The following is a 72,089-nucleotide window of genomic DNA, read 5'->3' on the forward strand; positions in this document are numbered from 1 at the left end:
CCTAGCACTGCCCGCCAAGGCACAGAGGCACAAGTGACCTCACAATGCTGCCCCCAGCTCTGGCCTCTCACACCCTGGGACACAAGGCACCAGCCACAGCACAAATGGCCACACCAAAAGGCACGTCCCAAGGAAGAAAAGCAGGTTCCCACACTGACACATGCCTTCGATGGCCTCACGCAGCACTCACCTCACAGCTGCCAAGAGCAGCCAATCAACCAGCACTGGCCTAGCACGCACTGCCTCACAAGTGACCTCACAGCCACCACCACCAGCAGCCAACACCCTAGCACTGCCCGCCAAGGCACAGAGGCACAAGGGACCTCACAATGCTGCCCCCAGCTCTGCCCTCTCTTACCCTGGGACACAAGGCACCAGCCACAGCACCAATGGCCATACCAAAAGGCACCTCCCAAAGACAAACAGCACCTGACACCTGTCTGTGACGGCCTTACGCAGCATTCACCTCACAGCTGCCAAGAGCAGCCAGGCAACCAGCACTGGCCTAGCACGCACTGCTTCACAAGTGACCTCACAACCACCACCACCACCAGAAAACACCCGAGCACTGCCCACCAAGGCACAGAGGCACAGGTGACCTCACAATGCTGCCTCCAGCTCCGCCCTCGCACACCCTGGGACACAAGGCATCAGCCACAGCACCAATGGCCACACCAAAAGGCACCTCCCAAGGACAAACAGCACCTTCCCACACTGACACCTGTCTGTGACGTCCTTACGCAGCATTCACCTCACAGCTGCCAAGAGCAGCCAGGCAACCAGCACTGGCCTAGCACGCACTGCTTCACAAGTCACCTCACCAACAGCAGTCAACACCCTAGCACTGCCCGCCAAGGCACAGGGGCACAAGTGACCTCACAATGCTGCCCCCAGCTCCGCCCTCGCACACCCTGGGAACAAGGCACCAGCCACAGCACCAATGGCCACACCAAAAGGCACCTCCCAAGGACAAACAGCACCTTCCCACACTGACACCTGTCTGTGACGTCCTTACGCAGCATTCACCTCACAGCTGCCAAGAGCAGCCAGGCAACCAGCACTGGCCTAGCACGCACTGCTTCACAAGTCACCTCACAACCACCACCACCAGCAGCCAACACCCGAGCACTGCCCGCCAAGGCACAGAGGCACAAGTGACCTCACAATGCTGCCCCCAGCTCTGGCCTCTCACACCATGGGCCACAAGGCACCAGCCACAGCACCAATGGCCACACCAAAAGGCACCTCCCAAGGACAAAAAGCACCTTCCCACACTGACACATGCCTGTGACGGCCTCACGCAGCACTCACCTCACAGCTGCCAAGAGCAGCCAGGCAACCAGCACTGGCCTAGCACGCACTGCTTCACAAGTCACCTCACCACCACCACCACCAGCAGCCAACACCCTAGCACTGCCCGCCAAGGCACAGAGGCACAAGTGACCTCACAATGCTGCCCCCAGCTCTGGCCTCGCACACCCTGGGACACAAGGCACCAGCCACAGCACCAATGGCCACACCAAAAGGCACCTCCCAAGGACAAACAGCACCTTCCCACACTGACACCTGTCTGTGACGTCCTTAGGCAGCATTCACCTCACAGCTGCCAAGAGCAGCCAGGCAACCAGCACTGGCCTAGCACGCACTGCTTCACAAGTCACCTCACAACCACCACCACCAGCAGCCAACACCCGAGCACTGCCCGCCAAGGCACAGAGGCACAAGGGACCTCACAATGCTGCCCCGAGCTCTGCCCTCTCACTCCGTGGGCCACAAGGCACCAGCCACAGCACCAATGGCCACACCAAAAGGCACCTCCCAAGGACAAACAGCACCTTCCCACACTGACACCTGTCTGTGACGGCCTTACGCAGCATTCACCTCACAGCTGCCAAGAGCAGCCAGGCAACCAGCACTGGCCTAGCACGCACTGCTTCACAAGTCACCTCACCACCAGCAGTCAACACCCTAGCACTGCCCGCCAAGGCACAGGGGCACAAGTGACCTCACAATGCTGCCCCCAGCTCCGCCCTCGCACACCCTGGGCCACAAGGCACCAGCCACAGCACCAATGGCCACACCAAAAGGCACCTCCCAAGGACAAACAGCACCTTCCCACACTGACACCTGTCTGTGACGTCCTTACGCAGCATTCACCTCACAGCTGCAAAGAGCAGCCAGGCAACCAGCACTGGCCTAGCACGCACTGCTTCACAAGTCACCTCACAACCACCACCACCAGCAGCCAAACCCGAGCACTGCCCGCCAAGGCACAGAGGCACAAGTGACCTCACAATGCTGCCTCCAGCTCTGGCCTCGCACACCCTGGGACACAAGGCACCAGCCACAGCACCAATGGCCACACCAAAAGGCACCTCCCAAGGACAAACAGCACCTTCCCACACTCACACATGCCTGCGACGGCCTCACGCAGCACTCACCTCACAGCTGCCAAGAGCAGCCAGGCAACCAGCACTGGCCTAGCACGCACTGCTTCACAAGTCACCTCAAAACCACCACCACCAGCAGCCAACACCCTAGCACTGCCCGCCAAGGCACAGAGGCACAAGTGACCTCACAATGCTGCCCCCAGCTCTGGCCTCGCACACCCTGGGCCACAAGGCACCAGCCACAGCACCAATGGCCACACCAAAAGGCACCTCCCAAGGACAAACAGCACCTTCCCACACTCACACATGTCTGTGACGGCCTTACGCAGCATTCACCTCACAGCTGCCAAGAGCAGCCAGGCAACCAGCACTGGCCTAGCACGCACTGCTTCACAAGTGACCTCACAACCACCACCACCAGCAGCCAACACCCTAGCACTGCCCGCCAAGGCACAGAGGCACAAGTGACCTCACAATGCTGCCCCCAGCTCTGGCCTCGCACTCCCTGGGACACAAGGCACCAGCCACAGCACCAATGGCCACACCAAAAGGCACCTCCCAAGGACAAACAGCACCTTCCCACACTCACACATGCCTGCCAGGGCCTCACGCAGCACTCACCTCACAGCTGCCAAGATCAGCCAGGCAACCAGCACTGGCCTAGCACGCACTGCTTCACAAGTCACCTCACAACCACCACCACCAGCAGCCAACACCCTAGCACTGCCTGCCAAGGCATAGAGGCACAAGTGACCTCACAATGCTGCCTCCAGCTCTGGCCTCGCACACCCTGGGACACAAGGCACCAGCCACAGCACCAATGGCCACACCAAAAGGCACCTCCCAAGGACAAACAGCACCTTCCCACACTAACACATGCCTGCGAGGACATCACGCAGCACTCACCTCACAGCTGCCAAGAGCAGCCAGGCAACCAGCACTGTCCTAGCATGCACTGCCTCACAAGTGACCTCACAACCATCACCACCACCAGCAAACACCCTAGCACTGCCCGCCAAGGCACAGAGGCACAAGTGACCTCACAATGCTGCCTCCAGCTCTGCCCTCGCATACCCTGGGACACAAGGCACCAGCCACACCACCAATGGCCACACCAAAAGGCACCTCCCAAGGACAAACAGCACCTTCCCAGAATGACACCTGTCTGTGACGGCCTTACGCAGCATTCACCTCACAGCTGCCAAGAGCAGCCAGGCAACCAGCACTGGCCTAGCACGCACTGCTTCACAAGTCACCTCACAACCACCACCACCAGCAGCCAACACCCTAGCTCTGCCCGCCAAGGCACAGAGGCACAAGTGACCTCACAATGCTGCCCCCAGCTCTGGTCTCGCACTCCCTGGGCCACAAGGCACCAGCCACAGCACCAATGGCCACACCAAAAGGCACCTCCCAAGGACAAACAGCACCTTCCCACACTCACACATGCCTTCGACGGCCTCACGCAGCACTCACCTCACAGCTGCAAAGAGCAGCCAGGCAACCAGCACTGGCCTAGCACGCACTGCTTCACAAGTCACCTCACAACCACCACCACCAGCAGCCAACACCCTAGCACTGCCTGCCAAGGCACAGAGGCACAAGTGACCTCACAATGCTGCCTCCAGCTCTGGCCTCGCACACCCTGGGCCACAAGGCACCAGCCACAGCACCAATGGCCACACCAAAAGGCACCTCCCAAGGACAAACAGCACCTTCCCACACTAACACATGCCTGCGAGGACATCACGCAGCACTCACCTCACAGCTGCCAAGAGCAGCCAGGCAAAAAGCACTGGCCTAGCACGCACTGCTTCACAAGTCACCTCACAACCACCACCACCAGCAGCCACAACACTAGCACTGCCCGCCAAGGCACAGGGGCACAAGTGACCTCACAATGCTACCTCCAGCTCTGCCCTCGCACACCCTGGGCCACAAGGCACCAGCCACAGCACCAATGGCCACACCAAAAGGCACCTCCCAAGGACAAACAGCACCTTCCCACACTGACACATGCTGGCGAGGGCCTCACGCAGCACTCACCTCACAGCTGCCAAGAGCAGCCAGGCAACCAGCACTGGCCTAGCACGCACTGCTTCACAAGTGACCTCACAACCACCACCACCAGCAGCCAAAACCCTAGCACTGCCCGCCAAGGCACAGAGGCACAAGGGACCTCACAATGCTGCCCCCAGCTCTGCGCTCTCATACCCTGGGACACAAGGCACCAGCCACAGCACCAATGCCCACACCAAAAGGCACCTCCCAAGGACAAACAGCACCTTCCCACACTAACACCTGTCTGTGACGGCCTTACGTAGCATTCACCTCACAGGTGCCAAGAGCAGCCAGGCAACCAGCACTGGCCTAGCACGCACTGCTTCACAAGTCACCTCAAAACCACCACCACCAGCAGCCAACACCCTAGCACTGCCCGCCAAGGCACAGAGGCACAAGTGACCTCACAATGCTGCCACCAGCTCTGCCCTCGCATACCCTGGGACACAAGGCACTAGCCACACCACCAATGGCCACACCAAAAGGCACCTCCCAAGGACAAACAGCACCTTCCCACACTCACACATGTCTGTGACGGCCTTACGCAGCATTCACCTCACAGCTGCCAAGAGCAGCCAGGCAACCAGCACTGGCCTAGCACGCACTGCTTCACAAGTGACCTCACAACCACCACCACCAGCAGCCAACACCCTAGCACTGCCCGCCAAGGCACAGAGGCACAAGTGACCTCACAATGCTGCCCCCAGCTCTGGCCTCGCACTCCCTGGGACACAAGGCACCAGCCACAGCACCAATGGCCACACCAAAAGGCACGTCCCAAGGACAAACAGCACCTTCCCACACTCACACATGCCTTCGATGGCCTCACGCAGCACTCACCTCACAGCTGCCAAGAGCAGCCAGGCAACCAGCACTGGCCTAGCACGCACTGCTTCACAAGTCACCTCACAACCACCACCACCAGCAGCCAACACCCTAGCACTGCCTGACAAGGCATAGAGGCACAAGTGACCTCACAATTCTGCCTCCAGCTCTGGCCTCGCACACCCTGGGCCACAAGGCACCAGCCACAGCACCAATGGCCACACCAAAAGGCACCTCCCAAGGACAAACAGCACCTTCCCACACTCACACATGCCTGCGAGGACATCACGCAGCACTCACCTCACAGCTGCCAAGAGCAGCCAGGCAACCAGCACTGTCCTAGCATGCACTGCCTCACAAGTGACCTCACAACCATCACCACCACCAGCAAACACCCTAGCACTGCCCGCCAAGGCACAGAGGCACAAGTGACCTCACAATGCTGCCTCCAGCTCCGCCCTCGCACACCGTGGGCCACAAGGCACCAGCCACAGCACCAATGGCCACACCAAAAGGCACCTCCCAAGGACAAACAGCACCTTCCCAAAATTACACCTGTCTGTCACGGCCTCACGCAGCATTCACCTCACAGCTGCCAAGAGCAGCCAGGCAACCAGCACTGGCCTAGCACGCACTGCTTCACAAGTGACCTCACAACCACCACCACCAGCAGCCAACACCCTAGCACTGCCCGCCAAGGCACAGAGGCACAAGTGACCTCACAATGCTGCCTCCAGCTCTGGCCTCGCACACCCTGGGACACAAGGCACCAGCCACAGCACCAATGGCCACACCAAAAGGCACCTCCCAAGGACAAACAGCACCTTCCCACACTCACACATGCCTGCCAGGGCCTCACGCAGCACTCACCTCACAGCTGCCAAGAGCAGCCAGGCAACCAGCACTGTCCTAGCATGCACTGCCTCACAAGTGACCTCACAACCATCACCACCAGCAGCCAACACCCTAGCACTGCCCGCCAAGGCACAGAGGCACAAGTGACCTCACAATGCTGCCCCCAGCTCTGGCCTCGCACACCCTGGGACACAAGGCACCAGCCACAGCACCAATGGCCACACCAAAAGGCACGTCCCAAGGACAAACAGCACCTTCCCACACTCACACATGCCTGCCAGGGCCTCACGCAGCACTCACCTCACAGCTGCCAAGAGCAGCCAGGCAACCAGCACTGTCCTAGCATGCACTGCCCCACAAGTGACCTCACAACCATCACCACCACCATCAAACACCCTAGCACTGCCCGCCAAGGCACAGAGGCACAAGTGACCTCACAATGCTGCCTCCAGCTCCGCCCTCGCACACCGTGGGCCACAAGGCACCAGCCACAGCACCAATGGCCACACCAAAAGGCACCTCCCAAGGACAAACAGCACCTTCCCAGAATTACACCTGTCTGTCACGGCCTAACGCAGCATTCACCTCACAGCTGCCAAGAGCAGCCAGGCAGCCAGCACTGGCCTAGCATGCACTGCTTCACAAGTGACCTCACAACCACCACCACCACCAGCAAACACCCTAGCACTGCCCACCAAGGCACAGAGGCACAAGTGACATCACAATGCTGCCTCCAGCTCTGGCCTCGCACACCCTGGGACACAAGGCACCAGCCACAGCACCAATGGCCACACCAAAAGGCACCTCCCAAGAACAAAAAGCACCTTCCCACACTGACACATGCCTGCGACGGCCTCACGCAGCACTCACCTCACAGCTGCCAAGAGCAGCCAGGCAACCAGCACTGGCCTAGCACGCACTGCCTCACAAGTGACCTCACAACCACCACCACCAGCAGCCACCACACTAGCACTGCCCGCCAAGGCACAGGGGCACAAGTGACCTCATAATGCTGCCCTCAGCTCTGGCCTCGCACACCCTGGGCCACAAGGCACCAGCCACAACACCAATGGCCACACCAAAAGGCACCTCCCAAGGACAAACAGCACCATCCCACACTCACACATGCCTGCGAAGACCTCACGCAGCACTCACCTCACAGCTGCCAAGAGCAGCCAGGCAAACAGCACTGGCCTAGCACGCACTGCCTCACAAGTGACCTCACAACCACCACCACCAGCAGCCAACACCCTAGCACTGCCCGACAAGGCACAGAGGCACAAGTGACCTCACAATGCTGCCCACAGCTCTGCCCTCTCATACCCTGGGACACAAGGCACCAGCCACAGCACCAATGGCCACACCAAAAGGCACCTCCCAAGGACAAACAGCACCTTCCCACACTGACACATGCCTGCCAGGGCCTCACGCAGCACTCACCTCACAGCTGCCAAGAGCAGCCAGGCAACCAGCACTGGCCTAGTACGCACTGCCTCACAAGTCACCTCACAACCACCACCACCAGCAGCCAACACCCTAGCACTGCCCACCAAGGCAAAGAGGCACAAGTGACCATTACAATGCTGCCTCCAGCTCTGGCCTCGCACACCCTGGGACACAAGGCACCAGCCACAGCACCAATGGCCACACCAAAAGGCACCTCCCAAGGACAAACAGCACCTTACCACACTGACACCTGTTTGTGACGGCCTCACGCAGCATTCACCTCACAGCTGCCAAGAGCAGCCAGGCAACCAGCACTGGCCTAGCACGCACTGCTTCACAAGTGACCTCACAACCACCACCATAACCAGCAGCCAACACCCTAGCACTGCCCACCAAGGCACAGAGGCACAAGTGACCTCACAATGCTGCCCCCAACTCTGGCCTCTCACACCGTGGGACACAAGGCACCAGCCACAGCACCAATGCCCACACCAAAAGGCACCTCCCAAGGACAAACAGCACCTTCCCACACTCACAAATGCCTTCAACGGCCACACGCAGCACTCACCTCACAGCTGCCAAGAGCAGCCAGGCAACCAGGACATGTCCAGCACGCACTGCTTCACAAGTGACCTCACAACCACCACCACCACCAGCCAACACCCTAGCACTGCCCACCAAGGCACAGAGGCACAAGTGACCTCACAATGCTGCCTCCAGCTCCGCCCTTGAACACCCTGGGACACAAGGCACCAACCACAGCACCAATGCCCACACCAAAAGGCACCTCCCAAGGACAAACAGCACCTTCCCACACTCACACATGCCTGCGACCGCCTCACGCAGCACTCACCTCACAGCTGCCAAGAGCAGCCAGGCAACCAGCACTGGCCTAGCACGCACTGCTTCACATGTGACCTGACAACCACCACCACAAGCAGCCAACACCCTAGCACTACCTGCCAAGGCACAGAGGCACAAGTGACCTCACAATGCTGCCTCCAGCTCTGGCCTCGCACACCCTGGGCCACAAGGCACCAGCCACAGCACCAATGCCCACACCAAAAGGCACCTCCCAAGGACAAACAGCACCTTCCCACACTCACACATGCCTGCGACGGCCTCACGCAGCACTCACCTCACAGCTGCCAAGAGCAGCCAGGCAACCAGCACTGGCCTAGCACGCACTGCTTCACAAGTGACCTCACAACCACCACCACCAGCAGCCAACACCCTAGCACTGCCCGCCAAGGCACAGAGGCACAAGTGACCTCACAATGCTGCCTCCAGCTCCGTCCTCGCACACCCTGGGCCACAAGGCACCAGCCACAGCACCAATGCCCACACCAAAAGGCACCTCCCAAGGACAAACAGCACCTTCCCACACTCACACATGCCTGCGACGGCCTCACGCAGCACTCACCTCACAGCTGCCAAGAGCAGCCAGGCAACCAGCACTGGCCTAGCACGCACTGCTTCACAAGTGACCTCACAACCACCACCACCAGCAGCCAACACCCTAGCACTGCCCGACAAGGCACAGAGGCACAAGTGACCTCACAATGCTGCCTCCAGCTCTGGCCTTGCACACCCTGGGCCACAAGGCACCAGCCACAGCACCAATGCCCACACCAAAAGGCACCTCCCAAGGACAAACAGCACCTTCCCACACTCACACATGCCTGCGACGGCCTCACGCAGCACTCACCTCACAGCTGCCAAGAGCAGCCAGGCAACCACCACTGGTCCAGCACGCACTGCTTCACAAGTGACCTCACAACCACCACCATCACGAGCAGCCAACACCCTAGCACTGCCTGTCAAGGCACAGAGGCACAAGTGACCTCACAAAGCTGCCTCCAGCTCTGGCCTCGCACACCCTGGGCCACAAGGCACCAGCCACAGCACCAATGGCCACACCAAAAGGCACCTCCCAAGGACAAACAGCACCTTCCCACACTCACACATGCCTGCGACGGCCTCACGCAGCACTCACCTCACAGCTGCCAAGAGCAGTCAGGCAACCAGCACTGGTCCAGCACGCACTGCTTCACAAGTGACCTCACAACCACCACCACCAGCAGCCAACACCGTAGCACTGCCCGCCAAGGCACAGAGGCACAAGGGACCTCACAATGCTGCCTCCAGCTCCGCCCTCGCACACCCTGGGCCACAAGGTACCAGCCACAGCACCAATGCCCACACCAAAAGGCACCTCCCAAGGACAAACAGCACCTTCCCACACTCACACATGCCTGCGAGGTAATCACGCAGCACTCACCTCACACCTGTCAAGAGCAGCCAGGCAGCCAGCACTGGCTTAGCACGCAGTGCTTCACAAATAACCTCACAACCACCACCACCAGCACCCAACACCCAAGTACTGCCCGCCAAGGCACAGAGGCACAAGGGACCTCACAATTCTGCCTCCAGCTCTGGCCTCGCACACCCTGGGACACAAGGCACCAGCCACAGCACCAATGGCCACACCAAAAGGCACCTCCCAAGGACAAAAAGCAGCTTCCCACACTGACACATTCCTGCGATGGTCTCACGCAGCACTCACCTCACAGCTGCCAAGAGCAGCCAGGCAACCAGCACTGGTCCAGCACGCACTGCTTCACAAGTGACCTCACAACCACCACCACCAGCAGCCAACACCCTAGAACTGCCCACCAAGGCACAGAGGCACAAGTGACCTCACAATGCTGCCTCCAGCTCCGCCCTCGCACACCCTGGGCCACAAGGCACCAGCCACACCACCAATGCCCACACCAAAATGCACCTCCCAAGGACAAACAGCACCTTCCCACACTCACACATGCCTGCGACGGCCTCACGCAGCACTCACCTCACAGCCGCCAAGAGCAGACAGGCAACCAGCACTGGTCCAGCACGCACTGCTTCACAAGTCACCTCACAACCACCACCACCACCAGCAGCCAATACCCTAGAACTGCCTGCCAAGGCACAGAGGCACAAGTGACCTCACAATGCTGCCTCCAGCTCTGGCCTCGCACACCCTGGGACACAAGGCACCAGCCACACCACCAATGGCCACACCAAAAGGCACCTCCCAAGGACAAACAGCACCTTCCCACACTCACACATGCCTGCGAGGGAGTCACGCGGCACTCACGTCACAGCTGCCAAGAGCAGCCAGGCAGCCAGCACTGGCCTAGCACGCACTGCTTCACAAGTGACCTCACAACCACCACCACCAGAAGCCAACACCCAAGCACTGCCCGCCAAGGCACAGAGGCACAAGTGACCTCACAATGCTGCCACCAGCTCTGGCCTCGCACACCCTGGGACACAAGGCACCAGCCACAGCACCAATGGCCACACCAAAAGGCACCCCCCAAGAACAAAAAGCAGCTTCCCACACTCGCACATGCCTGCGACGGCCTCACGCAGCACTCACCTCACAGCTGCCAAGAGCAGCCAGGCAACCAGCACTGCCCTAGCACGCACTGCCTCACAAGTGACCTCACAACCACCACCACCAGCAGCCAACACCCTAGCACTGCCCACCAAGGCACAGAGGCACAAGTGACCTCACAATGCTGCCTCCAGCTCCGCCCTCGCACACCCTGGGCCACAAGGTACCAGCCACAGCACCAATGCCCACACCAAAAGGCACCTCCCAAGGACAAACAGCACCTTCCCACACTCACACATGCCTGCGACGGCCTCACGCAGCACTCACCTCACAGCTGCCAAGAGCAGCCAGGCAACCAGCACTGGCTTAGCACGCAGTGCTTCACAAATAACCTCACAACCACCACCACCAGCACCCAACACCCAAGTACTGCCCGCCAAGGCACAGAGGTACAAGGGACCTCACAATTCTGCCTCCAGCTCTGGCCTCGCACACCCTGGGACACAAGGCACCAGCCACAGCACCAATGGCCACACCAAAAGGCACCTCCCAAGGACAAAAAGCAGCTTCCCACACTGACACATTCCTGCGATGGTCTCACGCAGCACTCACCTCACAGCTGCCAAGAGCAGCCAGGCAACCAGCACTGGTCCAGCACGCACTGCTTCACAAGTGACCTCACAACCACCACCACCAGCAGCCAACACCCTAGAACTGCCCACCAAGGCACAGAGGCACAAGTGACCTCACAATGCTGCCTCCAGCTCCGCCCTCGCACACCCTGGGCCACAAGGCACCAGCCACACCACCAATGCCCACACCAAAAGGCACCTCCCAAGGACAAACAGCACCTTCCCACACTCACACATGCCTGCGACCGCCTCACGCAGCACTCACCTCACAGCTGCCAAGAGCAGCCAGGCAAACAGCACTGGCCTAGCACGCACTGCCTCACAAGTGACCTCACAACCACCACCACCAGCAGCCAACACCCTAGCACTGCCCGACAAGGCACAGAGGCACAAGTGACCTCACAATGCTGCCCACAGCTCTGCCCTCTCATACCCTGGGACACAAGGCACCAGCCACAGCACCAATGGCCACACCAAAAGGCACCTCCCAAGGACAAACAGCACCTTCCCACACTGACACATGCCTGCCAGGGCCTCACGCAGCACTCACCTCACAGCTGCCAAGAGCAGCCAGGCAACCAGCACTGGCCTAGTACGCACTGCCTCACAAGTCACCTCACAACCACCACCACCAGCAGCCAACACCCTAGCACTGCCCACCAAGGCAAAGAGGCACAAGTGACCATTACAATGCTGCCTCCAGCTCTGGCCTCGCACACCCTGGGCCACAAGGCACCAGCCACAGCACCAATGGCCACACCAAAAGGCACCTCCCAAGCACAAACAGCACCTTACCACACTGACACCTGTTTGTGACGGCCTCACGCAGCATTCACCTCACAGCTGCCAAGAGCAGCCAGGCAACCAGCACTGGCCTAGCACGCACTGCTTCACAAGTGACCTCACAACCACCACCATAACCAGCAGCAAACACCCTAGCACTGCCCACCAAGGCACAGAGGCACAAGTGACCTCACAATGCTGCCCCCAACTCTGGCCTCTCACACCGTGGGCCACAAGGCACCAGCCACAGCACCAATGCCCACACCAAAAGGCACCTCCCAAGGACAAACAGCACCTTCCCACACTCACAAATGCCTTCAACGGCCACACGCAGCACTCACCTCACAGCTGCCAAGAGCAGCCAGGCAACCAGGACATGTCCAGCACGCACTGCTTCACAAGTGACCTCACAACCACCACCACCACCAGCCAACACCCTAGCACTGCCCACCAAGGCACAGAGGCACAAGTGACCTCACAATGCTGCCTCCAGCTCCGCCCTTGAACACCCTGGGACACAAGGCACCAACCACAGCACCAATGCCCACACCAAAAGGCACCACCCAAGGACAAACAGCACCTTCCCACACTCACACATGCCTGCGACCGCCTCACGCAGCACTCACCTCACAGCTGCCAAGAGCAGCCAGGCAACCAGCACTGGCCTAGCACGCACTGCTTCACATGTGACCTGACAACCACCACCACAAGCAGCCAACACCCTAGCACTACCTGCCAAGGCACAGAGGCACAAGTGACCTCACAATGCTGCCTCCAGCTCTGGCCTCGCACACCCTGGGCCACAAGGCACCAGCCACAGCACCAATGGCCACACCAAAAGGCACCTCCCAAGGACAAACAGCACCTTCCCACACTCACACATGCCTGCGACGGCCTCACGCAGCACTCACCTCACAGCTGCCAAGAGCAGCCAGGCAACCAGCACTGGCCTAGCACGCACTGCTTCACAAGTGACCTCACAACCACCACCACCAGCAGCCAACACCCTAGCACTGCCCACCAAGGCACAGAGGCACAAGTGACCTCACAATGCTGCCTCCAGCTCCGTCCTCGCACACCCTGGGCCACAAGGCACCAGCCACAGCACCAATGCCCACACCAAAAGGCACCTCCCAAGGACAAACAGCACCTTCCCACACTCACACATGCCTGCGACGGCCTCACGCAGCACTCACCTCACAGCTGCCAAGAGCAGCCAGGCAACCAGCACTGGCCTAGCACGCACTGCTTCACAAGTGACCTCACAACCACCACCACCAGCAGCCAACACCCTAGCACTGCCCGACAAGGCACAGAGGCACAAGTGACCTCACAATGCTGCCTCCAGCTCTGGCCTCGCACACCCTGGGCCACAAGGCACCAGCCACAGCACCAATGCCCACACCAAAAGGCACCTCCCAAGGACAAACAGCACCTTCCCACACTCACACATGCCTGCGACGGCCTCACGCAGCACTCACCTCACAGCTGCCAAGAGCAGCCAGGCAACCACCACTGGTCCAGCACGCACTGCTTCACAAGTGACCTCACAACCACCACCATCACGAGCAGCCAACACCCTAGCACTGCCTGTCAAGGCACAGAGGCACAAGTGACCTCACAAAGCTGCCTCCAGCTCTGGCCTCGCACACCCTGGGCCACAAGGCACCAGCCACAGCACCAATGGCCACACCAAAAGGCACCTCCCAAGGACAAACAGCACCTTCCCACACTCACACATGCCTGCGACGGCCTCACGCAGCACTCACCTCACAGCTGCCAAGAGCAGTCAGGCAACCAGCACTGGTCCAGCACGCACTGCTTCACAAGTGACCTCACAACCACCACCACCAGCAGCCAACACCGTAGCACTGCCCGCCAAGGCACAGAGGCACAAGGGACCTCACAATGCTGCCTCCAGCTCCGCCCTCGCACACCCTGGGCCACAAGGTACCAGCCACAGCACCAATGCCCACACCAAAAGGCACCTCCCAAGGACAAACAGCACCTTCCCACACTCACACATGCCTGCGAGGTAATCACGCAGCACTCACCTCACACCTGTCAAGAGCAGCCAGGCAGCCAGCACTGGCTTAGCACGCAGTGCTTCACAAATAACCTCACAACCACCACCACCAGCACCCAACACCCAAGTACTGCCCGCCAAGGCACAGAGGCACAAGGGACCTCACAATTCTGCCTCCAGCTCTGGCCTCGCACACCCTGGGACACAAGGCACCAGCCACAGCACCAATGGCCACACCAAAAGGCACCTCCCAAGGACAAAAAGCAGCTTCCCACACTGACACATTCCTGCGATGGTCTCACGCAGCACTCACCTCACAGCTGCCAAGAGCAGCCAGGCAACCAGCACTGGTCCAGCACGCACTGCTTCACAAGTGACCTCACAACCACCACCACCAGCAGCCAACACCCTAGAACTGCCCACCAAGGCACAGAGGCACAAGTGACCTCACAATGCTGCCTCCAGCTCCGCCCTCGCACACCCTGGGCCACAAGGCACCAGCCACACCACCAATGCCCACACCAAAATGCACCTCCCAAGGACAAACAGCACCTTCCCACACTCACACATGCCTGCGACGGCCTCACGCAGCACTCACCTCACAGCCGCCAAGAGCAGACAGGCAACCAGCACTGGTCCAGCACGCACTGCTTCACAAGTCACCTCACAACCACCACCACCAGCAGCAGCCAATACCCTAGAACTGCCTGCCAAGGCACAGAGGCACAAGTGACCTCACAATGCTGCCTCCAGCTCTGGCCTCGCACACCCTGGGACACAAGGCACCAGCCACACCACCAATGGCCACACCAAAAGGCACCTCCCAAGGACAAACAGCACCTTCCCACACTCACACATGCCTGCGAGGGAGTCACGCGGCACTCACGTCACAGCTGCCAAGAGCAGCCAGGCAGCCAGCACTGGCCTAGCACGCACTGCTTCACAAGTGACCTCACAACCACCACCACCAGAAGCCAACACCCAAGCACTGCCCGCCAAGGCACAGAGGCACAAGTGACCTCACAATGCTGCCACCAGCTCTGGCCTCGCACACCCTGGGACACAAGGCACCAGCCACAGCACCAATGGCCACACCAAAAGGCACCCCCCAAGAACAAAAAGCAGCTTCCCACACTCGCACATGCCTGCGACGGCCTCACCCAGCACTCACCTCACAGCTGCCAAGAGCAGCCAGGCAACCAGCACTGCCCTAGCACGCACTGCCTCACAAGTGACCTCACAACCACCACCACCAGCAGCCAACACCCTAGCACTGCCCACCAAGGCACAGAGGCACAAGTGACCTCACAATGCTGCCTCCAGCTCCGCCCTCGCACACCCTGGGCCACAAGGTACCAGCCACAGCACCAATGCCCACACCAAAAGGCACCTCCCAAGGACAAACAGCACCTTCCCACACTCACACATGCCTGCGACGGCCTCACGCAGCACTCACCTCACAGCTGCCAAGAGCAGCCAGGCAACCAGCACTGGCTTAGCACGCAGTGCTTCACAAATAACCTCACAACCACCACCACCAGCACCCAACACCCAAGTACTGCCCGCCAAGGCACAGAGGTACAAGGGACCTCACAATTCTGCCTCCAGCTCTGGCCTCGCACACCCTGGGACACAAGGCACCAGCCACAGCACCAATGGCCACACCAAAAGGCACCTCCCAAGGACAAAAAGCAGCTTCCCACACTGACACATTCCTGCGATGGTCTCACGCAGCACTCACCTCACAGCTGCCAAGAGCAGCCAGGCAACCAGCACTGGTCCAGCACGCACTGCTTCACAAGTGACCTCACAACCACCACCACCAGCAGCCAACACCCTAGAACTGCCCACCAAGGCACAGAGGCACAAGTGACCTCACAATGCTGCCTCCAGCTCCGCCCTCGCACACCCTGGGCCACAAGGCACCAGCCACACCACCAATGCCCACACCAAAAGGCACCTCCCAAGGACAAACAGCACCTTCCCACACTCACACATGCCTGCGACCGCCTCACGCAGCACTCACCTCACAGCCGCCAAGAGCAGACAGGCAACCAGCACTGGTCCAGCACGCACTGCTTCACAAGTCACCTCACAACCACCACCATCACCAGCAGCCAATACCCTAGAACTGCCTGCCAAGGCACAGAGGCACAAGTGACCTCACAATGCTGCCTCCAGCTCTGGCCTCGCACACCCTGGGACACAAGGCACCAGCCACAGCACCAATGGCCACACCAAAAGGCACCTCCCAAGGACAAACAGCACCTTCCCACACTGACACATGCCTGCGACGGCCTCATGCAGCACTCACCTCACAGCTGCCAAGAGCAGCCAGGCAAACAGCACTGACCTAGCATGCACTGCCTCACAAGTGACCTCACAACCACCACCACCAGCAGCCAACACCCTAGCACTGCCCGCCAAGGCACAGAGGCACAAGTGACCTCACAATGCTGCCTCCAGCTCCGCCCTCGCACACCCTGGGCCACAAGGCACCAGCCACAGCACCAATGCCCACACCAAAAGGCACCTCCCAAGGACAAACAGCACCTTCTCACACTGACACATGTCTGTGACGGCTTCACGCAGCACTCACCTCACGCCTGCCAAGAGCAGACAGGCAACCAGCACTGGCCTAGCACGCACGGCCTCGCAAGTTACCTCACAACCACCACCACCAGCAGCAAACACCCTAGCACTGCCCACCAAGGCATAGAGGCACAAGTGACCTCACAATGCTGCCTCCAGCTCGGCCCTCGCACACCCTGGGCCACAAGGCACCAGCCACAGCACCAATGCCCACACCAAAAGGCACCTCCCAAGGACAAACAGCACCTTCCCACACTCACACATGCCTGCGACAGCCTCACGCAGCACTCACCTCACAGCTGCCAAGAGCAGCCAGGCAACCAGCACTGGCCTAGCACGCACTGCTTCACAAGTCACCTCACCACCACCACCACCAGCAGCCAACACCCTAGCACTGCCCGCCAAGGCACAGAGGCACAAGTGACCTCACAATGCTGCCTCCAGCTCTAGACTTGCACACCCTGGGCCACAAGGCACCAGCCACAGCACCAATGCCCACACCAAAAGGCACCTCCCAAGGACAAACAGCACCTTCTCACACTGACACATGTCTGTGACGGACTCACGCAGCACTCACCTCACACCTGCCAAGAGCAGACAGGCAACCAGCACTGGCCTAGCATGCACTGCCTCACAAGTGACCTCACAATGCTGCCTCCAGCTCTGGCCTCGCACACCCTGGGCCACAAGGCACCAGCCACAGCACCAATGGCCACACCAAAAGGCACCTCCCAAGGACAAACAGCACCTTCCCACACTCACACATGTCTGTGACGGCCTCACGCAGCACTCACCTCACACCTGCCAAGAGCAGCCAGGCAACCAGCACTGGTCCAGCACGCACTGCTTCACAAGTGACCTCACAACCACCACCACCAGCAGCCAACACCCTAGCACTGCCCCCCAAGGAACAGGGGCACAAGTGACCTCAAAATGCTGCCTCCAGCTCTGGCCTCTCACACCCTGGGACACAAGGCACCAGCCATAGCACCAATGGCCACACCAAAAGGCACCTCCCAAGGACAAACAGCACCTTCCCACAATGACACATGCATGCGACGGCCTCACGCACCACTCACCTCACAGCTGCCAAGAGCAGCCAGGCAAACAGCACTGACCTAGCATGCACTGCCTCAGAAGTGACCTCACCACCACCACCACCAGCAGCCAACACCCTAGCACTGCCTGCCAAGGCACAGAGGCACAAGTGACCTCACAATCCTGCCTCCAGCTCCGCCCTCGCACACCCTGGGCCACAAGGCACCAGCCACAGCACCAATGCCCACACCAAAAGGCACCTCCCAAGGACAAACAGCACCTTCCCACACTGACACATGCCTGCGACGGCCTCACGCAGCACTCAACTCACAGCTGCCAAGAGCAGCCAGGCAAACAGCACTGGCCTAGCACTCACTGCATCACAAGTGACCTCACCACCACCACCACCAGCAGCCAACACCCTAGCACTGCCCGCCAAGGCACAGAGGCACAAGTGACCTCACAAAGCTGCCTCCAGCTCATGCCTCGCACCCCCTGGGACACAAGGCACCAGCCACAGCATAAATGCCCACACCAAAAGGCACCTCCCAAGGACAAACAGCACCTTCTCACACTGACACATGTCTGTGACGGCTTCACGCAGCACTCACCTCACGCCTGCCAAGAGCAGACAGGCAACCAGCACTGGCCTAGCACGCACTGCCTCGCAAGTGACCTCACAACCACCACCACCAGCAGCAAACACCCTAGCACTGCCCACCAAGGCATAGAGGCACAAGTGACCTCACAATGCTGCCTCCAGCTCTGCCCTCGCACACCCTGGGCCACAAGGCACCAGCCACAGCACCAATGCCCACACCAAAAGGCACCTCCCAAGGACAAACAGCACCTTCCCACACTCACACATGCCTGCGACGGCCTCACGCAGTACTCACCTCACAGCTGCCAAGAGCAGCCAGGCAACGAGCACTGGCCTAGCACGCACTGCCTCACAAGTCACCTCACCACCACCACCACCAGCAGCCAACACCCTAGCACTGCCCGACAAGGCACAGGGGCACAATTGACCTCACAATGATGCCTCCAGCTCTGGCCTCGCACACCCTGGGCCACAAGGCACCAGCCACAACACCAATGGCCACACCAACAGGCACCTCCCAAGGACAAACAGCACCTTCCCACACTGACACATGCCTGCGAGAGCCTCACGCAGCACTCACCTCACAACTGCCAAGAGCAGCCAGGCAAACAGCACTGGCCTAGCACGCACTGCCTCACAAGTGACCTCACAACCACCACCACCAGCAGCCAACACTCTAGCACTGCCCGCCAAGGCACAGAGGCACAAGTGACCTCACAATGCTGCCTCCAGCTCTGGCCTCGCACACCCTGGGACACAAGGCACCAGCCACAGCACCAATGGCCACACCAAAAGGCACCTCCCAAGGACAAACAGCACCTTCCCACACTGACACATGCCTGCGACGGCCTCATGCAGCACTCACCTCACAGCTGCCAAGAGCAGCCAGGCAAACAGCACTGACCTAGCATGCACTGCCTCACAAGTGACCTCACAACCACCACCACCAGCAGCCAACACCCTAGCACTGCCCGCCAAGGCACAGAGGCACAAGTGACCTCACAATGCTGCCTCCAGCTCCGCCCTCGCACACCCTGGGCCACAAGGCACCAGCCACAGCACCAATGCCCACACCAAAAGGCACCTCCCAAGGACAAACAGCACCTTCTCACACTGACACATGTCTGTGACGGCTTCACGCAGCACTCACCTCACGCCTGCCAAGAGCAGACAGGCAACCAGCACTGGCCTAGCACGCACGGCCTCGCAAGTTACCTCACAACCACCACCACCAGCAGCAAACACCCTAGCACTGCCCACCAAGGCATAGAGGCACAAGTGACCTCACAATGCTGCCTCCAGCTCGGCCCTCGCACACCCTGGGCCACAAGGCACCAGCCACAGCACCAATGCCCACACCAAAAGGCACCTCCCAAGGACAAACAGCACCTTCCCACACTCACACATGCCTGCGACAGCCTCACGCAGCACTCACCTCACAGCTGCCAAGAGCAGCCAGGCAACCAGCACTGGCCTAGCACGCACTGCTTCACAAGTCACCTCACCACCACCACCACCAGCAGCCAACACCCTAGCACTGCCCGCCAAGGCACAGAGGCACAAGTGACCTCACAATGCTGCCTCCAGCTCTAGACTTGCACACCCTGGGCCACAAGGCACCAGCCACAGCACCAATGCCCACACCAAAAGGCACCTCCCAAGGACAAACAGCACCTTCTCACACTGACACATGTCTGTGACGGACTCACGCAGCACTCACCTCACACCTGCCAAGAGCAGACAGGCAACCAGCACTGGCCTAGCATGCACTGCCTCACAAGTGACCTCACAATGCTGCCTCCAGCTCTGGCCTCGCACACCCTGGGCCACAAGGCACCAGCCACAGCACCAATGGCCACACCAAAAGGCACCTCCCAAGGACAAACAGCACCTTCCCACACTCACACATGTCTGTGACGGCCTCACGCTGCACTCACCTCACACCTGCCAAGAGCAGCCAGGCAACCAGCACTGGTCCAGCACGCACTGCTTCACAAGTGACCTCACAACCACCACCACCAGCAGCCAACACCCTAGCACTGCCCCCCAAGGAACAGGGGCACAAGTGACCTCAAAATGCTGCCTCCAGCTCTGGCCTCTCACACCCTGGGACACAAGGCACCAGCCATAGCACCAATGGCCACACCAAAAGGCACCTCCCAAGGACAAACAGCACCTTCCCACAATGACACATGCATGCGACGGCCTCACGCACCACTCACCTCACAGCTGCCAAGAGCAGCCAGGCAAACAGCACTGACCTAGCATGCACTGCCTCAGAAGTGACCTCACCACCACCACCACCAGCAGCCAACACCCTAGCACTGCCTGCCAAGGCACAGAGGCACAAGTGACCTCACAATCCTGCCTCCAGCTCCGCCCTCGCACACCCTGGGCCACAAGGCACCAGCCACAGCACCAATGCCCACACCAAAAGGCACCTCCCAAGGACAAACAGCACCTTCCCACACTGACACATGCCTGCGACGGCCTCACGCAGCACTCAACTCACAGCTGCCAAGAGCAGCCAGGCAAACAGCACTGGCCTAGCACTCACTGCATCACAAGTGACCTCACCACCACCACCACCAGCAGCCAACACCCTAGCACTGCCCGCCAAGGCACAGAGGCACAAGTGACCTCACAAAGCTGCCTCCAGCTCATGCCTCGCACCCCCTGGGACACAAGGCACCAGCCACAGCATAAATGCCCACACCAAAAGGCACCTCCCAAGGACAAACAGCACCTTCTCACACTGACACATGTCTGTGACGGCTTCACGCAGCACTCACCTCACGCCTGCCAAGAGCAGACAGGCAACCAGCACTGGCCTAGCACGCACTGCCTCGCAAGTGACCTCACAACCACCACCACCAGCAGCAAACACCCTAGCACTGCCCACCAAGGCATAGAGGCACAAGTGACCTCACAATGCTGCCTCCAGCTCTGCCCTCGCACACCCTGGGCCACAAGGCACCAGCCACAGCACCAATGCCCACACCAAAAGGCACCTCCCAAGGACAAACAGCACCTTCCCACACTCACACATGCCTGCGACGGCCTCACGCAGTACTCACCTCACAGCTGCCAAGAGCAGCCAGGCAACGAGCACTGGCCTAGCACGCACTGCCTCACAAGTCACCTCACCACCACCACCACCAGCAGCCAACACCCTAGCACTGCCCGACAAGGCACAGGGGCACAATTGACCTCACAATGATGCCTCCAGCTCTGGCCTCGCACACCCTGGGCCACAAGGCACCAGCCACAACACCAATGGCCACACCAACAGGCACCTCCCAAGGACAAACAGCACCTTCCCACACTGACACATGCCTGCGAGAGCCTCACGCAGCACTCACCTCACAACTGCCAAGAGCAGCCAGGCAAACAGCACTGGCCTAGCACGCACTGCCTCACAAGTGACCTCACAACCACCACCACCAGCAGCCAACACTCTAGCACTGCCCGCCAAGGCACAGAGGCACAAGTGACCTCACAATGCTGCCTCCAGCTCTGGCCTCGCACACCCTGGGACACAAGGCACCAGCCACAGCACCAATGGCCACACCAAAAGGCACCTCCCAAGGACAAACAGCAGCTTCCCACACTCACACATGTCTGTGACGGCCTCACGCAGCACTCACCTCACACCTGCCAAGAGCAGCCAGGCAACCAGCACTGGTCCAGCACGCACTGCTTCACAAGTGACCCACAACCACCACCACCAGCAGCCAACACCCTAGCACTGCCCGCCAAGGAACAGGGGCACAAGTGACCTCACAATGCTGCCTCTAGCTCTGGCCTCACACACCCTGGGACACAAGGCACCAGCCACAGCACCAATGGCCACACCAAAAGGCACCTCCCAAGGACAAACAGCACCTTCCCACACTCACACATGCCTGCGACGGCCTCATGCAGCACTCACCTCACAGCTGCCAAGAGCAGCCAGGCAAACAGCACTGACCTAGCATGCACTGCCTCACAAGTGACCTCACAACCACCACCACCAGCAGCCAACACCCTAGCACTGCCCGCCAAGGCACAGAGGCACAAGTGACCTCACAATGCTGCCTCCAGCTCCGCCCTCACACACCCTGGGCCACAAGGCACCAGCCACAGCACCAATGGCCACACCAAAAGGCACCTCCCAAGGACAAACAGCACCTTCCCACACTCACACATGCCTGCGACGGCCTCACGCAGCACTCAACTCACAGCTGCCAAGAGCAGCCAGGCAAACAGCACTGGCCTAGCACGCACTGCATCACAAGTGACCTCACCACCACCACCACCAGCAGCCAACACCCTAGCACTGCCCGCCAAGGCACAGAGGCACAAGTGACCTCACAAAGCTGCCTCCAGCTCTGGCCTCGCACCCCCTGGGACACAAGGCACCAGCCACAGCACCAATGCCCACACCAAAAGGCACCTCCCAAGGACAAACAGCACCTTCTCACACTGACACATTTCTGTGACGGCTTCACGCAGCACTCACCTCACGCCTGCCAAGAGCAGACAGGCAACCAGCACTGGCCTAGCACGCACTGCCTCGCAAGTTACCTCACAACCACCACCACCAGCAGCAAACACCCTAGCACTGCCCACCAAGGCATAGAGGCACAAGTGACCTCACAATGCTGCCTCCAGCTCCGCCCTCGCACACCCTGGGCCACAAGGCACCAGCCACAGCACCAATGCCCACACCAAAAGGCACCTCCCAAGGACAAACAGCACCTTCCCACACTCACACATGCCTGCGACGGCCTCACGCAGCACTCACCTCACAGCTGCCAAGAGCAGCCAGGCAACCAGCACTGGCCTAGCACGCACTGCTTCACAAGTCACCTCACCACCACCACCACCAGCAGCCAACACCCTAGCACTGCCCACTAAGGCACAGAGGCACAAGTGACCTCACAATGCTGCCTCCAGCTCTGGCCTCGCACACCCTGGGCCACAAGGCACGAGCCACAGCACCAATGGCCACACCAAAAGGCACCTCCCAAGGACAAACAGCACCTTCTCACACTGACACATGTCTGTGACGGACTCACGCAGCACTCACCTCACACCTGCCAAGAGCAGACAGGCAACCAGCACTGGCCTAGCACGCACTGCCTCACAAGTGACCTCACAATGCTGCCTCCAGCTCTGGCCTCGCACACCCTGGGACACAAGGCACCAGCCACAGCACCAATGGCCACACCAAAAGGCACCTCCCAAGGACAAACAGCACCTTCCCACACTGACACATGTCTGCGACGGCCTCATGCAGCACTCACCTCACAGCTGCCAAGAGCAGACAGGCAACCAGCACTGGCCTAGCACGCACTGCCTCACAAGTGACCTCACCACCACCACCACCAGCAGCCAACACCCTAGCACTGCCCGCCAAGGCACAGAGGCACAAGTGACCTCACAAAGTTGCCTCCAGCTCTGGCCTCGCACCCCCTGGGACACAAGGCACCAGCCACAGCACCAATGCCCACACCAAAAGGCACCTCCCAAGGACAAACAGCACCTTCTCACACTGACACATGTCTGTGACGGACTCACGCAGCACTCACCTCACACCTGCCAAGAGCAGCCAGGCAAACAGCACTGGCCTAGCACGCACTGCTTAACAAGTCACCTCACCACCACCACCACCAGCAGCCAACACCCTAGCACTGCCCGCCAAGGCACAGAGGCACAAGTGACCTCACAATGCTGCCTCCAGCTCTGGCCTCGCACACCCTGGGCCACAAGGCACCAGCCACAGCACCAATGGCCACACCAAAAGGCACCTCCCAAGGACAAACAGCACCTTCTCACACTGACACATGTCTGTGACGGACTCACGCAGCACTCACCTCACATCTGCCAAGAGCAGACAGGCAACCAGCACTGACCTAGCATGCACTGCCTCACAAGTGACCTCACAACCACCACAACCAGCAGCCAACACCCTAGCACTGCCCACCAAGGCAGAGAGGCACAAGTGACCTCACAATGCTGCCTCCATCTCCGCCCTCGCACACCCTGGGCCACAAGGCACCAGCCACAGCACCAATGGCCACACCAAAAGGCACCTCCCAAGGACAAAAAGCAGCTTCCCACACTGACACATGCCTGCGACGGCCTCACGCAGCACTCACCTCACAGCTGCCAAGAGCAGCCAGGCAACCAGCACTGGCCTAGCACGCACTGCCTCACAAGTCACCTCACCACCACCACCACCAGCAGCAAACACCCTAGCACTGCCCCCCAAGGAACAGGGGCACAAGTGACCTCACAATGCTGCCTCCAGCTCTGGCCTCACACACCCTGGGACACAAGGCACCAGCCACAGCACCAATGGCCACACCAAAAGGCACCTCCCAAGGACAAACAGCACCTTCCCACACTGACACATGTCTGCGACGGCCTCATGCAGCACTCACCTCACAGCTGCCAAGAGCAGACAGGCAACCAGCACTGTCCTAGCATGCACTGCCTCACAAGTGACCTCACCACCACCACCACCAGCAGCCAACACCCTAGCACTGCCCGCCAAGGCACAGAGGCACAAGTGACCTCACAAAGCTGCCTCCAGCTCTGGCCTCGCACCCCCTGGGACACAAGGCACCAGCCACAGCACCAATGCCCACACCAAAAGGCACCTCCCAAGGACAAACAGCACCTTCTCACACTGACACATGTCTGTGACGGACTCACGCAGCACTCACCTCACACCTGCCAAGAGCAGACAGGCAACCAGCACTGGCCTAGCACGCACTGCTTCACAAGTCACCTCACCACCACCACCACCAGCAGCCAACACCCTAGCACTGCCCGCCAAGGCACAGAGGCACAAGTGACCTCACAATGCTGCCTCCAGCTCTGGCCTCGCACACCCTGGGCCACAAGGCACCAGCCACAGCACCAATGGCCACACCAAAAGGCACCTCCCAAGGACAAACAGCACCTTCTCACACTGACACATGTCTGTGACGGACTCACGCAGCACTCACCTCACACCTGCCAAGAGCAGACAGGCAACCAGCACTGACCTAGCATGCACTGCCTCACAAGTGACCTCACAACCACCACAACCAGCAGCCAACACCCTAGCACTGCCCGCCAAGGCACAGAGGCACAAGTGACCTCACAATGCTGCCTCCAGCTCCGCCCTCGCACACCCTGGGCCACAAGGCACCAGCCACAGCACCAATGCCCACACCAAAAGGCACCTCCCAAGGACAAACAGCAGCTTCTCACACTGACACGTCTGTGACGGACTCACGCAGCACTCACCTCACAGCTGCCAAGAGCAGCCAGGCAACCAGCACTGGCCTAGCACGCACTGCTTCACAAGTCACCTCACCACCACCACCACCAGCAGCCAACACCCTAGCACTGCCCGCCAAGGCACAGAGGCACAAGTGACCTCACAATGCTGCCTCCAGCTCTGGCCTCGCACACCCTGGGCCACAAGGCACCAGCCACAGCACCAATGGCCACACCAAAAGGCACCTCCCAAGGACAAACAGCACCTTCTCACACTGACACATGTCTGTGACGGACTCACGCAGCACTCACCTCACAGCTGCCAAGAGCAGACAGGCAGCCAGCACTGACCTAGCATGCACTGCCTCACAAGTGACCTCACAACCACCACGACCAGCAGCCAACACCCTAGTACAGCCTACCAAGGCACAGAGGCACAAGTGACCTCACAATGCTGCCCCCAGCTCCGGCCCCTCACACCGTGGGCCACAAGGCACCAGCCACAGCACCAATGGCCACACCAAAAGGCACCTCCCAAGGACAAACAGCAACTTCCCACACTCACACCTGTCTGCGACGGCCTCACGCAGCACTCACCTCACAGCTGCCAAGAGCAGCCAGGCAACCAGCACTGGCCTAGCATGCACTGCTTCACAAGTGACCTCACCACCACCACCACCACCAGCCAACACCCTAGCACTGCCCGCCAAGGCACAGAGGCACAATTGACCTCACAATGCTGCCTCCAGCTTTGGCCTCGCACACCCTGGGACACAAGGCACCAGCCACAACACCAATGCCCACACCAAAAGGCACCTCCCAAGGACAAACTGCACCTACTCACACTGACACATGCCTGCGATGGCCTCACGCAGCACTCACCTCACAGCTGCCAAGAGCAGCCAGGCAAACAGCACTGGCCTAGCACGCACTGCCTCACAAGTGACCTCACAACCACCACCACCAGCAGCCAACACCCTAGCACTGCCCGCCAAGGCACAGAGGCACAAGTGACCACACAATGCTGCCCCCAACTCCGCCCTCTCACACCCTGGGACACAAGGCACCAGCCACAGCACCAATGCCCACACCAAAAGGCACCTCCCAAGGACAAACAGCACCTTCCCACACTCACACATGCCTGCGACGGCCTCACGCAGCACTCACCTCACAGCTGCCAAGAGCAGCCAGGCAACCAGCACTGGCCTAGCACGCACTGCTTCACAAGTGACCTCACAACCACCACCACCAGCAGCCAAAACCCTAGCACTGCCCGCCAAGGCACAGAGGCACAAGTGACCTCACAATGCTGCCCCCAGCTCCGCCCTCTCACACCCTGGGACACAAGGCACCAGCCACAGCACCAATGCCCACACCAAAAGGCACCTCCCAAGGACAAACAGCACCTTCACACACTCACACATGCCTGCGACGGCCTCACGCAGCACTCACCTCACAGCTGCCAAGAGCAGCCAGGCAACCAGCACTGGCCTAGCACGCACTGCTTCACAAGTGACCTCACAACCACCACCACCACCAGCCAACACCCTAGCACTGCCCGACAAGGCACAGAGGCACAATTGACCTCACAATGCTGCCTCCAGCTTTGGCCTCGCACACCCTGGGCCACAAGGCACCAGCCACAACACCAATGCCCACACCAAAAGGCACCTCCCAAGGACAAACAGCACCTTCCCACACTCACACATGTCTGTGACGACCTAACGCAGCACTCACCTCACACCTGCCAAGAGCAGACAGGCAACCACCACTGGCCTAGCACGCACTGCCTCACAAGTGACCTCACAACCACCACCACCAGCAGCCAACACCCTAGCACAGCCTACCAAGGCACAGAGGCACAAGTGACCTCACAATGCTGCCCCCAGCTCCGGTCCCTCACACCGTGGGCCACAAGGCACCAGCCACAGCACCAATGGCCACACCAAAAGGCACCTCCCAAGGACAAACAGCACCTTCTCACACTGACACATGCCTGCGACGGCCTCACGCAGCACTCACCTCACAGCTGCCAAGAGCAGCCAGGCAACCAGCACTGGCCTAGCACGCACTGCTTCACAAGTGACCTCACCATCACCACCACCACCAGCCAACACCCTAGCACTGCCCGCCAAGGCACAGAAGCACAATGGACCTCACAATGATGCCTCCAGCTTTGGCCTCGCACACCCTGGGACACAAGGCACCAGCCACAACACCAATGCCCACACCAAAAGGCACCTCCCAAGGACAAACAGCACCTACTCACACTGACACATGCCTGCGATGGCCTCACGCAGCACTCACCTCACAGCTGCCAAGAGCAGCCAGGCAACCAGCACTGGCCTAGCACGCACTGCCTCACAAGTGACCTCACAACGACCACCACCAGCAGCCAACACCCTAGTACTGCCCACCAAGGCACAGAGGCACAAGTGACCTCACAATGCTGCCCCCAGCTCCGGCCCCTCACACCGTGGGCCACAAGGCACCAGCCACAGCACCAATGGCCACACCAAAAGGCACCTCCCAAGGACAAACAGCACCTTCCCACACTCACACATGCCTGCGACGGCCTCACACAGCACTCACCTCACAGCTGCCAAGAGCAGCCAGGCAAACAGCATTGGCCTAGCACGCACTGCCTCACAAGTGACCTCACAACCACCACCACCAGCAGCCAACACCCTAGCACTGCCCGCCAAGGCACAGAGGCACAAGTGACCTCACAATGCTGCCTCCAGCTCCGCCCTCGCACACCCTGGGACACAAGGCACCAGCCACAGCACCAATGCCCACACCAAAAGGCACCTCCCAAGGACAAACAGCACCTTCCCACACTGACACATGCCTGCGACGGCCTCACGCAGCACTCACCTCACAGCTGCCAAGAGCAGCCAGGCAACCAGCACTGGCCTAGCACGCACTGCCTCACAAGTCACCTCACAACCACCACCACCAGCAGCCAACACCCTAGCACTGCCCGACAAGGCACAGGGGCACAATTGACCTCACAATGATGCCTCCAGCTCTGGCCTCGCACACCCTGGGCCACAAGGCACCAGCCACAACACCAATGGCCACACCAACAGGCACCTCCCAAGGACAAACAGCACCTTCCCACACTGACACATGCCTGCGAGAGCCTCACGCAGCACTCACCTCACAACTGCCAAGAGCAGCCAGGCAACCAGCACTGGCCTAGCACGCACTGCTTCACAAGTGACCTCACAACCACCACCACCAGCAGCCAACACCCTAGCACTGCCCGCCAAGGCACAGAGGCACAAGTGACCTCACAATGCTGCCTCCAGCTCTGGCCTCGCACACCCTGGGACACAAGGCACCAGCCACAGCACCAATGGCCACACCAAAAGGCACCTCCCAAGGACAAACAGCACCTTCCCACACTCACACATGTCTGTGACGGCCTCACGCTGCACTCACCTCACACCTGCCAAGAGCAGCCAGGCAACCAGCACTGGTCCAGCACGCACTGCTTCACAAGTGACCTCACAACCACCACCACCAGCAGCCAACACCCTAGTACTGCCCACCAAGGCACAGAGGCACAAGTGACCTCACAATGCTGCCCCCAGCTCCGTCCTCGCACACCCAGGGACACAAGGCACCAGCCACAGCACCAATGGCCACACCAAAAGGCACCTCCCAAGGACAAACAGCACCTTCCCACACTCACACATGCCTGCGACGGCCTCACGCAGCACTCACCTCACAGCTGCCAAGAGCAGCCAGGCAACCAGCACTGGCCTAGCACGCACTGCCTCACAAGTGACCTCACCACCACCACCACCACCAGCCAACACCCTAGCACTGCCCCCCAAGGAACAGGGGCACAAGTGACCTCACAATGCTGCCTCCAGCTCTGGCCTCACACACCCTGGGACACAAGGCACCAGCCACAGCACCAATGGCCACACCAAAAGGCACCTCCCAAGGACAAACAGCACCTTCCCACACTGACACATGCCTGCGACGGCCTCATGCAGCACTCACCTCACAGCTGCCAAGAGCAGCCAGGCAACCAGCACTGGCCTAGCACGCACTGCTTCACAAGTCACCTCACAACCACCACCACCAGCAGCCAACACCCTAGCACTGCCCGCCAAGGCACAGAGGCACAAGTGACCTCACAATGCTGCCTCCAGCTCCGCCCTCGCACACCCTGGGCCACAAGGCACCAGCCACAGCACCAATGCCCACACCAAAAGGCACCTCCCAAGGACAAACAGCACCTTCTCACACTGACACATGTCTGTGACGGCTTCACGCAGCACTCACCTCACGCCTGCCAAGAGCAGACAGGCAACCAGCACTGGCCTAGCACGCACGGCCTCGCAAGTTACCTCACAACCACCACCACCAGCAGCAAACACCCTAGCACTGCCCACCAAGGCATAGAGGCACAAGTGACCTCACAATGCTGCCTCCAGCTCGGCCCTCGCACACCCTGGGCCACAAGGCACCAGCCACAGCACCAATGCCCACACCAAAAGGCACCTCCCAAGGACAAACAGCACCTTCCCACACTCACACATGCCTGCGACGGCCTCACGCAGCACTCACCTCACAGCTGCCAAGAGCAGCCAGGCAACCAGCACTGGCCTAGCACGCACTGCTTCACAAGTCACCTCACCACCACCACCACCAGCAGCCAACACCCTAGCACTGCCCGCCAAGGCACAGAGGCACAAGTGACCTCACAATGCTGCCTCCAGCTCTAGACTTGCACACCCTGGGCCACAAGGCACCAGCCACAGCACCAATGCCCACACCAAAAGGCACCTCCCAAGGACAAACAGCACCTTCTCACACTGACACATGTCTGTGACGGACTCACGCAGCACTCACCTCACACCTGCCAAGAGCAGACAGGCAACCAGCACTGGCCTAGCATGCACTGCCTCACAAGTGACCTCACAATGCTGCCTCCAGCTCTGGCCTCGCACACCCTGGGCCACAAGGCACCAGCCACAGCACCAATGGCCACACCAAAAGGCACCTCCCAAGGACAAAAAGCACCTTCCCACACTCACACCTGTCTGCGACGGCCTCACGCTGCACTCACCTCACACCTGCCAAGAGCAGCCAGGCAACCAGCACTGGTCCAGCACGCACTGCTTCACAAGTGACCTCACAACCACCACCACCAGCAGCCAACACCCTAGCACTGCCCCCCAAGGAACAGGGGCACAAGTGACCTCAAAATGCTGCCTCCAGCTCTGGCCTCACACACCCTGGGACACAAGGCACCAGCCACAGCACCAATGGCCACACCAAAAGGCACCTCCCAAGGACAAACAGCACCTTCCCACAATGACACATGCATGCGACGGCCTCACGCACCACTCACCTCACAGCTGCCAAGAGCAGCCAGGCAAACAGCACTGACCTAGCATGCACTGCCTCACAAGTGACCTCACCACCACCACCACCAGCAGCCAACACCCTAGCACTGCCTGCCAAGGCACAGAGGCACAAGTGACCTCACAATCCTGCCTCCAGCTCCGCCCTCGCACACCCTGGGCCACAAGGCACCAGCCACAGCACCAATGCCCACACCAAAAGGCACCTCCCAAGGACAAACAGCACCTTCCCACACTGACACATGCCTGCGACGGCCTCACGCAGCACTCAACTCACAGCTGCCAAGAGCAGCCAGGCAAACAGCACTGGCCTAGCACGCACTGCATCACAAGTGACCTCACCACCACCACCACCAGCAGCCAACACCCTAGCACTGCCCGCCAAGGCACAGAGGCACAAGTGACCTCACAAAGCTGCCTCCAGCTCTGGCCTCGCACCCCCTGGGACACAAGGCACCAGCCACAGCATAAATGCCCACACCAAAAGGCACCTCCCAAGGACAAACAGCACCTTCTCACACTGACACATGTCTGTGACGGCTTCACGCAGCACTCACCTCACGCCTGCCAAGAGCAGACAGGCAACCAGCACTGGCCTAGCACGCACTGCCTCGCAAGTGACCTCACAACCACCACCACCAGCAGCAAACACCCTAGCACTGCCCACCAAGGCATAGAGGCACAAGTGACCTCACAATGCTGCCTCCAGCTCCGCCCTCGCACACCCTGGGCCACAAGGCACCAGCCACAGCACCAATGCCCACACCAAAAGGCACCTCCCAAGGACAAACAGCACCTTCCCACACTCACACATGCCTGCGACGGCCTCACGCAGTACTCACCTCACAGCTGCCAAGAGCAGCCAGGCAACGAGCACTGGCCTAGCACGCACTGCCTCACAAGTCACCTCACCACCACCACCACCAGCAGCCAACACCCTAGCACTGCCCGACAAGGCACAGGGGCACAATTGACCTCACAATGATGCCTCCAGCTCTGGCCTCGCACACCCTGGGCCACAAGGCACCAGCCACAACACCAATGGCCACACCAACAGGCACCTCCCAAGGACAAACAGCACCTTCCCACACTGACACATGCCTGCGAGAGCCTCACGCAGCACTCACCTCACAACTGCCAAGAGCAGCCAGGCAAACAGCACTGGCCTAGCACGCACTGCCTCACAAGTGACCTCACAACCACCACCACCAGCAGCCAACACTCTAGCACTGCCCGCCAAGGCACAGAGGCACAAGTGACCTCACAATGCTGCCTCCAGCTCTGGCCTCGCACACCCTGGGACACAAGGCACCAGCCACAGCACCAATGGCCACACCAAAAGGCACCTCCCAAGGACAAACAGCAGCTTCCCACACTCACACATGTCTGTGACGGCCTCACGCAGCACTCACCTCACACCTGCCAAGAGCAGCCAGGCAACCAGCACTGGTCCAGCACGCACTGCTTCACAAGTGACCCACAACCACCACCACCAGCAGCCAACACCCTAGCACTGCCCGCCAAGGAACAGGGGCACAAGTGACCTCACAATGCTGCCTCTAGCTCTGGCCTCACACACCCTGGGACACAAGGCACCAGCCACAGCACCAATGGCCACACCAAAAGGCACCTCCCAAGGACAAACAGCACCTTCCCACACTCACACATGCCTGCGACGGCCTCACGCAGCACTCACCTCACAGCTGCCAAGAGCAGCCAGGCAAACAGCACTGACCTAGCATGCACTGCCTCACAAGTGACCTCACAACCACCACCACCAGCAGCCAACACCCTAGCACTGCCCGCCAAGGCACAGAGGCACAAGTGACCTCACAATGCTGCCTCCAGCTCCGCCCTCACACACCCTGGGCCACAAGGCACCAGCCACAGCACCAATGGCCACACCAAAAGGCACCTCCCAAGGACAAACAGCACCTTCCCACACTCACACATGCCTGCGACGGCCTCACGCAGCACTCAACTCACAGCTGCCAAGAGCAGCCAGGCAAACAGCACTGGCCTAGCACGCACTGCATCACAAGTGACCTCACCACCACCACCACCAGCAGCCAACACCCTAGCACTGCCCGCCAAGGCACAGAGGCACAAGTGACCTCACAAAGCTGCCTCCAGCTCTGGCCTCGCACCCCCTGGGACACAAGGCACCAGCCACAGCACCAATGCCCACACCAAAAGGCACCTCCCAAGGACAAACAGCACCTTCTCACACTGACACATTTCTGTGACGGCTTCACGCAGCACTCACCTCACGCCTGCCAAGAGCAGACAGGCAACCAGCACTGGCCTAGCACGCACTGCCTCGCAAGTTACCTCACAACCACCACCACCAGCAGCAAACACCCTAGCACTGCCCACCAAGGCATAGAGGCACAAGTGACCTCACAATGCTGCCTCCAGCTCCGCCCTCGCACACCCTGGGCCACAAGGCACCAGCCACAGCACCAATGCCCACACCAAAAGGCACCTCCCAAGGACAAACAGCACCTTCCCACACTCACACATGCCTGCGACGGCCTCACGCAGCACTCACCTCACAGCTGCCAAGAGCAGCCAGGCAACCAGCACTGGCCTAGCACGCACTGCTTCACAAGTCACCTCACCACCACCACCACCAGCAGCCAACACCCTAGCACTGCCCACTAAGGCACAGAGGCACAAGTGACCTCACAATGCTGCCTCCAGCTCTGGCCTCGCACACCCTGGGACACAAGGCACCAGCCACAGCACCAATGGCCACACCAAAAGGCACCTCCCAAGGACAAACAGCACCTTCTCACACTGACACATGTCTGTGACGGACTCACGCAGCACTCACCTCACACCTGCCAAGAGCAGACAGGCAACCAGCACTGGCCTAGCACGCACTGCCTCACAAGTGACCTCACAATGCTGCCTCCAGCTCTGGCCTCGCACACCCTGGGACACAAGGCACCAGCCACAGCACCAATGGCCACACCAAAAGGCACCTCCCAAGGACAAACAGCACCTTCCCACACTGACACATGTCTGCGACGGCCTCATGCAGCACTCACCTCACAGCTGCCAAGAGCAGACAGGCAACCAGCACTGACCTAGCATGCACTGCCTCACAAGTGACCTCACCACCACCACCACCAGCAGCCAACACCCTAGCACTGCCCGCCAAGGCACAGAGGCACAAGTGACCTCACAAAGCTGCCTCCAGCTCTGGCCTCGCACCCCCTGGGACACAAGGCACCAGCCACAGCACCAATGCCCACACCAAAAGGCACCTCCCAAGGACAAACAGCACCTTCTCACACTGACACATGTCTGTGACGGACTCACGCAGCACTCACCTCACACCTGCCAAGAGCAGCCAGGCAACCAGCACTGGCCTAGCACGCACTGCTTCACAAGTCACCTCACCACCACCACCACCAGCAGCCAACACCCTAGCACTGCCCGCCAAGGCACAGAGGCACAAGTGACCTCACAATGCTGCCTCCAGCTCTGGCCTCGCACACCCTGGGCCACAAGGCACCAGCCACAGCACCAATGGCCACACCAAAAGGCACCTCCCAAGGACAAACAGCACCTTCTCACACTGACACATGTCTGTGACGGACTCACGCAGCACTCACCTCACATCTGCCAAGAGCAGACAGGCAACCAGCACTGACCTAGCATGCACTGCCTCACAAGTGACCTCACAACCACCACAACCAGCAGCCAACACCCTAGCACTGCCCACCAAGGCAGAGAGGCACAAGTGACCTCACAATGCTGCCTCCATCTCCGCCCTCGCACACCCTGGGCCACAAGGCACCAGCCACAGCACCAATGGCCACACCAAAAGGCACCTCCCAAGGACAAAAAGCAGCTTCCCACACTGACACATGCCTGCGACGGCCTCACGCAGCACTCACCTCACAGCTGCCAAGAGCAGCCAGGCAACCAGCACTGGCCTAGCACGCACTGCCTCACAAGTCACCTCACCACCACCACCACCAGCAGCAAACACCCTAGCACTGCCCCCCAAGGAACAGGGGCACAAGTGACCTCACAATGCTGCCTCCAGCTCTGGCCTCACACACCCTGGGACACAAGGCACCAGCCACAGCACCAATGGCCACACCAAAAGGCACCTCCCAAGGACAAACAGCACCTTCCCACACTGACACATGTCTGCGACGGCCTCATGCAGCACTCACCTCACAGCTGCCAAGAGCAGACAGGCAACCAGCACTGTCCTAGCATGCACTGCCTCACAAGTGACCTCACCACCACCACCACCAGCAGCCAACACCCTAGCACTGCCCGCCAAGGCACAGAGGCACAAGTGACCTCACAAAGCTGCCTCCAGCTCTGGCCTCGCACCCCCTGGGACACAAGGCACCAGCCACAGCACCAATGCCCACACCAAAAGGCACCTCCCAAGGACAAACAGCACCTTCTCACACTGACACATGTCTGTGACGGACTCACGCAGCACTCACCTCACACCTGCCAAGAGCAGACAGGCAACCAGCACTGGCCTAGCACGCACTGCTTCACAAGTCACCTCACCACCACCACCACCAGCAGCCAACACCCTAGCACTGCCCGCCAAGGCACAGAGGCACAAGTGACCTCACAATGCTGCCTCCAGCTCTGGCCTCGCACACCCTGGGCCACAAGGCACCAGCCACAGCACCAATGGCCACACCAAAAGGCACCTCCCAAGGACAAACAGCACCTTCTCACACTGACACATGCCTGCGACAGCCTCACGCAGCACTCACCTCACAGCTGCCAAGAGCAGCCAGGCAAACAGCACTGGCCTAGCACGCACTGCCTCACAAGTCACCTCACAACCACCACCACCAGCAGCCAACACCCTAGCACTGCCCGACAAGGCACAGGGGCACAAGTGACCTCACAATGCTGCCTCCAGCTCTGCCCTCGCACACCCTGGGCCACAAGGCACCAGCCACAGCACCAATGCCCACACAAAAAGGCACCTCCCAAGGACAAAAAGCACCTTCCCACACTCACACATGCCTGCGACGGCCTCACGCAGCACTCACGTCACAGCTGCCAAGAGCAGACAGGCAACCAGCACTGGCCTAGCACGCACTGCCTCACAAGTCACCTCACAACCACCACCACCAGCAGCCAAAACCCTAGCACTGCCCGCCAAGGCACAGAGGCACAAGTGACCACACAATGCTGCCCCCAGCTCCGCCCTCTCACACCCTGGGACACAAGGCACCAGCCACAGCACCAATGCCCACACAAAAATTCACCTCCCAAGGACAAAAAGCACCTTCCCACACTCACACATGCCTGCGACGGCCTCACGCAGCACTCACCTCACAGCTGCCAAGAGCAGCCAGGCAACCAGCACTGGCCTAGCACGCACTGCTTCACAAGTCACCTCACAACCACCACCACCAGCAGCAAACACCCTAGCACTGCACACCAAGGCACAGAGGCACAAGTGACATCACAATGCTGCCTCCATCTCCGCCCTCGCACACCCTGGGCCACAAGGCACCAGCCACAGCACCAATGCCCACACCAAAAGGCACCTCCCAAGGACAAACAGCACCTTCCCACACTCACACATGCCTGCGACGACCTCACGCAGCACTCACCTCACAGCTGCCAAGAGCAGCCAGGCAACCAGCACTGGCCTAGCACGCACTGCCTCACAAGTGACCTCACAACCACCACCACCAGCAGCCAACACCCTAGCACTGCCCAACAAGGCACAGGGGCACAAGTGACCTCACAATGCTGCCTCCAGCTCCGGCCTCTCACACCGTGGGCCACAAGGCACCAGCCACAGCACCAATGGCCACACCAAAAGGCACCTCCCAAGGACAAACAGCACCTTCCCACACTCACACATGCCTGCGACAGCCTCACGCAGCACTCACCTCACAGCTGCCAAGAGCAGCCAGGCAAACAGCACTGGCCTAGCACGCACTGACTCACAAGCCACCTCACCACCACCACCACCAGCAGCCAACACCCTAGCACTTTCCGCCAAAGCACAGAGGCACAAGTGACCTCACAATGCTGCCTCCAGCTCTGGCCTCTCACACCAAGGGCCACAAGGCACCAGCCACAGCACCAATGGCCACACCAAAAGGCACCTCCCAAGGACAAACAGCACCTTCTCACACTAACACATGTCTGCGACGACCTCACGCAGCACTCACCTCACAGCTGCCAAGAGCAGCCAGGCAACCAGCACTGGCCTAGCACGCACTGCCTCACAAGTGACCTCACAACCACCACCACCAGCAGTCAACACCCTAGCACTGCCCGCCAAGGCACAGAGGCACAAGTGACCTCACAATGATGCCTCCAGCTCTGCCCTCGCACACCCTGGGACACAAGGCACCAGCCACAGCACCAATGGCCACACCAAAGGGACCTCCCAAGGACAAACAGCACCTTCCCACACTGACACATGCCTGCGACGGCCTCACGCAGCACTCACCTCACAGCTGCCAAGAGCAGCCAGGCAACCAGCACTGGCCTAGCACGCACTGCTTCACAAGTCACCTCACCACCACCACAGCCAACACCCTAGCACTGCCCGCCAAGGCACAGAGGCACAAGTGACCTCACAATGCTGCCTCCAGCGCCGGCCTCTCAAACCCTGGGACACAAGGCACCTCGCAAAGCACCAATGGCCACACCAAAAGGCACCTCCCAAGGACAAACAGCACCTTCCCACACTGACACATGCCTGCGATGGCCTCACGCAGCACTCACCTCACAGCTGCCAAGAGCAGCCAGGCAACCAGCACTGACCTAGCACGCACTGCCTCACAAGTGACCTCACAACCACCACCACCAGTAACCAACACCCTAGCACTGCCCGCCAAGGCACAGGGGCACAAGTGACCTCACAATGCTGCCTCCAGCTCTGGCCTCGCACACCCTGGGCCACAAGGCACCAGCCACAGCACCAATGGCCACACCAAAAGGCACCTCCCAAGGACAAACAGCACCTTCCCACACTGACACATGCCTGCGAGGGCCTCAGGCAGCACTCACCTCACAGCTGCCAAGAGCAGCCAGGCAACCAGCACTGGCCTAGCACGCACTGCCTCACAAGTCACCTCACCACCACCACCACCAGCAGCCAACACCCTAGCACTGCCCGACAAGGCACAGAGGCACAAGTGACCTCACAATGCTGCCTCCAGCTCTGGCCTCGCACACCCTGGGCCACAAGGCACCAGCCACAGCAACAATGCCCACACCAAAAGGCACCTCCCAAGGACAAACAGCACCTTCTCACACTGACACATGCCTGCGACGGCCTCACGCAGCACTCACCTCACACCTGCCAAGAGCAGACAGGCAACCAGCACTGGCCTAGCACGCACTGCCTCACAAGTCACCTCACCACCACCACCAGCAGCAGCCAACACCCTAGTACTGCCCACCAAGGCACAGAGGCACAAGTGACCTCACAATGCTGCCTCCAGCTCCGCCCTCGCACACCCTGGGACACAAGGCACCAGCCACAGCACCAATGCCCACACCAAAAGGCACATCCCAAGGACAAACAGCACCTTACCACACTCACACATGCCTGCGACGGCCTCACGCAGCACTCACCTCACAGCTGCCAAGAGCAGCCAGGCAACCAGCACTGGCCTAGCACGCACTGCCTCACAAGTCACCTCACAACCACCACCACCAGCAGCCAACACCCTAGCACTGCCCGCCAAGGCACAGAGGCACAAGTGACCTCACAATGCTGCCTCCAGCTCTGGCCTCGCACACCCTGGGCCACAAGGCACCAGCCACAGCCCCAATGCCCACACCAAAAGGCACCTCCCAAGGACAAACAGCACCTTCCCACACTCACACATGCCTGCGACGGCCTCACGCAGCACTCACCTCACAGCTGCCAAGAGCAGCCAGGCAAACAGCACTGGCCTAGCACGCACTGCTTCACAAGTGACCTCACAACCACCACCACCAGCAGCCAACACCCTAGCACTGCCAGCCAAGGCACAGAGGCACAAGTGACCTCACAATGCTGCCTCCAGCTCCGCCCTCGCACACCCTGGGACACAAGGCACCAGCCACAGCACCAATGGCCACACCAAAAGGCACCTCCCAAGGACAAAAAGCACCTTCCCACACTCACACATGCCTGCGACGGCCTCACGCAGCACTCACCTCACAGCTGCCAAGAGCAGCCAGGCAACCAGCACTGGCCTAGCACGCACTGCTTCACAACTGACCTCACCACCACCACCACCAGCAGCCAACACCCTAGCACTGCCCCCCAAGGCACAGAGGCACAAGTGACCTCACAATGCTGCCCCCAGCTCTGGCCTCGCACACCCTGGGACACAAGGCACCAGACACAGTACCAATGGCCACACCAAAAGGCACCTCCCAAGGACAAAAAGCACCTTCCCACACTCACACATGCCTGCGACGGCCTCACGCAGCACTCACCTCACAGCTGCCAAGAGCAGACAGGCAACCAGCACTGGCCTAGCACGCACTGCCTCACAAGTCACCTCACAACCACCACCACCAGCAGCCAACACTCTAGCACTGACCGCCAAGGCACAAAGGCACAAGTGACCTCACAATGCTGCCTCCAGCTCCGGCCTCTCACACCGTGGGCCACAAGGCACCAGCCACAGCACCAATGCCCACACCAAAAGGCACCTCCTAAGGACAAACAGCACCTTCCCACACTCACACATGCCTGCGAGGACCTCACGCAGCACTCACCTCACAGATGCCAAGAGCAGCCAGGCAACCAGCACTGGCCTAGCACGCACTGCTTCACAAGTGACCTCACAACCACCACCACCAGCAGCCAACACCCTAGCACTTTCCGCCAAGGCACAGAGGCACAAGTGACCTCACAATGCTGCCTCCAGCTCTGGCCTCTCACACCAAGGGCCACAAGGCACCAGCCACAGCACCAATGGCCACACCAAAAGGCACCTCCCAAGGACAAAAAGCACCTTCTCACACTAACACATGTCTGCGACGACCTCACGCAGCACTCACCTCACAGCTGCCAAGAGCAGCCAGGCAAAAAGCACTGGCCTAGCACGCACTGCCTCACAAGTGACCTCACAACCACCACCACCAGCAGTCAACACCCTAGCACTGCCCGCCAAGGCACAGAGGCACAAGTGACCTCACAATGATGCCTCCAGCTCTGGCTTCTCACACCCTGGGACACAAGGCACCAGCCACAGCACCAATGGCCACACCAAAGGGACCTCCCAAGGACGAACAGCACCTTCCCACACTCACACATGCCTGCGACGGCCTCACGCAGCACTCACCTCACAGCTGCCAAGAGCAGCCAGGCAACCAGCACTGGCCTAGCACGCACTGCCTCACAAGTGACCTCACGACCAAAACAGCCAACACCCTAGCACTGCCCGCCAAGGCACAGAGGCACAAGTGACCTCACAATGCTGCCTCCAGCTCTGGCCTCTAAAACCCTGGGACACAAGGCACCACGCAAAGCACCAATGGCCACACCAAAAGGCACCTCCCAAGGACAAACAGCACCTTCCCACACTGACACATGCCTGCGATGGCCTCACGCAGCACTCACCTCACACCTGCCAAGAGCAGCGAGGCAACCAGCACTGACCTAGCACGCACTGCCTCACAAGTGACCTCACAACCACCACCAGCAGCAGCCAACACCCTAGCACTGCCCGCCAAGGCACAGGGGCACAAGTGACCTCACAATGCTGCCTCCAGCTCTGGCCTCGCACACCCTGGGCCACAAGGCACCAGCCACAGCACCAATGGCCACAACAAAAGGCACCTCCCAAGGACAAACAGCACATTCCCACACTGACACATGCCTGCGAGGGCCTCACGCAGCACTCACCTCACAGCTGCCAAGAGCAGCCAGGCAAACAGCACTGGCCTAGCACGCACTGCTTCACAAGTCACCTCACCACCACCACCACCAGCAGCCAACACCCTAGCACTGCCCGACAAGGCACAGAGGCACAAGTGACCTCACAATGCTGCCTCCAGCTCTGGCCTCGCACACCCTGGGCCACAAGGCACCAGCCACAGCAACAATGCCCACACCAAAAGGCACCTCCCAAGGACAAACAGCACCTTCTCACACTGACACATGCCTGCGACGGCCTCACGCAGCACTCACCTCACACCTGCCAAGAGCAGACAGGCAACCAGCACTGGCCTAGCACGCACTGCCTCACAAGTCACCTCACCACCACCACCAGCAGCAGCCAACACCCTAGTACTGCCCACCAAGGCACAGAGGCACAAGTGACCTCACAATGCTGCCTCCAGCTCCGCCCTCGCACACCCTGGGACACAAGGCACCAGCCACAGCACCAATGCCCACACCAAAAGGCACATCCCAAGGACAAACAGCACCTTACCACACTCACACATGCCTGCGACGGCCTCACGCAGCACTCACCTCACAGCTGCCAAGAGCAGCCAGGCAACCAGCACTGGCCTAGCACGCACTGCCTCACAAGTCACCTCACAACCACCACCACCAGCAGCCAACACCCTAGCACTGCCCGCCAAGGCACAGAGGCACAAGTGACCTCACAATGCTGCCTCCAGCTCTGGCCTCGCACACCCTGGGCCACAAGGCACCAGCCACAGCCCCAATGCCCACACCAAAAGGCACCTCCCAAGGACAAACAGCACCTTCCCACACTCACACATGCCTGCGACGGCCTCACGCAGCACTCACCTCACAGCTGCCAAGAGCAGCCAGGCAAACAGCACTGGCCTAGCACGCACTCCTTCACAAGTGACCTCACAACCACCACCACCAGCAGCCAACACCCTAGCACTGCCCGCCAAGGCACAGAGGCACAAGTGACCTCACAATGCTGCCTCCAGCTCTGGCCTCGCACACCCTGGGACACAAGGCACCAGCCACAGCACCAATGGCCACACCAAAAGGCACCTCCCAAGGACAAAAAGCACCTTCCCACACTCACACATGCCTGCGACGGCCTCACGCAGCACTCACCTCACAGCTGCCAAGAGCAGCCAGGCAACCAGCACTGGCCTAGCACGCACTGCTTCACAACTGACCTCACCACCACCACCACCAGCAGCCAACACCCTAGCACTGCCCCCCAAGGCACAGAGGCACAAGTGACCTCACAATGCTGCCCCCAGCTCTGGCCTCGCACACCCTGGGACACAAGGCACCAGACACAGTACCAATGGCCACACCAAAAGGCACCTCCCAAGGACAAAAAGCACCTTCCCACACTCACACATGCCTGCGACGGCCTCACGCAGCACTCACCTCACAGCTGCCAAGAGCAGACAGGCAACCAGCACTGGCCTAGCACGCACTGCCTCACAAGTCACCTCACAACCACCACCACCAGCAGCCAACACTCTAGCACTGACCGCCAAGGCACAAAGGCACAAGTGACCTCACAATGCTGCCTCCAGCTCCGGCCTCTCACACCGTGGGCCACAAGGCACCAGCCACAGCACCAATGCCCACACCAAAAGGCACCTCCTAAGGACAAACAGCACCTTCCCACACTCACACATGCCTGCGAGGACCTCACGCAGCACTCACCTCACAGATGCCAAGAGCAGCCAGGCAACCAGCACTGGCCTAGCACGCACTGCTTCACAAGTGACCTCACAACCACCACCACCAGCAGCCAACACCCTAGCACTTTCCGCCAAGGCACAGAGGCACAAGTGACCTCACAATGCTGCCTCCAGCTCTGGCCTCTCACACCAAGGGCCACAAGGCACCAGCCACAGCACCAATGGCCACACCAAAAGGCACCTCCCAAGGACAAAAAGCACCTTCTCACACTAACACATGTCTGCGACGACCTCACGCAGCACTCACCTCACAGCTGCCAAGAGCAGCCAGGCAAAAAGCACTGGCCTAGCACGCACTGCCTCACAAGTGACCTCACAACCACCACCACCAGCAGTCAACACCCTAGCACTGCCCGCCAAGGCACAGAGGCACAAGTGACCTCACAATGATGCCTCCAGCTCTGGCTTCTCACACCCTGGGACACAAGGCACCAGCCACAGCACCAATGGCCACACCAAAGGGACCTCCCAAGGACGAACAGCACCTTCCCACACTCACACATGCCTGCGACGGCCTCACGCAGCACTCACCTCACAGCTGCCAAGAGCAGCCAGGCAACCAGCACTGGCCTAGCACGCACTGCCTCACAAGTGACCTCACGACCAAAACAGCCAACACCCTAGCACTGCCCGCCAAGGCACAGAGGCACAAGTGACCTCACAATGCTGCCTCCAGCTCTGGCCTCTAAAACCCTGGGACACAAGGCACCACGCAAAGCACCAATGGCCACACCAAAAGGCACCTCCCAAGGACAAACAGCACCTTCCCACACTGACACATGCCTGCGATGGCCTCACGCAGCACTCACCTCACACCTGCCAAGAGCAGCGAGGCAACCAGCACTGACCTAGCACGCACTGCCTCACAAGTGACCTCACAACCACCACCAGCAGCAGCCAACACCCTAGCACTGCCCGCCAAGGCACAGGGGCACAAGTGACCTCACAATGCTGCCTCCAGCTCTGGCCTCGCACACCCTGGGCCACAAGGCACCAGCCACAGCACCAATGGCCACAACAAAAGGCACCTCCCAAGGACAAACAGCACATTCCCACACTGACACATGCCTGCGAGGGCCTCACGCAGCACTCACCTCACAGCTGCCAAGAGCAGCCAGGCAAACAGCACTGGCCTAGCACGCACTGCTTCACAAGTCACCTCACCACCACCACCACCAGCAGCCAACACCCTAGCACTGCCCGACAAGGCACAGAGGCACAAGTGACCTCACAATGCTGCCTCCAGCTCTGGCCTCGCACACCCTGGGCCACAAGGCACCAGCCACAGCAACAATGCCCACACCAAAAGGCACCTCCCAAGGACAAACAGCACCTTCTCACACTGACACATGCCTGCGACGGCCTCACGCAGCACTCACCTCACACCTGCCAAGAGCAGACAGGCAACCAGCACTGGCCTAGCACGCACTGCCTCACAAGTCACCTCACCACCACCACCAGCAGCAGCCAACACCCTAGTACTGCCCACCAAGGCACAGAGGCACAAGTGACCTCACAATGCTGCCTCCAGCTCCGCCCTCGCACACCCTGGGACACAAGGCACCAGCCACAGCACCAATGCCCACACCAAAAGGCACATCCCAAGGACAAACAGCACCTTACCACACTCACACATGCCTGCGACGGCCTCACGCAGCACTCACCTCACAGCTGCCAAGAGCAGCCAGGCAACCAGCACTGGCCTAGCACGCACTGCCTCACAAGTCACCTCACAACCACCACCACCAGCAGCCAACACCCTAGCACTGCCCGCCAAGGCACAGAGGCACAAGTGACCTCACAATGCTGCCTCCAGCTCTGGCCTCGCACACCCTGGGCCACAAGGCACCAGCCACAGCCCCAATGCCCACACCAAAAGGCACCTCCCAAGGACAAACAGCACCTTCCCACACTCACACATGCCTGCGACGGCCTCACGCAGCACTCACCTCACAGCTGCCAAGAGCAGCCAGGCAAACAGCACTGGCCTAGCACGCACTCCTTCACAAGTGACCTCACAACCACCACCACCAGCAGCCAACACCCTAGCACTGCCCGCCAAGGCACAGAGGCACAAGTGACCTCACAATGCTGCCTCCAGCTCTGGCCTCGCACACCCTGGGACACAAGGCACCAGCCACAGCACCAATGGCCACACCAAAAGGCACCTCCCAAGGACAAAAAGCACCTTCCCACACTCACACATGCCTGCGACGGCCTCACGCAGCACTCACCTCACAGCTGCCAAGAGCAGCCAGGCAACCAGCACTGGCCTAGCACGCACTGCTTCACAACTGACCTCACCACCACCACCACCAGCAGCCAACACCCTAGCACTGCCCCCCAAGGCACAGAGGCACAAGTGACCTCACAATGCTGCCCCCAGCTCTGGCCTCGCACACCCTGGGACACAAGGCACCAGACACAGTACCAATGGCCACACCAAAAGGCACCTCCCAAGGACAAAAAGCACCTTCCCACACTCACACATGCCTGCGACGGCCTCACGCAGCACTCACCTCACAGCTGCCAAGAGCAGACAGGCAACCAGCACTGGCCTAGCACGCACTGCCTCACAAGTGACCTCACAACCACCACCACCAGCAGCCAACACTCTAGCACTGACCGCCAAGGCACAAAGGCACAAGTGACCTCACAATGCTGCCTCCAGCTCCGGCCTCTCACACCGTGGGCCACAAGGCACCAGCCACAGCACCAATGCCCACACCAAAAGGCACCTCCTAAGGACAAACAGCACCTTCCCACACTCACACATGCCTGCGAGGACCTCACGCAGCACTCACCTCACAGCTGCCAAGAGCAGCCAGGCAACCAGCACTGGCCTAGCACGCACTGCTTCACAAGTGACCTCACAACCACCACCACCAGCAGCCAACACCCTAGCACTTTCCGCCAAGGCACAGAGGCACAAGTGACCTCACAATGCTGCCTCCAGCTCTGGCCTCTCACACCAAGGGCCACAAGGCACCAGCCACAGCACCAATGGCCACACCAAAAGGCACCTCCCAAGGACAAAAAGCACCTTCTCACACTAACACATGTCTGCGACGACCTCACGCAGCACTCACCTCACAGCTGCCAAGAGCAGCCAGGCAAACAGCACTGGCCTAGCACGCACTGCCTCACAAGTGACCTCACAACCACCACCACCAGCAGTCAACACCCTAGCACTGCCCGCCAAGGCACAGAGGCACAAGTGACCTCACAATGATGCCTCCAGCTCTGGCTTCTCACACCCTGGGACACAAGGAACCAGCCACAGCACCAATGGCCACACCAAAGGGACCTCCCAAGGACGAACAGCACCTTCCCACACTCACACATGCCTGCGACGGCCTCACGCAGCACTCACCTCACAGCTGCCAAGAGCAGCCAGGCAACCAGCACTGGCCTAGCACGCACTGCCTCACAAGTGACCTCACGACCAAAACAGCCAACACCCTAGCACTGCCCGCCAAGGCACAGAGGCACAAGTGACCTCACAATGCTGCCTCCAGCTCTGGCCTCTAAAACCCTGGGACACAAGGCACCACGCAAAGCACCAATGGCCACACCAAAAGGCACCTCCCAAGGACAAACAGCACCTTCCCACACTGACACATGCCTGCGATGGCCTCACGCAGCACTCACCTCACAGCTGCCAAGAGCAGCCAGGCAACCAGCACTGGCCTAGCACGCACTGCCTCACAAGTGACCTCACAACCACCACCACCAGCAGCCAACACCCTAGCATTGCCCGCCAAGGCACAGGGGCACAAGTGACCTCACAATGCTGCCTCCAGCTCTGGCCTCGCACACCCTGGGACACAAGGCACCAGCCACAGCACCAATGGCCACACCAAAAGGCACCTCCCAAGGACAAACAGCACCTTCCCACACTGACACATGCCTGCGACGGCCTCACGCAGCACTCACCTCACAGCTGCCAAGAGCAGCCAGGCAACCAGCACTGGCCTAGCACGCACTGCTTCACAAGTGACCTCACAACCACCACCACCAGCAGCCAACACCCTAGCACTGCCCACCAAGGCACAGAGGCACAAGTGACCTCACAATGCTGCCCACAGCTCTGGCCTCTCACACCCTGGGCCACAAGGCACCAGCCACAGCACCAATGGCCACACCAAAAGGCACCTCCCAAGGACAAACAGCACCTTCCCACACTCACACATGCCTGCGACGGCCTCACGCAGCACTCACCTCACAGCTGCCAAGAGCAGCCAGGCAACCAGCACTGGCCTAGCACGCACTGCTTCACAAGTCACCTCACCACCACCACCACCAGCAGCCAACACCCTAGCACTGCCCGCCAAGCCACAGAGGCACAAGTGACCTCACAATGCTGCCTCCAGCTCCGGCCTCTCACACCCTGGGCCACAAGGCACCAGCCACAGCACCAATGGCCACACCAAAAGGCACCTCCCAAGGACAAACAGCACCTTCCCACACTAACACATGCCTACGATGGCCTCACGCAGCACTCACCTCACAGCTGCCAAGAGCAGCCAAGGAACCAGCACTGGCCTAGCACGCACTGCTTCACAAGTGACCTCACAACCACCACCACCAGCAGCAAACACCCTAGCACTGCCCGCCAAGGCACAGAGGCACAAGTGACCTCACAGTGCTGCCTCCAGCTCTGGCCTCGCACACCCTGGGCCACAAGGCACCAGCCACAGCACCAATGGCCACAACAAAAGGCACCTCCCAAGGACAAAAAGCACCTTCCCACACTCACACATGCCTGCGACGGCCTCACGCAGCACTCACCTCACAGCTGCCAAGAGCAGCCAGGCAACCAGCACTGGCCTAGCACGCACTGCCTCACAAGTGACCTCACCACCACCACCACCAGCAGCCAACACCCTAGCACTGCCCGACAAGGCACAGGGGCACAAGTGACCTCACAATGCTGCCTCCAGCTCTGGCCTCGCACACCCTGGGACACAAGGCACCAGCCACAGCACCAATGCCCACACCAAAAGGCACCTCCCAAGGACAAAAAGCACCTTCCCACACTAACACATGCCTGCGAGGACCTCACGCAGCACTCACCTCACAGCTGCCAAGAGCAGCCAGGCAACCACCACTGGCCTAGCACGCACTGCTTCACAAGTGACCTCACAACCACCACCACCAGCAGCCAACACCCTAGCACTGCCCACCAAGGCACAGAGGCACAAGTGACCTCACAATGCTGCCTCCAGCTCTGGCCTCGCACACCCTGGGCCACAAGGCACCAACCACAGCACCAATGGCCACACCAAAAGGCACCTCCCAAGGACAAACAGCACCTTCCCACACTAACACATGCCTGCGAGGGCCTCACGCAGCACTCACCTCACACCTGCCAAGAGCAGCCAGGCAACCAGCACTGGCCTAGCACACACTGCTTCACAAGTGACCTCACAACCACCACCACCAGCAGCCAACACCCTAGCACTGCCCGCCAAGGCACAGAGGCACAAGTGACCTCACAATGCTGCCTCCAGCTCTGGCCTCACACACCCTGGGCCACAAGGCACCAGCCACAGCACCAATGCCCACACCAAAAGGCACCTCCCAAGGACAAACAGCACCTTCCCACACTCACACATGCCTGCGACGGCCTAACGCAGCACTCACCTCACAGCTGCCAAGAGCAGCCAGGCAACCAGCACTGGCCTAGCACGCACTGCTTCACAAGTCACCTCACCACCAAAACAGCCAACACCCTAGCACTGCCCGCCAAGGCACAGAGGCACAAGTGACCTCACAATGCTGCCTCCAGCGCCGGCCTCTCACACACCGGGCCAGAAGGCACCACCCACAGCACCAATGGCCACACCAAAAGGCACCTCCCAAGGACAAAAAGCACATTCCCACACTCACACATACCTGCGAGGGCCTCACGCTGCACTCACCTCACAGCTGCCAAGAGCAGCCAGGCAACCAGCACTGGCCTAGCACGCACTGCCTCACAAGTGACCTCACAACCACCACCACCAGCAGCCAACACCCTAGCACTGCCCACCAAGGCACAGGGGCACAAGTGACCTCACAATGCTGCCTCCAGCTCTGCGCTCGCACACCCTGGGCCACAAGGCACCAGCCACAGCACCAATGGCCACACCAAAAGGCACCTCCCAAGGACAAACAGCACATTCCCACACTCACACATGCCTGCGACGGCCTCACGCAGCACTCACCTCACAGCTGCCAAGAGCAGCCAGGCAACCAGCACTGGCCTAGCACGCACTGCCTCACAAGTGACCACACCACCACAACCACCAGCAGCCAACACCCTAGCACTGCCCGACAAGGCACAGGGGCACAAGTGACCTCACAATGCTGCCTCCAGCTCTGGCCTCGCACACCCTGGGACACAAGGCACCAGCCACAGCACCAATGGCCACACCAAAAGGCACCTCCCAAGGACAAACAGCACCTTCCCACACTGACACATGCCTGCGATGGCCTCACGCAGCACTCACCTCACAGCTGCCAAGAGCAGCCAGGCAACCAGCACTGGCCTAGCACGCACTGCCTCACAAGTGACCTCACAACCACCACCACCAGCAGCCAACACCCTAGCATTGCCCGCCAAGGCACAGGGGCACAAGTGACCTCACAATGCTGCCTCCAGCTCTGGCCTCGCACACCCTGGGACACAAGGCACCAGCCACAGCACCAATGCCCACACCAAAAGGCACCTCCCAAGGACAAACAGCACCTTCCCACACTGACACATGCCTGCGACGGCCTCACGCAGCACTCACCTCACAGCTGCCAAGAGCAGCCAGGCAACCAGCACTGGCCTAGCACGCACTGCTTCACAAGTGACCTCACAACCACCACCACCAGCAGCCAACACCCTAGCACTGCCCACCAAGGCACAGAGGCACAAGTGACCTCACAATGCTGCCCACAGCTCTGGCCTCTCACACCCTGGGCCACAAGGCACCAGCCACAGCACCAATGGCCACACCAAAAGGCACCTCCCAAGGACAAACAGCACCTTCCCACACTCACACATGCCTGCGACGGCCTCACGCAGCACTCACCTCACAGCTGCCAAGAGCAGCCAGGCAACCAGCACTGGCCTAGCACGCACTGCTTCACAAGTCACCTCACCACCACCACCACCAGCAGCCAACACCCTAGCACTGCCCGCCAAGCCACAGAGGCACAAGTGACCTCACAATGCTGCCTCCAGCTCTGGCCTCTCACACCCTGGGCCACAAGGCACCAGCCACAGCACCAATGGCCACACCAAAAGGCACCTCCCAAGGACAAACAGCACCTTCCCACACTAACACATGCCTACGATGGCCTCACGCAGCACTCACCTCACAGCTGCCAAGAGCAGCCAAGGAACCAGCACTGGCCTAGCACGCACTGCCTCACAAGTGACCTCACAACCACCACCACCAGCAGCAAACACCCTAGCACTGCCCGCCAAGGCACAGAGGCACAAGTGACCTCACAGTGCTGCCTCCAGCTCTGGCCTCGCACACCCTGGGCCACAAGGCACCAGCCACAGCACCAATGGCCACAACAAAAGGCACCTCCCAAGGACAAAAAGCACCTTCCCACACTCACACATGCCTGCGACGGCCTCACGCAGCACTCACCTCACAGCTGCCAAGAGCAGCCAGGCAACCAGCACTGGCCTAGCACGCACTGCCTCACAAGTGACCTCACCACCACCACCACCAGCAGCCAACACCCTAGCACTGCCCGACAAGGCACAGGGGCACAAGTGACCTCACAATGCTGCCTCCAGCTCTGGCCTCGCACACCCTGGGACACAAGGCACCAGCCACAGCACCAATGCCCACACCAAAAGGCACCTCCCAAGGACAAAAAGCACCTTCCCACACTAACACATGCCTGCGAGGACCTCACGCAGCACTCACCTCACAGCTGCCAAGAGCAGCCAGGCAACCACCACTGGCCTAGCACACACTGCTTCACAAGTGACCTCACAACCACCACCACCAGCAGCCAACACCCTAGCACTGCCCGCCAAGGCACAGAGGCACAAGTGACCTCACAATGCTGCCTCCAGCTCTGGCCTCACACACCCTGGGCCACAAGGCACCAGCCACAGCACCAATGCCCACACCAAAAGGCACCTCCCAAGGACAAACAGCACCTTCCCACACTCACACATGCCTGCGACGGCCTAACGCAGCACTCACCTCACAGCTGCCAAGAGCAGCCAGGCAACCAGCACTGGCCTAGCACGCACTGCTTCACAAGTCACCTCACCACCAAAACAGCCAACACCCTAGCACTGCCCGCCAAGGCACAGAGGCACAAGTGACCTCACAATGCTGCCTCCAGCGCCGGCCTCTCACACACCGGGCCAGAAGGCACCACCCACAGCACCAATGGCCACACCAAAAGGCACCTCCCAAGGACAAAAAGCACATTCCCACACTCACACATACCTGCGAGGGCCTCACGCTGCACTCACCTCACAGCTGCCAAGAGCAGCCAGGCAACCAGCACTGGCCTAGCACGCACTGCCTCACAAGTGACCTCACAACCACCACCACCAGCAGCCAACACCCTAGCACTGCCCGACAAGGCACAGGGGCACAAGTGACCTCACAATGCTGCCTCCAGCTCTGGCCTCGCACACCCTGGGACACAAGGCACCAGCCACAGCACCAATGGCCACACCAAAAGGCACCTCCCAAGGACAAACAGCACCTTCCCACACTCACACATGCCTGCGACGGCCTCACGCAGCACTCACCTCACAGCTGCCAAGAGCAGCCAGGCAACCAGCACTGGCCTAGCACGCACTGCTTCACAAGTCACCTCACAACCACCACCACCAGTAGCCAACACCCTAGCACTGCCCACCAAGGCACAGAGGCACAAGTGACCTCACAATGCTGCCCCCAGCTCTGGCCTATCACACCCTGGGACACAAGGCACCAGCCACAGCACCAATGGCCACAACAAAAGGCACCTCCCAAGGACAAAAAGCACCTTCCCACACTCACACATGCCTGCGACGGCCTCACGCAGCACTCACCTCACAGCTGCCAAGAGCAGCCAGGCAACCAGCACTGGCCTAGCACGCACTGCTTCACAAGTCACCTCACCACCACCACCACCACAGCCAACACCCTAGCACTGCCCGCCAAGGCACAGAGGCACAAGTGACCTCACAATGCTGCCTCCAGCTCCGGTCTCTCACACCCCGGGCCAGAAGGCACCAGCCACAGCACCAATGGCCACACCAAAAGGCACCTCCCAAGGACAAACAGCACCTTCCCACACTGACACATGCCTACGATGGCCTCACGCAGCACTCACCTCACAGCTGCCAAGAGCAGCCAGGCAACCAGCACTGGCCTAGCACGCACTGCCTCACAAGTGACCTCACAACCACCACCACCAGCAGCCAACACCCTAGCACTGCCCGACAAGGCACAGAGGCACAAGTGACCTCACAATGCTGCCTCCAGCTCTGGCCTCGCACACCCTGGGACACAAGGCACCAGCCACAGCACCAATGGCCACACCAAAAGGCACCTCCCAAGGACAAACAGCACCTTCCCACACTGACACATGCCTGCGACGGCCTCAGGCAGCACTCACCTCACACCTCCCAAGAGCAGCCAGGCAACCAGCACTGGCCTAGCACGCACTGCTTCACAAGTCACCTCACAACCACCACCACCAGCAGCCAACACCCTAGCACTGCCCGCCAAGGCACAGAGGCACAAGTGACCTCACAATGCTGCCTCCAGCTCTGCCCTCGCACACCCTGGGACACAAGGCACCAGCCACAGCACCAATGGCCACACCAAAAGGCACCTCCCAAGGACAAACAGCACCTTCCCACACTCACACATGCCTGCGACGGCCTCAGGCAGCACTCACCTCACAGCTGCCAAGAGCAGCCAGGCAACCAGCACTGGCCTAGCACGCACTGCTTCACAAGTGACCTCACCACCAAAACAGCCAACACCCTAGCACTGCCCGCCAAGGCACAGAGGCACAAGTGACCTCACAATGCTGCCTCCAGCGCCGGCCTCTCACACCCCGGGCCAGAAGGCACCAGCCAAAGCACCAATGGCCACACCAAAAGGCACCTCCCAAGGACAAACAGCACCTTCCCACACTCACACATGCCTGCGATGGCCTCACGCAGCACTCACCTCACAGCTGCCAAGAGCAGACAGGCAACCAGCACTGGCCTAGCACGCACTGCCTCACAAGTGACCTCACAACCACCACCACCAGCAGCCAACACCCTAGCACTGCCCAACAAGGCACAGGGGCACAAGTGACCTCACAATGCTGCCTCCAGCTCTGGCCTCGCACACCCTGGGCCACAAGGCACCAGCCACAGCACCAATGGCCACACCAAAAGGCACCTCCCAAGGACAAACAGCACATTCCCACACTGACACATGCCTGCGAGGGCCTCACGCAGCACTCACCTCACAGCTGCCAAGAGCAGCCAGGCAACCAGCACTGGCCTAGCACGCACTGCCTCACAAGTGACCACACCACCACCACCACCAGCAGGCAACACCCTAGCACTGCCCGACAAGGCACAGAGGCACAAGTGACCTCACAATGCTGCCTCCAGCTCCGCCCTCTCACACCCTGGGCCACAAGGCACCAGCCACAGCACCAATGGCCACACCAAAACGCACCTCCCAAGGACAAACAGCACCTTCCCACACTCACACATGCCTGCGACGGCCTCACGCAGCACTCACCTCACAGCTGCCAAGAGCAGCCAGGCAACCAGCACTGGCCTAGCACGCACTGCTTCACAAGTCACCTCACAACCACCACCACCAGCAGCCAACACCCTAGCACTGCCTGCGAAGGCACAGAGGCACAAGTGACCTCACAATGCTGCCCTCAGCTCTGGCCTCGCACACCCTGGGCCACAAGGCACCAGCCACAGCACCAATGGCCACACCAAAAGGCACCTCCCAAGGACAAACAGCACCTTCCCACACTGACACATGCCTGCGACGGCCTCACGCAGCACTCACCTCACACCTGCCAAGAGCAGCCAGGCAACCAGCACTGGCCTAGCACGCACTGCCTCACAAGCCACCTCACCACCACCACCACCAGCAGCCAACACCCTAGCACTTTCCGCCAAGGCACAGAGGCACAAGTGACCTCACAATGCTGCCTCCAGCTCTGGCCTCACACACCCTGGGACACAAGGCACCAGCCACAGCACCAATGGCCACACCAAAAGGCACCTCCCAAGGACAAACAGCACCTTCTCACACTAACACATGTCTGCGACGACCTCACGCAGCACTCACCTCACAGCTGCCAAGAGCAGCCAGGCAACCAGCACTGGCCTAGCACGCACTGCCTCACAAGTGACCTCACAACCACCACCACCAGCAGTCAACACCCTAGCACTGCCCGCCAAGGCACAGAGGCACAAGTGACCTCACAATGATGCCTCCAGCTCTGGCTTCTCACACCCTGGGACACAAGGCACCAGCCACAGCACCAATGGCCACACCAAAGGGACCTCCCAAGGACGAACAGCACCTTCCCACACTCACACATGCCTGCGACGGCCTCACGCAGCACTCACCTCACACCTGCCAAGAGCAGCCAGGCAACCAGCACTGGCCTAGCACGCACTGCTTCACAAGTCACCTAACCACCACCACAGCCAACACCCTAGCACTGCCCGCCAAGGCACAGAGGCACAAGTGACCTCACAATGCTGCCTCCAGCTCTGGCCTCTAAAACCCTGGGACACAAGGCACCACGCAAAGCACCAATGGCCACACCAAAAGGCACCTCCCAAGGACAAAAAGCACCTTCCCACACTCACACATGCCTGCGACGGCCTCACGCAGCACTCACCTCACGGCTGCCAAGAGCAGCCAGGTAACCAGCACTGGCCTAGCACGCACTGCCTCACAAGTGACCTCACAACCACCACCACCAGCAGCCAACACCCTAGCACTGCCTGCGAAGGCACAGAGGCACAAGTGACCTCACAATGCTGCCCTCAGCTCTGGCCTCGCACACCCTGGGCCACAAGGCACCAGCCACAGCACCAATGGCCACACCAAAAGGCACCTCCCAAGGACAAACAGCACCTTCCCACACTCACACATGCCTGCAACGGCCTCAGGCAGCACTCACCTCACACCTGCCAAGAGCAGCCAGGCAACCAGCACTGGCCTAGCACGCACTGCCTCACAAGCCACCTCACCACCACCACCACCAGCAGCCAACACCCTAGCACTGCCCGACAAGGCACAGAGGCACAAGTGACCTCACAATGCTGCCTCCAGCTCTGGCCTCGCACACCAAGGGCCACAAGGCACCAGCCACAGCACCAATGGCCACACCAAAAGGCACCTCCCAAGGACAAACAGCACCTTCCCACACTCACACATGCCTGCGACGGCCTCAGGCAGCACTCACCTCACACCTGCCAAGAGCAGCCAGGCAACCAGCACTGGCCTAGCACGCACTGCTTCACAAGTCACCTCACCACCAAAACAGCCAACACCCTAGCACTGCCCGCCAAGGCACAGAGGCACAAGTGACCTCACAATGCTGCCTCCAGCGCCGGCCTCTCACACCCCGGGCCAGAAGGCACCAGCCAAAGCACCAATGGCCACAACAAAAGGCACCTCCCAAGGACAAACAGCACATTCCCACACTGACACATGCCTGCGACGGCCTCACGCAGCACTCACCTCACAGCTGCCAAGAGCAGCCAGGCAACCAGCACTGGCCTAGCACGCACTGCCTCACAAGTGACCTCACAACCACCACCAGCAGCCAACACCCTAGCACTGCCCGCCAAGGCACAGGGGCACAAGTGACCTCACAATGCTGCCTCCAGCTCTGGCCTCGCACACCCTGGGCCACAAGGCACCAGCCACAGCACCAATGGCCACACCAAAAGGCACCTCCCAAGGACAAACAGCACCTTCCCACACTCACACATGCCTGCGACGGCCTCACGCAGCACTCACCTCACAGCTGCCAAGAGCAGCCAGGCAACCAGCACTGGCCTAGCACGCACTGCCTCACAAGTGACCTCACCACCACCACCACCAGCAGCCAACACCCTAGCACTGCCCGCCAAGGCACAGGGGCACAAGTGACCTCACAATGCTGCCTCCAGCTCTGGCCTCGCACACCCTGGGACACAAGGCACCACCCACAGCACCAATGCACACACCAAAAGGCACCTCCCAAGGACAAACAGCACCTTCCCACACTCACACATGCCTGCGACGGCCTCACGCAGCACTCACCTCACAGCTGCCAAGAGCAGCCAGGCAACCAGCACTGGCCTAGCACGCACTGCTTCACAAGTCACCTCACCACCACCACCACCACAGCCAACACCCTAGCACTGCCCGACAAGGCAAAGAGGCACAAGTGACCTCACAATGCTGCCTCCAGCTCCGGCCTCGCACACCCTGGGCCACAAGGCACCAGCCACAGCACCAATGGCCACACCAAAAGGCACCTCCCAAGGACAAACAGCACCTTCCCACACTCACACATGCCTGCGACGGCCTCACGCAGCACTCACCTCACAGCTGCCAAGAGCAGCCAGGCAACCAGCACTGGCCTAGCACGCACTGCTTCACAAGTCACCTCACCACCACCACCACCAGCAGCCAACACCCTAGCACTGCCCGACAAGGCACAGAGGCACAAGTGACCTCACAATGCTGCCCACAGCTCTGGCCTCTCACACCCTGGGCCACAAGGCACCAGCCACAGCACCAATGGCCACACCAAAAGGCACCTCCCAAGGACAAAAAGCACCTTCCCACACTCACACATGCCTGCGACGGCCTCACGCAGCACTCACCTCACAGCTGCCAAGAGCAGACAGGCAACCAGCACTGGCCTAGCACGCACTGCTTCACAAGTCACCTCACAACCACCACCACCAGCAGCCAACAGCCTAGCACTGCCCGCCAAGGCACAGAGGCACAAGTGACCTCACAATGCTGCCTCCAGCTCTGGCCTCACACACCCTGGGCCACAAGGCACCAGCCACAGCACCAATGCCCACACCAAAAGGCACCTCCCAAGGACAAAAAGCACCTTCCCACACTCACACATGCCTGCGATGGCCTCACGCAGCACTCACCTCACAGCTGCCAAGAGCAGCCAGGCAACCAGCACTGGCCTAGCACGCACTGCTTCACAAGTCACCTCACCACCAAAACAGCCAACACCCTAGCACTGCCCGCCAAGGCACAGAGGCATAAGTGACCTCACAATGCTGCCTCTAGCGCGGGCCTCTCACACCCCGGGCCAGAAGGCACCAGCCAAAGCACCAATGGCCACACCAAAAGGCACCTCCCAAGGACAAACAGCACCTTCCCACACTCACACATGCCTGCGATGGCCTCACGCAGCACTCACCTCACAGCTGCCAAGAGCAGCCAGGCAACCAGCACTGGCCTAGCACGCACTGCCTCACAAGTGACCTCACAACCACCACCACCAGCAGCCAACACCCTAGCACTGCCCAACAAGGCACAGGGGCACAAGTGACCTCACAATGCTGCCTCCAGCTCTGGCCTCGCACACCCTGGGCCACAAGGCACCAGCCACAGCACCAATGGCCACACCAAAAGGCACCTCCCAAGGACAAACAGCACCTTCCCACACTGACACATGCCTGCGAGGGCCTCACGCAGCACTCACCTCACAGCTGCCAAGAGCAGCCAGGCAACCAGCACTGGCCTAGCACGCACTGCTTCACAAGTCACCTAACCACCACCACAGCCAACACCCTAGCACTGCCCGCCAAGGCACAGAGGCACAAGTGACCTCACAATGCTGCCTCCAGCTCTGGCCTCTAAAACCCTGGGACACAAGGCACCACGCAAAGCACCAATGGCCACACCAAAAGGCACCTCCCAAGGACAAAAAGCACCTTCCCACACTCACACATGCCTGCGACGGCCTCACGCAGCACTCACCTCACGGCTGCCAAGAGCAGCCAGGTAACCAGCACTGGCCTAGCACGCACTGCCTCACAAGTGACCTCACAACCACCACCACCAGCAGCCAACACCCTAGCACTGCCTGCGAAGGCACAGAGGCACAAGTGACCTCACAATGCTGCCCTCAGCTCTGGCCTCGCACACCCTGGGCCACAAGGCACCAGCCACAGCACCAATGGCCACACCAAAAGGCACCTCCCAAGGACAAACAGCACCTTCCCACACTCACACATGCCTGCAACGGCCTCAGGCAGCACTCACCTCACACCTGCCAAGAGCAGCCAGGCAACCAGCACTGGCCTAGCACGCACTGCCTCACAAGCCACCTCACCACCACCACCACCAGCAGCCAACACCCTAGCACTGCCCGACAAGGCACAGAGGCACAAGTGACCTCACAATGCTGCCTCCAGCTCTGGCCTCGCACACCAAGGGCCACAAGGCACCAGCCACAGCACCAATGGCCACACCAAAAGGCACCTCCCAAGGACAAACAGCACCTTCCCACACTCACACATGCCTGCGACGGCCTCAGGCAGCACTCACCTCACACCTGCCAAGAGCAGCCAGGCAACCAGCACTGGCCTAGCACGCACTGCTTCACAAGTCACCTCACCACCAAAACAGCCAACACCCTAGCACTGCCCGCCAAGGCACAGAGGCACAAGTGACCTCACAATGCTGCCTCCAGCGCCGGCCTCTCACACCCCGGGCCAGAAGGCACCAGCCAAAGCACCAATGGCCACAACAAAAGGCACCTCCCAAGGACAAACAGCACATTCCCACACTGACACATGCCTGCGACGGCCTCACGCAGCACTCACCTCACAGCTGCCAAGAGCAGCCAGGCAACCAGCACTGGCCTAGCACGCACTGCCTCACAAGTGACCTCACAACCACCACCAGCAGCCAACACCCTAGCACTGCCCGCCAAGGCACAGGGGCACAAGTGACCTCACAATGCTGCCTCCAGCTCTGGCCTCGCACACCCTGGGCCACAAGGCACCAGCCACAGCACCAATGGCCACACCAAAAGGCACCTCCCAAGGACAAACAGCACCTTCCCACACTCACACATGCCTGCGACGGCCTCACGCAGCACTCACCTCACAGCTGCCAAGAGCAGCCAGGCAACCAGCACTGGCCTAGCACGCACTGCCTCACAAGTGACCTCACCACCACCACCACCAGCAGCCAACACCCTAGCACTGCCCGCCAAGGCACAGGGGCACAAGTGACCTCACAATGCTGCCTCCAGCTCTGGCCTCGCACACCCTGGGACACAAGGCACCACCCACAGCACCAATGCACACACCAAAAGGCACCTCCCAAGGACAAACAGCACCTTCCCACACTCACACATGCCTGCGACGGCCTCACGCAGCACTCACCTCACAGCTGCCAAGAGCAGCCAGGCAACCAGCACTGGCCTAGCACGCACTGCTTCACAAGTCACCTCACCACCACCACCACCACAGCCAACACCCTAGCACTGCCCGACAAGGCAAAGAGGCACAAGTGACCTCACAATGCTGCCTCCAGCTCTGGCCTCGCACACCCTGGGCCACAAGGCACCAGCCACAGCACCAATGGCCACACCAAAAGGCACCTCCCAAGGACAAACAGCACCTTCCCACACTCACACATGCCTGCGACGGCCTCACGCAGCACTCACCTCACAGCTGCCAAGAGCAGCCAGGCAACCAGCACTGGCCTAGCACGCACTGCTTCACAAGTCACCTCACCACCACCACCACCAGCAGCCAACACCCTAGCACTGCCCGACAAGGCACAGAGGCACAAGTGACCTCACAATGCTGCCCACAGCTCTGGCCTCTCACACCCTGGGCCACAAGGCACCAGCCACAGCACCAATGGCCACACCAAAAGGCACCTCCCAAGGACAAAAAGCACCTTCCCACACTCACACATGCCTGCGACGGCCTCACGCAGCACTCACCTCACAGCTGCCAAGAGCAGACAGGCAACCAGCACTGGCCTAGCACGCACTGCTTCACAAGTCACCTCACAACCACCACCACCAGCAGCCAACAGCCTAGCACTGCCCGCCAAGGCACAGAGGCACAAGTGACCTCAAAATGCTGCCTCCAGCTCTGGCCTCACACACCCTGGGCCACAAGGCACCAGCCACAGCACCAATGCCCACACCAAAAGGCACCTCCCAAGGACAAAAAGCACCTTCCCACACTCACACATGCCTGCGATGGCCTCACGCAGCACTCACCTCACAGCTGCCAAGAGCAGCCAGGCAACCAGCACTGGCCTAGCACGCACTGCTTCACAAGTCACCTCACCACCAAAACAGCCAACACCCTAGCACTGCCCGCCAAGGCACAGAGGCATAAGTGACCTCACAATGCTGCCTCTAGCGCGGGCCTCTCACACCCCGGGCCAGAAGGCACCAGCCAAAGCACCAATGGCCACACCAAAAGGCACCTCCCAAGGACAAACAGCACCTTCCCACACTCACACATGCCTGCGATGGCCTCACGCAGCACTCACCTCGCAGCTGCCAAGAGCAGCCAGGCAACCAGCACTGGCCTAGCACGCACTGCCTCACAAGTGACCTCACAACCACCACCACCAGCAGCCAACACCCTAGCACTGCCCAACAAGGCACAGGGGCACAAGTGACCTCACAATGCTGCCTCCAGCTCTGGCCTCGCACACCCTGGGCCACAAGGCACCAGCCACAGCACCAATGGCCACACCAAAAGGCACCTCCCAAGGACAAACAGCACATTCCCACACTGACACATGCCTGCGAGGGCCTCACGCAGCACTCACCTCACAGCTGCCAAGAGCAGCCAGGCAACCAGCACTGGCCTAGCACGCACTGCCTCACAAGTGACCACACCACCACCACCACCAGCAGGCAACACCCTAGCACTGCCCGCCAAGGCACAGAGGCACAAGTGACCTCACAATGCTGCCTCCAGCTCCGCCCTCTCACACCCTATGCCACAAGGCACCAGCCACAGCACCAATGGCCACACCAAAAGGCACCTCCCAAGGACAAACAGCACCTTCCCACACTCACACATGCCTGCGACGGCCTCACGCAGCACTCACCTCACAGCTGCCAAGAGCAGCCAGGCAACCAGCACTGGCCTAGCACGCACTGCTTCACAAGTCACCTCACAACCACCACCACCAGCAGCAAACACCCTAGCACTGCCTGCCAAGGCACAGAGGCACAAGTGACCTCACAATGCTGCCTCCAGCTCTGGCCTCTCACACCCTGGGCCACAAGGCACCAGCCACAGCACCAATGCACACACCAAAAGGCACCTCCCAAGGACAAACAGCACCTTCCCACACTCACACATGCCTGCGACGGCCTCACGCAGCACTCACCTCACAGCTGCCAAGAGCAGCCAGGCAACCAGCACTGGCCTAGCACGCACTGCTTCACAAGTCACCTCACAACCACCACCACCAGCAGCCAACACCCTAGCACTGCCCGACAAGGCACAGAGGCACAAGTGACCTCACAATGCTGCCCTCAGCTCTGGCCTCGCACACCCTGGGCCACAAGGCACCAGCCACAGCACCAATGGCCACACCAAAAGGCACCTCCCAAGGACAAACAGCACCTTCCCACACTGACACATGCCTGCGACGGCCTCACGCAGCACTCACCTCACACCTGCCAAGAGCAGCCAGGCAACCAGCACTGGCCTAGCACGCACTGCCTCACAAGCCACCTCACCACCACCACCACCAGCAGCCAACACCCTAGCACTTTCCGCCAAGGCACAGAGGCACAAGTGACCTCACAATGCTGCCTCCAGCTCAGCCCTCGCACACCCTGGGCCACAAGGCACCAGCCACAGCACCAATGGCCACACCAAAAGGCACCTCCCAAGGACAAACAGCACCTTCTCACACTAACACATGTCTGCGACGACCTCACGCAGCACTCACCTCACAGCTGCCAAGAGCAGCCAGGCAACCAGCACTGGCCTAGCACGCACTGCCTCACAAGTGACCTCACAACCACCACCACCAGCAGTCAACACCCTAGCACTGCCCGCCAAGGCACAGAGGCACAAGTGACCTCACAATGCTGCCTCCAGCTCTGGCCTCTAAAACCCTGGGACACAAGGCACCACGCAAAGCACCAATGGCCACACCAAAAGGCACCTCCCAAGGACAAAAAGCACCTTCCCACACTCACACATGCCTGCGACGGCCTCACGCAGCACTCACCTCACAGCTGCCAAGAGCAGCCAGGTAACCAGCACTGGCCTAGCACGCACTGCCTCACAAGTAACCTCACAACCACCACCACCAGCAGCCAACACCCTAGCACTGCCTGCGAAGGCACAGAGGCACAAGTGACCTCACAATGCTGCCCTCAGCTCTGGCCTCGCACACCCTGGGCCACAAGGCACCAGCCACAGCACCAATGGCCACACCAAAAGGCACCTCCCAAGGACAAACAGCACCTTCCCACACTGACACATGCCTGCAACGGCCTCAGGCAGCACTCACCTCACAGCTGCCAAGAGCAGCCAGGCAACCAGCACTGGCCTAGCACGCACTGCCTCACAAGCCACCTCACCACCACCACCACCAGCAGCCAACACCCTAGCACTGCCCGACAAGGCACAGAGGCACAAGTGACCTCACAATGCTGCCTCCAGCTCTGGCCTCGCACACCAAGGGCCACAAGGCACCAGCCACAGCACCAATGGCCACACCAAAAGGCACCTCCCAAGGACAAACAGCACCTTCCCACACTCACACATGCCTGCGACGGCCTCAGGCAGCACTCACCTCACACCAGCCAAGAGCAGCCAGGCAACCAGCACTGGCCTAGCACGCACTGCTTCACAAGTCACCTCACAACCACCACCACCAGCAGCCAACACCCTAGCACTGCCCGCCAAGGCACAGAGGCACAAGTGACCTCACAATGCTGCCCACAGCTCTGGCCTCTCACACCCTGGGCCACAAGGCACCAGCCACAGCACCAATGGCCACACCAAAAGGCACCTCCCAAGGACAAAAAGCACCTTCCCACACTCACACATGCCTGCGACGGCCTCACGCAGCACTCACCTCACAGCTGCCAAGAGCAGCCAGGCAAACAGCACTGGCCTAGCACGCACTGCCTCACAAGTCACCTCACCACCACCACCACCACAGCCAACACCCGAGCACTGCCCGACAAGGCACAGAGGCACAAGTGACCTCACAATGCTGCCTCCAGCTCCGGCCTCTCACACCCCGGGCCACAAGGCACCAGCCACAGCACCAATGGCCACACCAAAAGGCACCTCCCAAGGACAAACAGCACCTTCCCACACTGACACATGCCTGCGACGGCCTCACGCAGCACTCACCTCACACCTGCCAAGAGCAGCCAGGCAACCAGCACTGGCCTAGCACGCACTGCCTCACAAGCCACCTCACCACCACCACCACCAGCAGCCAACACCCTAGCACTTTCCGCCAAGGCACAGAGGCACAAGTGACCTCACAATGCTGCCTCCAGCTCAGCCCTCGCACACCCTGGGCCACAAGGCACCAGCCACAGCACCAATGGCCACACCAAAAGGCACCTCCCAAGGACAAACAGCACCTTCTCACACTAACACATGTCTGCGACGACCTCACGCAGCACTCACCTCACAGCTGCCAAGAGCAGCCAGGCAACCAGCACTGGCCTAGCACGCACTGCCTCACAAGTGACCTCACAACCACCACCACCAGCAGTCAACACCCTAGCACTGCCCGCCAAGGCACAGAGGCACAAGTGACCTCACAATGCTGCCTCCAGCTCTGGCCTCTAAAACCCTGGGACACAAGGCACCACGCAAAGCACCAATGGCCACACCAAAAGGCACCTCCCAAGGACAAAAAGCACCTTCCCACACTCACACATGCCTGCGACGGCCTCACGCAGCACTCACCTCACAGCTGCCAAGAGCAGCCAGGTAACCAGCACTGGCCTAGCACGCACTGCCTCACAAGTAACCTCACAACCACCACCACCAGCAGCCAACACCCTAGCACTGCCTGCGAAGGCACAGAGGCACAAGTGACCTCACAATGCTGCCCTCAGCTCTGGCCTCGCACACCCTGGGCCACAAGGCACCAGCCACAGCACCAATGGCCACACCAAAAGGCACCTCCCAAGGACAAACAGCACCTTCCCACACTGACACATGCCTGCAACGGCCTCAGGCAGCACTCACCTCACAGCTGCCAAGAGCAGCCAGGCAACCAGCACTGGCCTAGCACGCACTGCCTCACAAGCCACCTCACCACCACCACCACCAGCAGCCAACACCCTAGCACTGCCCGACAAGGCACAGAGGCACAAGTGACCTCACAATGCTGCCTCCAGCTCTGGCCTCGCACACCAAGGGCCACAAGGCACCAGCCACAGCACCAATGGCCACACCAAAGGGACCTCCCAAGGACAAACAGCACCTTCCCACACTCACACATGCCTGCGACGGCCTCAGGCAGCACTCACCTCACACCAGCCAAGAGCAGCCAGGCAACCAGCACTGGCCTAGCACGCACTGCTTCACAAGTCACCTCACCACCACCACCACCACAGCCAACACCCGAGCACTGCCCGCCAAGGCACAGAGGCACAAGTGACCTCACAATGCTGCCTCCAGCTCCGGCCTCGCACACCCCGGGCCAGAAGGCACCAGCCACAGCACCAATGGCCACACCAAAAGGCAACTTCCAAGGACAAACAGCACCTTCCCACACTCACACATGCCTACGATGGCCTCACGCAGCACTCACCTCACAGCTGCCAAGAGCAGCCAGGCAACCAGCACTGGCCTAGCACGCACTGCTTCACAAGCCACCTCACCACCACCACCAGCAGCAGCCAACACCCTAGCACTGCCCGCCAAGGCACAGGGGCACAAGTGACCTCACAATGCTGCCTCCAGCTCCGGCCTCGCACACCCTGGGCCACAAGGCACCAGCCAAAGCACCAATGGCCACACCAAAAGGCACCTCCCAAGGACAAAAAGCACCTTCCCACACTCACACATGCCTGCGACGGACTCACGCAGCACTCACCTCACAGCTGCCAAGAGCAGCCAGGCAACCAGCACTGGCCTAGCACGCACTGCTTCACAAGTGACCTCACAACCACCACAACCAGCAGCCAACACCCTAGCACTGCCCACCAAGGCACAGAGGCACAAGTGACCTCACAATGCTGCCCCCAGCTCTGGCCTCTCACACCGTGGGCCACAAGGCACCAGCCACAGCACCAATGGCCACACCAAAAGGCACCTCCCAAGGACAAAAAGCACCTTCCCACACTCACACATGCCTGCAACGGCCTCACGCAGCACTCACCTCACAGCTGCCAAGAGCAGCCAGGCAACCAGCACTGGCCTAGCACGCACTGCTTCACAAGTCACCTCACCACCACCACCACCACAGCCAACACCCGAGCACTGCCCACCAAGGCACAGAGGCACAAGTGACCTCACAATGCTGCCTCCAGCTCCGGCCTCGCACACCCCGGGCCACAAGGCACCAGCCACAGCACCAATGGCCACACCAAAAGGCACCTCCCAAGGACAAACAGCACCTTCCCACACTGACACATGCCTACGATGGCCTCACGCAGCACTCACCTCACAGCTGCCAAGAGCAGCCAGGCAACCAGCACTGGCCTAGCACGCACTGCTTCACAAGTCACCTCACAACCACCACCAGCAGCAGCCAACACCCTAGCACTGCCCGCCAAGGCACAGGGGCACAAGTGACCTCACAATGCTGCCTCCAGCTCTGGCCTCGCACACCCTGGGCCACAAGGCACCAGCCACAGCACCAATGGCCACACCAAAAGGCACCTCCCAAGGACAAAAAGCACCTTCCCACACTCACACATGCCTGCGACGGCCTCACGCAGCACTCACCTCACAGCTGCCAAGAGCAGCCAGGCAACCAGCACTGGCCTAGCACGCACTGCCTCACAAGTGACCTCACCACCACCACCACCAGCAGCCAACACCCTAGCACTGCCCGCCAAGGCACAGGGGCACAAGTGACCTCACAATGCTGCCTCCAGCTCTGGCCTCGCACACCCTGGGACACAAGGCACCAGCCACAGCACCAATGCCCACACCAAAAGGCACCTCCCAAGGACAAACAGCACCTTCCCACACTGACACATGCCTGCGAGGGCCTCAGGCAGCACTCACCTCACAGCTGCCAAGAGCAGCCAGGCAACCAGCACTGGCCTAGCACGCACTGCTTCACAAGTGACCTCACAACCACCACCACCAGCAGCCAACACCCTAGCACTGCCCGACAAGGCAAAGAGGCACAAGTGACCTCACAATCCTGCCTCCAGCTCTGGCCTCGCACACCCTGGGCCACAAGGCACCAGCCACAGCACCAATGGCCACACCAAAAGGCACCTCCCAAGGACAAACAGCACCTTCCCACACTCACACATGCCTGCGACGGCCTCACGCAGCACTCACCTCACAGCTGCCAAGAGCAGCCAGGCAACCAGCACTGGCCTAGCACGCACTGCCTCACAAGCCACCTCACCACCACCACCACCAGCAGCCAACACCCTAGCACTGCCCGACAAGGCACAGAGGCACAAGTGACCTCACAATGCTGCCTCCAGCTCTGGCCTCGCACACCAAGGGCCACAAGGCACCAGCCACAGCACCAATGGCCACACCAAAAGGCACCTCCCAAGGACAAACAGCACCTTCCCACACTCACACATGCCTGCGACGGCCTCAGGCAGCACTCACCTCACAGCTGCCAAGAGCAGCCAGGCAACCAGCACTGGCCTAGCACGCACTGCTTCACAAGTGACCTCACAACCACCACCACCAGCAGCCAACACCCTAGCACTGCCCACCAAGGCACAGAGGCACAAGTGACCTCACAATGCTGCCCCCAGCTCTGGCCTCTCACACCCTGGGCCACAAGGCACCAGCCACAGCACCAATGGCCACACCAAAAGGCACCTCCCAAGGACAAAAAGCACCTTCCCACACTCACACATGCCTGCAACGGCCTCACGCAGCACTCACCTCACAGCTGCCAAGAGCAGCCAGGCAACCAGCACTGGCCTAGCACGCACTGCTTCACAAGTCACCTCACCACCACCACCACCACAGCCAACACCCGAGCACTGCCCACCAAGGCACAGAGGCACAAGTGACCTCACAATGCTGCCTCCAGCTCCGGCCTCGCACACCCCGGGCCAGAAGGCACCAGCCACAGCACCAATGGCCACACCAAAAGGCAACTCCCAAGGACAAACAGCACCTTCCCACACTCACACATGCCTACGATGGCCTCACGCAGCACTCACCTCACAGCTGCCAAGAGCAGCCAGGCAACCAGCACTGGCCTAGCACGCACTGCTTCACAAGTGACCTCACAACCACCACCAGCAGCAGCCAACACCCTAGCACTGCCCGCCAAGGCACAGGGGCACAAGTGACCTCACAATGCTGCCTCCAGCTCCGGCCTCGCACACCCTGGGCCAGAAGGCACCAGCCAAAGCACCAATGGCCACACCAAAAGGCACCTCCCAAGGACAAAAAGCACCTTCCCACACTCACACATGCCTGCGACGGACTCACGCAGCACTCACCTCACAGCTGCCAAGAGCAGCCAGGCAACCAGCACTGGCCTAGCACGCACTGCTTCACAAGTGACCTCACAACCACCACCACCAGCAGCCAACACCCTAGCACTGCCCACCAAGGCACAGAGGCACAAGTGACCTCACAATGCTGCCCCCAGCTCTGGCCTCTCACACCGTGGGCCACAAGGCACCAGCCACAGCACCAATGGCCACACCAAAAGGCACCTCCCAAGGACAAAAAGCACCTTCCCACACTCACACATGCCTGCAACGGCCTCACGCAGCACTCACCTCACAGCTGCCAAGAGCAGCCAGGCAACCAGCACTGGCCTAGCACGCACTGCTTCACAAGTCACCTCACCACCACCACCACCACAGCCAACACCCGAGCACTGCCCACCAAGGCACAGAGGCACAAGTGACCTCACAATGCTGCCTCCAGCTCCGGCCTCGCACACCCCGGGCCACAAGGCACCAGCCACAGCACCAATGGCCACACCAAAAGGCACCTCCCAAGGACAAACAGCACCTTCCCACACTGACACATGCCTACGATGGCCTCACGCAGCACTCACCTCACAGCTGCCAAGAGCAGCCAGGCAACCAGCACTGGCCTAGCACGCACTGCTTCACAAGTCACCTCACAACCACCACCAGCAGCAGCCAACACCCTAGCACTGCCCGCCAAGGCACAGGGGCACAAGTGACCTCACAATGCTGCCTCCAGCTCTGGCCTCGCACACCCTGGGCCACAAGGCACCAGCCACAGCACCAATGGCCACACCAAAAGGCACCTCCCAAGGACAAAAAGCACCTTCCCACACTCACACATGCCTGCGACGGCCTCACGCAGCACTCACCTCACAGCTGCCAAGAGCAGCCAGGCAACCAGCACTGGCCTAGCACGCACTGCCTCACAAGTGACCTCACCACCACCACCACCAGCAGCCAACACCCTAGCACTGCCCGCCAAGGCACAGGGGCACAAGTGACCTCACAATGCTGCCTCCAGCTCCGGCCTCGCACACCCTGGGCCACAAGGCACCAGCCACAGCACCAATGGCCACACCAAAAGGCACCTCCCAAGGACAAAAAGCACCTTCCCACACTCACACATGCCTGCAACGGACTCACGCAGCACTCACCTCACAGCTGCCAAGAGCAGCCAGGCAACCAGCACTGGCCTAGCACGCACTGCTTCACAAGTGACCTCACAACCACCACCACCAGCAGCCAACACCCTAGCACTGCCCAACAAGGCACAGAGGCACAAGTGACCTCACAATGCTGCCCCCAGCTCTGGCCTCTCACACCATGGGCCACAAGGCACCAGCCACAGCACCAATGGCCACACCAAAAGGCACCTCCCAAGGACAAAAAGCACCTTCCCACACTCACACATGCCTGCAACGGACTCACGCAGCACTCACCTCACAGCTGCCAAGAGCAGCCAGGCAACCAGCACTGGCCTAGCACGCACTGCTTCACAAGTCACCTCACCACCACCACCACCACAGCCAACACCCGAGCACTGCCCGCCAAGGCACAGAGGCACAAGTGACCTCACAATGCTGCCTCCAGCTCCGGCCTCGCACACCCCGGGCCAGAAGGCACCAGCCACAGCACCAATGGCCACACCAAAAGGCACCTCCTAAGGACAAACAGCACCTTCCCACACTGACACATGCCTACGATGGCCTCACGCAGCACTCACCTCACAGCTGCCAAGAGCAGCCAGGCAACCAGCACTGGCCTAGCACGCACTGCCTCACAAGTCACCTCACAACCACCACCACCAGCAGCCAACACCCTAGCACTGCCCGCCAAGGCACAGAGGCACAAGTGACCTCACAATGCTGCCTCCAGCTCTGGCCTCGCACACCCTGGGCCACAAGGCACCAGCCACAGCACCAATGGCCACACCAAAAGGCACCTCCCAAGGACAAACCGCACCTTCCCACACTCACACATGCCTGCGACGGCCTCACGCAGCACTCACCTCACAGCTGCCAAGAGCAGCCAGGCAACCAGCACTGGCCTAGCACGCACTGCCTCACAAGTGACCACACCACCACCACCACCAGCAGGCAACACCCTAGCACTGCCCGCCAAGGCACAGGGGCACAAGTGACCTCACAATGCTGCCTCCAGCTCCGCCCTCTCACACCCTGGGCCACAAGGCACCAGCCACAGCACCAATGGCCACACCAAAAGGCACCTCCCAAGGACAAACAGCACCTTCCCACACTCACACATGCCTGCGACGGCCTCACGCAGCACTCACCTCACAGCTGCCAAGAGCAGCCAGGCAACCAGCACTGGCCCAGCACGCACTGTTTCACAAGTCACCTCACCACCACCACCACCACAGCCAACACCCGAGCACTGCCCGCCAAGGCACAGAGGCACAAGTGACCTCACAATGCTGCCTCCAGCTCCGGCCTCGCACACCCCGGGCCAGAAGGCACCAGCCACAGCACCAATGGCCACACCAAAAGGCACCTCCTAAGGACAAACAGCACCTTCCCACACTCACACATGCCTACGATGGCCTCACGCAGCACTGACCTCACAGCTGCCAAGAGCAGCCAGGCAACCAGCACTGGCCTAGCACGCACTGCCTCACAAGTGACCTCACAACCACCACAGCCAACACCCTAGCACTGCCCGACAAGGCACAGAGGCACAAGTGACGTCACAATGCTGCCTCCAGCTCTGGCCTCGCACACCCTGGGCCACAAGGCACAGGCCACAGCACCAATGGCCACACCAAAAGGCACCTCCCAAGGACAAACAGCACCTTCCCACACTGACACATGCCTGCGACGGCCTCACGCAGCACTCACCTTACAGCTGCCAAGAGCAGCCAGGCAACCAGCACTGGCCTAGCACGCACTGCTTCACAAGTGACCTCACAACCACCACCACCAGCAGCCAACACCCTAGCACTGCCCGACAAGGCACAGAGGCACAAGTGACCTCACAATGCTGCCTCCAGCTCTGGCCTCCCACACCCTGGGCCACAAGGCACCAGCCACAGCACCAATGGCCACACCAAAAGGCACCTCCCAAGGACAAAAAGCACCTTCCCACACTCACACATGCCTGCGACGGCCTCACGCAGCACTCACCTCACAGCTGCCAAGAGCAGCCAGGCAACCAGCACTGGCCTAGCACGCACTGCTTCACAAGTCACCTCACAACCACCACCACCAGCAGCCAACACCCTAGCACTGCCCAACAAGGCACAGAGGCACAAGTGACCTCACAATGCTGCCCCCAGCTCTGGCCTCTCACACCATGGGCCACAAGGCACCAGCCACAGCACCAATGGCCACACCAAAAGGCACCTCCCAAGGACAAAAAGCACCTTCCCACACTCACACATGCCTGCAACGGACTCACGCAGCACTCACCTCACAGCTGCCAAGAGCAGCCAGGCAACCAGCACTGGCCTAGCACGCACTGCTTCACAAGTCACCTCACCACCACCACCACCACAGCCAACACCCGAGCACTGCCCGCCAAGGCACAGAGGCACAAGTGACCTCACAATGCTGCCTCCAGCTCCGGCCTCGCACACCCCGGGCCAGAAGGCACCAGCCACAGCACCAATGGCCACACCAAAAGGCACCTCCTAAGGACAAACAGCACCTTCCCACACTGACACATGCCTACGATGGCCTCACGCAGCACTCACCTCACAGCTGCCAAGAGCAGCCAGGCAACCAGCACTGGCCTAGCACGCACTGCCTCACAAGTCACCTCACAACCACCACCACCAGCAGCCAACACCCTAGCACTGCCCGCCAAGGCACAGAGGCACAAGTGACCTCACAATGCTGCCTCCAGCTCTGGCCTCGCACACCCTGGGCCACAAGGCACCAGCCACAGCACCAATGGCCACACCAAAAGGCACCTCCCAAGGACAAACCGCACCTTCCCACACTCACACATGCCTGCGACGGCCTCACGCAGCACTCACCTCACAGCTGCCAAGAGCAGCCAGGCAACCAGCACTGGCCTAGCACGCACTGCCTCACAAGTGACCACACCACCACCACCACCAGCAGGCAACACCCTAGCACTGCCCGCCAAGGCACAGGGGCACAAGTGACCTCACAATGCTGCCTCCAGCTCCGCCCTCTCACACCCTGGGCCACAAGGCACCAGCCACAGCACCAATGGCCACACCAAAAGGCACCTCCCAAGGACAAACAGCACCTTCCCACACTCACACATGCCTGCGACGGCCTCACGCAGCACTCACCTCACAGCTGCCAAGAGCAGCCAGGCAACCAGCACTGGCCCAGCACGCACTGTTTCACAAGTCACCTCACCACCACCACCACCACAGCCAACACCCGAGCACTGCCCGCCAAGGCACAGAGGCACAAGTGACCTCACAATGCTGCCTCCAGCTCCGGCCTCGCACACCCCGGGCCAGAAGGCACCAGCCACAGCACCAATGGCCACACCAAAAGGCACCTCCTAAGGACAAACAGCACCTTCCCACACTCACACATGCCTACGAT

The sequence above is a fragment of the Rhea pennata genome, unplaced genomic scaffold (assembly GCF_028389875.1).
Source record: "Rhea pennata isolate bPtePen1 unplaced genomic scaffold, bPtePen1.pri scaffold_45, whole genome shotgun sequence".
NCBI lineage: Eukaryota > Metazoa > Chordata > Aves > Rheiformes > Rheidae > Rhea > Rhea pennata.